Source organism: Passer montanus, unplaced genomic scaffold (genome assembly GCF_014805655.1).
Source record: "Passer montanus isolate IOZ18808 unplaced genomic scaffold, ASM1480565v1 scaffold12, whole genome shotgun sequence".
NCBI classification, from domain to species: Eukaryota; Metazoa; Chordata; class Aves; order Passeriformes; family Passeridae; genus Passer; species Passer montanus.
In genome coordinates, this window is record NW_024358722.1 from 1,033,219 (window position 1) to 1,094,166 (window position 60,948).

The 60,948-nt window shown below is 42.1% G+C and overlaps 1 protein-coding gene across 1 annotated transcript; it reads left to right on the plus strand.

Moving 5' to 3' along the window:
* Positions 1-23,734: 23,734 nt before the first annotated feature.
* AHCTF1 (AT-hook containing transcription factor 1) lies at positions 23,735-60,207 on the plus strand. The gene is made up of 25 exons (XM_039697685.1): positions 23,735-23,902; positions 28,863-28,989; positions 32,651-32,884; positions 33,662-33,869; positions 34,698-34,814; positions 35,520-35,604; positions 41,144-41,294; positions 42,007-42,139; positions 42,227-42,408; positions 42,897-42,958; positions 43,765-43,947; positions 44,718-44,771; positions 45,942-46,088; positions 46,652-46,785; positions 47,309-47,416; positions 47,893-48,088; positions 48,946-49,140; positions 50,335-50,764; positions 51,277-51,376; positions 52,302-52,408; positions 53,577-53,737; positions 54,771-56,562; positions 57,337-57,470; positions 57,920-58,026; positions 58,830-60,207. The coding sequence occupies exons 2-25, from the start codon at positions 28,869-28,871 to the stop codon at positions 59,014-59,016; spliced, it is 5,328 nt and encodes a 1,775-aa protein (XP_039553619.1). The 5' UTR covers positions 23,735-23,902; positions 28,863-28,868; the 3' UTR covers positions 59,017-60,207.
* Positions 60,208-60,948: the final 741 nt, after the last annotated feature.

The window sequence follows — 60,948 nt, forward strand, 5'->3', positions numbered from 1 at the left end:
CCCTTCTTTGCTGATGTTATAAATCATCTTCGCTACCAGAGCAGAGTAGCCAGCTGAGGCTGGCTCCCACTGCACAGTCCCTCTGCAGCCCACAGGAGAGCCATGTGTAGGCAAAGGTAAGGGAGGGAGAAAATAAGATTCAAGCAAAATTGTTGCTGCATGGGATGAGAGTTTCTACATTAGCACCACAAACGTGTTTTCCTTTGGTTGCCTTATTTAAAGCAAGGCTGGAAGCAGTGAGGACACCAGGCTGGAGAGTGTGACCCCTTCCCCAGGGAGTGGGTGCTGAGTACGAGCAGCAGCCATGCTCCCCAGAGCTCCTTCCCTCAGAAGATCCTCCCTCATGATCCCTCCTTGCAATTTTCCCCTCCAAAGCCTCACAAGTGGTGAGAGAGCAAACAGCCCATGAGTGCCAGTGTTCCTAGCTGCTGTCTTCTCTTCTATTTCTGAGCCAGGGGAGAGCAGGGACCATGCTCTGCCTCACCCTTCTGACCAGAACAGGACTTGTGCAGACTTCTCTGTCCCTCACATCCAAACAGGACTATTTCCTGCGTTTATTTTGTCTTGGTTAATATGTGCACCAGGTAGTCTGTTATTGCCACTGTCAGTCCCAGATGCCAGTGCATGGAGCAGGGGGTCAGAGTGAGAGAACTGGCGCTGGTCCAAGGTAGGAGATGCCTGCCTGGAGGGTCCCATAGCCTGGCACTGTGCTCTCGCTGAGCACAGGGTGCCTCCAGGTGCTGGACATCTTGCAGAAGTTTCTCCATCCTGTCTGTCATGGGCCTTGGGCATGTTGCATGGGAAAATGTTGGTTGCAGGCAGGAAAGGAGCACATTTTCCTTCTGCCCCATCCCATGGCGGTTTTGGACAGCAAGAGCAAGACACACATGCTTTAAACCCCCTACAAGCAATGACTGCAGTTAATTGTCATGGAGAGGTGGCACAGGCTCTCCTCATATGGAGATCCTCCGTGGGAGTACACCAGGGCAGCATAACTCCTCAGAAATTTCTTTCATCATCCTTTACTTTTATAAGGAAAAATATATCCCCTTGTCTGTGGGAGAAAAAATGCAGCAGACATTTTCATACCCTTCTGCTCAAGCCTCTGGAAGTTATGTTCACATATGATTTCAGAGCTGACTGCAGAATATTTTGCAAAGCAGCACTTCCCTGACTTTCTTTGCAATGTCCTTTTGTTCTTCCAAAACCCAACAGATGTGTCCTCTGCTGGTAAGCATTTTAAATAATAGCTCATTCCTTTTCTCCCCCTTTTGCAATACTGTTTTTCTGTTTGGTTTCCCTCCATCATTCACATCATAGCCTTCCTTAATCTTCGAGAAACTTTTATGTTTGGGTGCTGTTCACCAGGAAAGAGCCTCTCTCTGAACAACTCTTAGTGCTTAGACCTCTTTTACATAGAGCTGATAACCCAGCCTTCATCCCTGCTGTCAGTCTCCTGGGAAAATGAATCCTTTATTCCAAAGACCCTTGTTAATTTAATTATTTTTGTACTCTTCAAGTGGTTTTCTTCAAAAGTTGACTTCCTGCAAACATGCACTATACTGCTGTGGTAATACACAAATGGTTTAATCATGCATCTGACAGTTTCTGCTGCACAACGTTGTTTTCTGCACCTAAGAGATCAGACAGACCACTTACGAACTCCAGAATTTAGATATCTAATCTCTTCTGACAACCAAACCCAGAATTAAAGGCTGTTCACCGGGAGGCAAAGTGGAGAACAATGGCACTTGCCAGCCCTCATTCCCATCTCAGTGTGCCACACACGCTTCAGCCTTCGCCTGGCTTTAGTCCATGCTTCAGATAAGAGGTCACTCAAGACAATAGAATTTGCTTACAGGCAATGTAGGGCATTCAGTTGTTGTTTTGAAGTACATATTTTATGTAATATAGTTACACAAAAGGCAAAGCCACCCCAGTTTTGGCCACTGAGTGACTGTCTTTCAGACAAGCACTCATCTGAGAGCTGCACTCCTGCTCCCATTGCTGTCCTGGGAATAGAGCCTCTTATGCTTGGACAGAAGCTCTGAATGTGTCTGCAGAAATATCATACCACGGTGTATCCTGGTATCACAACTACTGAGGAACTCTCAGGTTAACATTCTGCTAGGTTGGCAGAATGCTCTAATGGCTTAGGCTCAAGAATATCAGTTTTGTGCTGTTGACTGTGTCACTGATTGACTGACAAATTCCACCCAGTGACTCACCACTTCTGGGGACTTTCCCTTTCCCTTTCCCTTTCCCTTTCCCTTTCCCTTTCCCTTTCCCTTTCCCTTTCCCTTTCCCTTTCCCTTTCCCTTTTTGGCCACTGAGTGACTGTCTTTCAGACAAGCACTCATCTGAGAGCTGCACTCCTGCTCCCATTGCTGTCCTGGGAATAGAGCCTCTTATGCTTGGACAGAAGCTCTGAATGTGTCTGCAGAAATATCATACCACGGTGTATCCTGGTATCACAACTACTGAGGAACTCTCAGGTTAACATTCTGCTAGGTTGGCAGAATGCTCTAATGGCTTAGGCTCAAGAATATCAGTTTTGTGCTGTTGACTGTGTCACTGATTGACTGACAAATTCCACCCAGTGACTCACCACTTCTGGGGACTTTTCCTTTCCCTTTCCCTTTCCCTTTCCCTTTCCCTTTCCCTTTCCCTTTCCCTTTCCCTTTCCCTTTCCCTTTCCCTTTCCCTTTCCCTTTCCCTTTCCCTTTCCCTTTCCCTTTCCCTTCTCTTCTATTTCTGAGCCAGGGGAGAGCAGGGACCATGCTCTGCCTCACCCTTCTGACCAGAACAGGACTTGTGCAGACTTCTCTGTCCCTCACATCCAAACAGGACTATTTCCTGCGTTTATTTTGTCTTGGTTAATATGTGCACCAGGTAGTCTGTTATTGCCACTGTCAGTCCCAGATGCCAGTGCATGGAGCAGGGGGTCAGAGTGAGAGAACTGGCGCTGGTCCAAGGTAGGAGATGCCTGCCTGGAGGGTCCCATAGCCTGGCACTGTGCTCTCGCTGAGCACAGGGTGCCTCCAGGTGCTGGACATCTTGCAGAAGTTTCTCCATCCTGTCTGTCATGGGCCTTGGACATGTTGCATGGGAAAATGTTGGTTGCAGGCAGGAAAGGAGCACATTTTCCTTCTGCCCCATCCCATGGCGGTTTTGGACAGCAAGAGCAAGACACACATGCTTTAAACCCCCTACAAGCAATGACTGCAGTTAATTGTCATGGAGAGGTGGCACAGGCTCTCCTCATATGGAGATCCTCCGTGGGAGTACACCAGGGCAGCATAACTCCTCAGAAATTTCTTTCATCATCCTTTACTTTTATAAGGAAAAATATATCCCCTTGTCTGTGGGAGAAAAAATGCAGCAGACATTTTCATACCCTTCTGCTCAAGCCTCTGGAAGTTATGTTCACATATGATTTCAGAGCTGACTGCAGAATATTTTGCAAAGCAGCACTTCCCTGACTTTCTTTGCAATGTCCTTTTGTTCTTCCAAAACCCAACAGATGTGTCCTCTGCTGGTAAGCATTTTAAATAATAGCTCATTCCTTTTCTCCCCCTTTTGCAATACTGTTTTTCTGTTTGGTTTCCCTCCATCATTCACATCATAGCCTTCCTTAATCTTCGAGAAACTTTTATGTTTGGGTGCTGTTCACCAGGAAAGAGCCTCTCTCTGAACAACTCTTAGTGCTTAGACCTCTTTTACATAGAGCTGATAACCCAGCCTTCATCCCTGCTGTCAGTCTCCTGGGAAAATGAATCCTTTATTCCAAAGACCCTTGTTAATTTAATTATTTTTGTACTCTTCAAGTGGTTTTCTTCAAAAGTTGACTTCCTGCAAACATGCACTATACTGCTGTGGTAATACACAAATGGTTTAATCATGCATCTGACAGTTTCTGCTGCACAACGTTGTTTTCTGCACCTAAGAGATCAGACAGACCATTTACGAACTCCAGAATTTAGATATCTAATCTCTTCTGACAACCAAACCCAGAATTAAATGCTGTTCACTGGGAGGCAAAGTGGAGAACAATGGCACTTGCCAGTCCTCATTCCCATCTCAGTGTGCCACACACGCTTCAGCCTTCGCCTGGCTTTAGTCCATGCTTCAGATAAGAGGTCACTCAAGACAATAGAATTTGCTTACAGGCAATGTAGGGCATTCAGTTGTTGTTTTGAAGTACATATTTTATGTAATATAGTTACACAAAAGGCAAAGCCACCCCAGTTTTGGCCACTGAGTGACTGTCTTTCAGACAAGCACTCATCTGAGAGCTGCACTCCTGCTCCCATTGCTGTCCTGGGAATAGAGCCTCTTATGCTTGGACAGAAGCTCTGAATGTGTCTGCAGAAATATCATACCACGGTGTATCCTGGTATCACAACTACTGAGGAACTCTCAGGTTAACATTCTGCTAGGTTGGCAGAATGCTCTAATGGCTTACCTCGGTGCCACCTCAGCACTGCTCACTCTGTCCTTCCCCGCAGCCTTTCCCTTTCCCTTTCCCTTTCCCTTTCCCTTTCCCTTTCCCTTTCCCTTTCCCTTTCCCTTTCCCTTTCCCTTTCCCTTTCCCTTTCCCTTTCCCTTTCCCCTTATGAACCCATTGAACCTTAGGATCATTTGTTGATAACAGAGGGTTTGCCTGCATGTATTTGATTTACTTGTCCAATTAACAAAATCCTTTTAAATGCAAATCACCACAGGGTCTCATTTAAATCCAAGCATAGTTCTGGAAGCCTCATGTCCTCTCCTCAGCCACCTCTGGGTTCTCCTGAAGCAGTCTGTTTCTCAGAGCAGGCATTACTAGAGATGTCTCCTGTGAGACTCAGACACCGCTGTCCCCGTGTGAGTAACGCGATCCAGGAAACACAAACATCCGACACCAGTTCAGAGCCAGGGCCTCACGAGCAGCACCTCACATGTTCTGTGAGTACAGCACTGACAGCCACTGACTGTTTGGGAACATGCCATTATTCACCTCAAAAAGAGGTAGCAAGTTTGATTTCTGCAGGAGTAAAGTTGGGGGACAGACATCAAGAAGTGTCTAATAGCAACACCTGGAGATGTAAATGAACATGGGTGGATCTGGTTCTGTTCTGTGTTATCACAAGTTACCACTGCCTTTCCAACAACCTACCTTTAGTGCTCTGAGTCTGGAAGGTAAAAGAAAAAGACACAGTTTTTGGAAGTTCATTATCACAGAATCACAGAATTACAGAATGGTTTGGGTTGGAAGAGATCTTAAAAATCATAGAGTTCCAACACCCTGGCCATGGGCAGGGACACCTTCTGCTGGACCAGGTTGTTCCTGGTCTAACTTAATATGCAATGTTAGTTCCTTTGCATATTAAGAGAGAAGACTGATCTTAATTGATTCAGTATTTGGAATAATCCCACCAGCATACTTTTCAGGTAGGTGTTGAGGTCTCCCCCTTCCAGTAGAGTCAGTGGAGATGTTAGCTCCTCCAGGCAGTAATTTCCAACACCCAGGCTGGAAGGATACAATCCCAAACAGGAGATAAGGGTGCTAGAAGTACATCCCAGTAAGCCCATTCATTTAATGGCATGTGCATTGCATGTGATCAGGTGGGAAACAGCTGTGTCTGGGTCCTGTGACTAGCAGTGATATTCCCAAAACTTGAGTTATCCTGGTTGAACACCTCTCATATCAGCTCCAGCACCACAGGCACCTGACAGGTTGCATTCCAGTTTACTTGCCTGCCTTTGCTTTGTAAGATTACACATAGTATTGTCTTGGCCACGCTTCTCTACCACACCAAATACACCATGTCTGTTCAGGCTGAATATCCCACTGCCCCACAGTGTTGCTGCCACGAGAAAAGGCCCTTCACTGCGGATATATTTTATTTTTATGCTATGTGGTAAAAGAGGGCTGCTGAGGGGTTCATTTTAATGAGTTCACAGCAGTCTTGCCTGGGCCTGAACTGTAATCTGTGTGGGGTGAGTTTGATCTGCCTGAGTGGTGAGAGGGGAAACAGCTCCATGAGCCCCCCTGTGCCCCATTCTGTGCCCACCACACCTTGGGAGCTGGCCATGGCTCCCTGTGTCCACAGGGCATTGGGTATCACCCCTGTGAAGGAGAACTCAGCTTTCTGAAACCTTGGGAGAGTCTTCCTCTGCATCCCCATCCTTATTTTTCTCATCCTCAGTCCTCCCTAACAGGGGGCTGCCACACCTGGGGATGTTACACCAGAGCAAAGCCCTCCTCACCCAGCACAGTCAGGTACATATGTGCAGCCCTGAGTGAATCTGGTTTCTGTCACAGAAACTCCTCAACTCCTCCATCTCCCCAGCAAGAGAGCAGCTCACAGATGATTTGGAAATCACTCTCTGCCAAAACAGGATCTCTGCCATTTGACCAGAAAATCTGTGTTTCAGATCTCTGCAGGAACAGAAACCCTGTCCTTTCACCAATTAGAAACTTGGAAGGCATTCAAGTAAAGGAAACCAAGAAAATTATGTTCACACTGGATGTTCTAGGGATGGGAAAAGCTGGCTCTGGCAGGCCTACAGGCAATTTTAAAATACCAGCAAATATCACTCTTGGGATAAAAAGCTGGAATTAAAATACATTTACATCAATGGAGTCCCCTGATCTAAATAATCTCTTCCCTCTGCTGGTAATTTATAACTGGTAGTAAATAGGAAAATGTGCATTTCAGCACTGAATGTATTCATCCTGCCTTCTGCACAGTGGGGTGAATGTCACCCTTGCACATCCTGGCAGGCTTGTACACTGAGAAATCTTTCTGGGGATGGTACTGAGCAATGCCAGGCAGTCCTCTTGTATGTGATACAACTCTGGCTTCACAGCCAGCAAGCCAGAGCCTGAGCCCAAAGGGTTTGAAGCATATCTGCAGATAAAGTCATAAACAGAAAAATGAGGACTCACAAAGCTGAGCTGGACACTCTAGAGCTGTGCTGATAACACTGGGCTGAACTCAGGCTTGGCAATCAGCACTTTGAAGCATGTCATACAGTGAAAATCTCCCTGACTTCAGCAAGGATCTGGTTTCACACATGTTTTCTCTGCTCAGATGTACTAATGGCCTGTAGCCAGTGATTTTCAGCTCTGTTTCTATCCAGCATGTCTCAACCCTGCCAATTCAGGCAAGATTTTTTCATAAAACAATATTGCTGTTTTCCCTCATTTCTGCCAAGAGGCTTTTTCACAAGCATTTCAGAATTTCTTCTCTCCTTAAGTCTTGGCCTCTTAAACATTTCCTACAGGGAGGAGTAGGACGGACTGAGTTTGTATACCTCTGCCTTCCCCTTCTTTTCCAGTCTGGTTTAGCTACCAGCTCGAGTAGAGACTGCCATTCCTGCAGCCCAGATGAGAGCATCTGTCCTGGCAGGACAGAGGCCAACCCAAACAGCTCTCCCTCAGTGTCCCACAATGGAAAAACCTTGCACCATTTCATTAACTTATTGTCTGCTTTGTTTTTTGGGTTTTTTTTTTCCATGTACCATGAAGAACCTCCTTGAAGAGTTTCATCTCCTTCAGTCCCCTCCAAGGTTTCTGAAGTCTTCTGAATTGTGTGGCATTCTGTTTGGGTCTGTGTCAGCAAGTTCAGTGTCACCATTCAGACTCCACCTGAACTGGCAGTCCCCAAGCCATGTCTTGGCTCTGTGGGGTTTATGCCTTTCCATCTCTGAGTTTTCCTCTCCACCACCTGCTAGGTTTTTCCTCTTCTCTTTTTAAAATTTATCTAAGCATTCAATGCTTTGGGCTCTATCTGATGCTGCAGCTGGGATTTTGCCCCCCTGGGAGATGCAAGCCTGTATCCTGCATACTTTCACTTTGGACCTACCCAGCATGAAGCCTAAACTCTCAGGTGGCAAAGAGAAGCCAGTAGAGAAAATAAAATTGAGTTTTCTGCCCTAAAAGCAAATGAAGTTGTAAGAGACTAGAAGAGTGCTGAATTTCCACCCTTCAGCAGGTCATGGAACATGTGAACACAAAGGCAATTCCTTGTACTCCGTGGGAGGGAGAAAAGGGTCATGTCTGGGGCTAGGGCAGAGAGTCCATGGCAGGACTGGTTTGCTTAGGAGGTCAGCCCAGGTCAGATGAGGAGCTCCATAGAAGGTTCCATAACAGTAAGAAATGGGAAAGCTGTTGGCTGGGGAGGTCACTGGGAACTTTGGGGATGAAGTTCAGGATGGCATAAAGGCATCAGTGGGGCCAATGCTCTCTGCACAGACAAGTAATTTCCAGTCTTAGCACTACAGGCTAAGGATGAAGGAGCATCTCTAACATCAGCTCTGATGAGTATCAGTGGACTGGTCTGCATGTTCAGAATGCCATCTTTGCCCTGAGCATGGCATCATTTTCTTCAAAGTGGGGCTGGGCTGAAGGTCCCCTGGGACTCTCTGTTGACCAGGGCTCTGTTTAGACCCAGTCTATCTCCGACTTATCCAGACTAGATGAATGGGTCCTGGCTAGAAAGCTACTAATAAATTTACTAATTGGGCTTCCTTTATTGGAAAGGTGGATTCTAATGCTGGCTCAAACGTACCCATTTGTGTAACACTGCCTGGATGATGTCTAGATGTTCTGGTAAACCAGACATAACCTGATTATATCCAAATGTTTCCATTAATTTGAAACCACTATTCAGTGAAACTGACCCACAATTTCTGGTTGAGCCCTCACTTTGCAGGGCAGCTGGTGTCACAGCACCATCTCCTCAGTTCTAATTGCTGTGAGCACGTGTCATTTGAGGTCTACTGACACCGTGTTGCTTTTGCTGCTCAGAGGACATGATGAGCTCTTGCCAGCTTCATCCCTGCTGGTTGATGTAGTGACTGGGAACTGAGTGAACTGGAATTTGAGTAAATTAAAGGAATGGGCTTGATTATGCCAGATGTCCTGGGCAATTAGAGTGTTACAGAGAGGAAAAGATCTTAACCACAGCAGTGGGTCTGCCTGGGCATCCCCCAGGAGGTCAGGGAGTGCGTGATGGTTTCTGACAAGAACACCATGCCTCCTTCACCTAACACACTTTTGTTTGGGGTTTTCTATTGTGCTTCAACTGTGAGAGGAGGAACAGCCAAGGAGGGATGACTCACAGCCGTGCTGGAGGCAAGGCAATGACTCAGAGGTGGAGCTGGCTTGCAGTCCAGCTGCAGCCTTACATCACAGGGCAGTGGTGGGGCTGGAGAGGCTCCCAGTGTGCTCTCCTTATTAACAACCCTAACAAAAGATGCAGTGACTTCTTCTTGGCATCTTTTAGCACATTCCCTGCCAAAAATTGCCCCATATGTTCACCTGCTTCCATCTGACTCAATCTTCTCTGAACACAAGTGACCAGGCTCAGTCCCAGGATGGCAGCCGAGGCCTCAGTCTCTGCCTTTATGTGATAGCAATAAAGCCTACTACAAATGCCTGGCCTGACATATCTGACAACAGCATTTATCTTGATTTACATCTGTATCACACTGGGGACTCATCATAGTCCTGGGGTTGATTAATGCATCACAGAGCCCAGCCATGACACCTCCTCAAAGGATCTCTGTGTGACTTGGAAGGACCTTCTGGGGAGACTTCATCCAGCCTGGAGAGCTGCTCAGCTCTTGATGAGCAAGAAGTTATAGCACTGTTAGTTTGTTAGCACTGCCCAGCCAGATCTGCAGGAGGGAAGCTGTTGAGAGAGGCGGGTGCATGCTCCCTCTCATGAGGTGGAGGCCATGCTCTCCCCATCCTGCTGTCTGAGAAAGTCCTTCAGTACGAAAACACATTGCCCAGCTGCCATCGGGGGAAATGGCAGAAAGGGCTAAGAAAGGCATGCAAAAGAGTAAAGCAGACTCCTTCCCCAGAAAAAGAAATGTACACACCTAAGATGGGAGATGGATTTATTGCCTCACTTCCTTGAGTTGGCAAAGGTAACAGAAGCAATGATACATGATTTCATGTGGAAATGGTGAAAACAAAGGTGCTTTGGGCCTGCTTGTCTTTAAGAAGCAAGGAGTGAAGGAAGCTGGAGGAGAAGCCCACCCACAACACTGCCTGAGCTGGTCTGGGCACTGCACATCACTTGCTCCTGATGTCAAGCTCAAAACCCTTCAGACTATTGTCTTTTATTTCTCCTCACTGGAAGGATTTCTCAATCACAGCAAAGTGTGTTTTGGTGATATTTTTGTCCCTTGGTCTGAGGACATGTTGACAATCTCACTTCCTACCAACTGCAACACTGCAATTGCTTAATGCAGAATGTTATCACATTACTAGTTTATCAGACAGAGCATTTCAAGTTTTTAACCTCCCATTCAAATGATTTGATGAAAATGCTAAAATAATTTTCTTGCTATATCCATAAACATCAGATGCTGTGCAAGTTTCAGTCCAAACAGCCTAAAACCCCATTTATTTCAATAAAGTTACCATTGGTAATTTGTACCTTTTCATTTGAGAATGTGTTCACACATGAAGGAAATTAACTGTTTTCAGATAAAATGACTTATTGCCAACAAATTACTATTATTTTGACTTGCACTAACAGTTGCTAATAATGCAAAATGGGGAGGGAGAAGAACATGTGTCTGTACCAGCTGTTGTCTCACTCTTATCAAAAGGCATGAAGAAGTTGCTGGCAGTAATCACAAAAAGATTTTCTTTCTTCCTCTTCAAGCACAAGTATAACAGCTGTTGCCTCTAGCAAGTGTAACATTTGCCCTGTTGATGTTCATCCCGTACAGAGTTTTATAACAGACCAAAGAGAAATAACTCCCCAAAATAGTAATATTTATGCAATGAATCAAACTTGTTTCCTGTGGTTGGCACTCAAATAGGAAAAAAAGCCAAAAAATGAACTGGCCACATGAAGATGTAATGACCTGATGCCCAGACCTGTTCTGTATGAAGAAGGGCAGCAGCAGCAGAAATTACCACCCTGGTCTCCTGGTGGGGCACTGCCTCAGATTTTCCCACAAGCCCTTTTCTGTTGCTATATCAACAATTGCACTCCTTGTCTCTCTGGGCAGCAGGTTTCTTTCTTGAGAGAAACTTTGTTTTCTTGTTCCACACTGGGCCAGGAGAAAGTGCCAGCCTTGTGCCGATGGAGCGGCACAGCCGGGCTCTCCCGGGCAAGGCTGCTCCCCTCTGCTCTCTGCTGCCTGTGGACACTTGCAAGCTGTATCTGCTCCAGCAGCATAATGTCTCTTTACCTGTGCTAAAGTAGATAGAAACACATAATTTTTGGGGTGAACACTGTTTGTTCTTAAAATTGTGTAGTGTCATGGCCACCAGTTTTCACAGGAGAGTCTCTGCCAAGGCAGCCTATGTACTACAACAACCAGCAACCCATATAGTGCTAGCTTTGCAGCACAGCTCAACTTTTGCTGGGCAAACCCAATTCCTATTAATATATATCACAGAAAGAAAAAAAATCACCTTCTCAGTACATGCAACCCCTGGGTTCTGAATTTTCTCTATTTTTTTTGGCAGCCGAGCTGCTTACTTACTGTCATCAGCATCACCTCCAACAAACCCAATTCCTATTAATATATATCACAGAAAGAAAAAAATCACCTTCTCAGTACAGGCAATCCCTGGATTCTGAATTTTCTCTATTTTTTTTGGCAGACAAACTGCTCACTTACTGTCATCAGCATCACCTCTGATTTCCCTCCATCAGCTGTGAGGTTTTAACACTGTACATAGTCTGCACAACTCCTTGTTTCTCTCCCTTTCATTCTGAGACCTCACTTTTGTCCCTCTATCTGTCTCACCAGTAGTGTATTCTGGTACTGTCCAAAAAAGTTTCAGGCTTAGGTGAAATAACATGGGTCAACTCACTGCAAAATACCCTTAAAAGAGCTGCACTAGTATAGAGAACTTGGAACCCCCTCTTTAAAATCCGGCAGGTTAACCACAAAAGGACATACATAACTCTAAAAGCATGATCAGGGATCCAGTGTATCAATATCCAGGGTAATGTTTCTTCAGTTTTTTCTTTTTTTTTTCTGGCAGACCTTATGGGCAATATGGTCAAAAGCAAATTCTAGATCTAATACTCCTTCACAGACTTTTGATTAATAAACCAAAAAAGTGAAGAGCAGCTAAAATATCTAACATATGCAAGGAGCTAAAATAATTTGTGATACTTTGGGACAAACCTCATTCATTCAGAAGGGAGTGGGCTGGAGAGGAGGATACTCACTGCTGTGATTTAATTTCAGCTGAAGTGAGAGGTGCTCAGCTAGCATGAAACTGTAGCAGCATAATTTGTCATTCGACCAGAAGTCATGATTTGGATGTGGAAATGACTAGGTAAAATCCAGTGATTTGTTCTTATGCAGAAAAGGGATTAGAATACTGAATCTGCTTCTTAAAGCTTGAAAAATCTGTGCATTTTTATTCTCCAAAGCCAGGGCCAAGTAACAGCAATTATTTTGGGGTAAAGTTATCTGATGTGATCAAGGGCACATGTGGACTAGAAGTCAAGGGTGCCATTTGGCCCTTCAGTAGGTCCTTGTCTGCTGTCAGCTTTACAAAATTCAGGGAATGTGATGTTCATCATCCAGCATGAGCAGCTGCTGCTGGAGCTGTTCCTGGGCTGCAGTGCTGGTCAGCCAGGGGCCAGCAGTTCTTCCAAAGAATATTTAATTTTGCAGTGTAAGTTTTTGAGCATATTTCTTAAGAGGCAGTAGCCACTGGTATGAATAAATCACAGATCCACCTGCTAGCCAGTGTGAAGCAGGTCTAAACAGATGCCAAAAACTGGGATAGCTGGTTAGCATTTCTGGCTCAACTTTTGATCTGTTGCATGAATTTTGGCAAAGCATTTCTCACTGTAGCTGCTTCCCTTCCAGTTTGTCAAGGTGCAAGCACTTTGTGTGACAGGAATAAATGTAGTCTTGTCTTTATATAAAGCCTAATGAGATGGGACTCTGATCTCAGCCAGTGCCCCTAGACCAAAGTTGTTGAATTTAGGTTTTTTTAGTTATGTACCTCTGAAAAAAAAAATACTCGGAGTCTGTTTGTCAGCAGCAGCAGATCCAGGGGCCACAGTGAGACTGCAAGGAAATCTGAGGACGAGTCACAAAGCAAAACCAGGCAAAAGCTGCTCTCAGTGAGATCCCCAACCAGAGTCCTGTCACTGACTGACGTTGTAATACCAATGATATGAAGGGAATTCAGCTTGCTCACAACCAGTTTTGGATCACACAGCTGGTGAGGCATCCGACAGTCCACATGCACTGGCTTCTTTCCTCTGGAAACCCCAGGCAGCTTTTAAATGCCCAAACTTTTTCCAAATCCTATGAAATTCTAGATGAAAAGAATCCTTCGTGGGAAGAAGCTAGACACCATGCAGCTTCCTGGCACCAGTGTGCCAGCAATGGTGCTGCAGCATGCAGTGCTGGCACTCAGGAGGAGGAGCTGGCTCTGTGGGAGGCACTGGTGGCAGGGAAGAGGCACCTTGCCCTGTGTCCTTATTCACCTGTTGAAATAATTTGCACGTTCATCCACAGTTTGAGGCTCAGCATCAAGATAATATATTGTTTCTTTGTCAGTATTTTTACAGGGAACTCTATGTTTTTCTCATGGGCTGATGTTGGACTCCATACAACCTGCAGCAGGAATGTTTGCTAGCAGAAGGGAGAAAATAGTAAATATACCTCCCTCATTAAAAGGAAATGTTTTCCTACAATCATCAAGCAACATAAATTGGCAAACATACTCATCTTAAATGCTCGTTGTAGGGCATCACCATCCATTTATTTCCTGAAAGCTGCAGTGTCTTGTGTAATTAACACGGTACAAGATGCTGGTGTAGTTTCTAGTGGAGGTGGGGAAACAATCCAGCTGATCCTTGCCTAGGGTGATGCATTTCAACAGAATTGGTGCTAGGTTGGAGCTGGGTCCCTCTGGAAGGAAAAAGACCTCTGCCCAGAAAGCCCCTTGGAGCCCCAGGCAAAGAAGCCAAGTCTCACATAGGTCAGATAGTACCAATTCTGGGAGCTGTCCCAGCCATGCCATGGACAGGAGCCCAACACAAACCATCCCAGACATTGCAGGCAGGGGCTGTTAGGCAGGAGGGGAAATCATGGGGACTACCCTCCACTGGCTCCCTTGAAGCCTGGCTGGGCATTGCCCCCTGCCTGAGGCTGCCAGGGAGAACCTCAGGCTGCTGCCACTCAGTTAATTTCCACTATGCCACTTCCAGAAAAATATTTTTTAGCTTTCAAGTGGTGGAGAAGGGGAAGCTAAAAGGACTATTTATTCACAGTAATTCTTTGTTCCAGCAGTTAATGAGCAGATCCAGCAGACTGAGTGATGTCTCCTCTAAATTGCTCAAACTAGAGGTCACAGTGGCTCTTTCAAGGGCACTGGCTTTATGTTAGCTGTCTCTGTTTGCAGAGGATGGATCACCTTAATTTTTCAGTACTGGTGGGTCACAAACCCAACAAGGCTCTGATCACTTTCTGCAAGGCACCAAGCACGCACTGACAAATGAGATGTCTTAGCACTTCTCAGGAGGTGATCAGCATCTGGCAAAACAAAAGGCTGCGGGGCTGAGCTATCCAGACAGCCTACACAACAATAAATTACACATTGAAGTTGCTGTGCTGGCAAATGTATTAGTCACCCACACTCAGCAGCGCTTCTTGCACAGCTGGGCACATTGACATTAAATCTTACCTGCACTGGGAAATGACTCTTCCTCTCAAACATTTTCAAGAGCCAGTCAATTGCAGATGGTTTGAGGAAACACAGATATCCTGAGCTCTCATCACAAGGCCATTTCTATAATTTGCTTTCTCTGCTTATAAAGGAATGGCTGGGTACTGTGCGCTTTGCAAAAATCTGTCCTTGATGGTCATTTCAACATATACAACTGCATTGCTTATGAAAAAAGGCCAGTCTGAATTTTTTTTCAGGTTGCATTTTCCAGTGTTTGGGGTTTTTCTACCTAAGTTTGGATTTGATTGCCTCCAAGTTTTCTAGTTAACACCTATTGGTACTTTGACCTGAGGTCACACATGGAGAGGTAAATGACCAAAGAAAATGTCTAATACCAATAATGTCATCATGGTCCTCAGCTCAGCTTGTGTTGAATTAGGGCATTCCAAATTTGAACATGATATAAAACACCTTACACATGCAGTATTTGCACAGTGATAATGAACTGTAGTCAGCAGAGTGGTTTTGGCGCAAGTGGAACTGGAGTGTTTTTATTTTAGACCTCAGAAAGCATGTGCAGGCTAGTTTACAGCACCTCAGCATAGCAACCCATTTCTTCAGTTCAGTGCACTCTTGCTATTGCACTGCATCAACTGAGCTCAAAATCCCCCTGCACCAGAAATCACAGGGAAACTGTATTTCCAAGTTAGAATTTAAGACCTTATTCTTTAGGATTAAGTTGTTATTTTCCAAATGTGCAAGTGCATTATTCCTTTATTTCAATATGAAGGGTAATGAGGATTTGTCAAAACCGGAAGAAAGGCCAGAAAAGCAATGAATAAATGATCTTTTGTATTTTGTGGGAAAAGCTTGATTTTGGATTACTGATCATTGGGATTTATCTATAAAACCATAGGCATAAAAACCATTGTGCTCAAATAGTACAATTAATTTAGCCAGATTACACATGTGCTATGCAGGAAATTCCACTCCTTTGCTGTGTAATGAAGTGTTTGTTTATGCCATCGGGCATGTGTTTTAGGCTGGAAATGGGGGTGTGTATGCTATTCCTACCTGTTAGAAGTGGGGCAGTTATCTTCTGTTAATTGGGCAGTTTTCTTTATCTCTTCCACAACCAATCCTCCCTCCAGGGAGACATCTTCTGTTAATGGGCCATTGAGACTCACTGTGTGACTGATAAAATTACATCATCCCATTGTGCAAGGCTCTGCCCAGGGGGAGGAGCCAAGCATTCCTACCTGGATATAATCTGAGATTTGGAACACCCCAGGGCGCCTTTTCCCACTGGATTCCCAGAGGACCAGCTGCCTTTTCCACTGGATACCCAGAGGAAGACCAGGCACATCTACACCGCCACCAGACCTTTAGAGGAAATCCCTTCTACAGGATCACTGCTCCAACAGAACCACATCTGTCACTGCAGGAGGACTGCAGCCACCATATAATAGGACTGCTACCAACACAGTGACCCACAGGGCGTCAGGTCGTATTCTGACTCTGTCAGTTGTTTGTTTTCTTTTTGGTATTATTGCATTTGTATTTTTAATTTCCCTAGTAAAGAACTGTTATTCCTATTCCACATCTTTTCCTGACAGCCCCTTAATTTCAAAATTATAATAATTCGGAGGGAGGGGAGTTACATTTTCCATTTCAGGGGAGGTTCCTGCCTTCCTTAGCAGACACCTGTCTTTTCAAAGACAGGCATAAACTCCATGTTTCTCAAGACATGCAGTGCAGACCAGGTACTCTAGAATATGAAGGTCCTTCTCTGTTGGCTGGTGGGTACTCTCATTGTGTGACCTTCATGCTGCACGAGGAGGAATGTCAGTTATCAAAAGGGCTAGGCAAGTAAAATACTGCTGGTGAACTTGGGAATTTCTTGTATGGTCAGCTAACAAAAGAACTGAGAAGAAAGAAACTTCCTCGTCTTAACTGACTAGTGTAAGGCATGTCCACATCAGCTATGCTTACCCTTGGTTTGCTTTGATATGTTGGTTATTTTAAATATATTGAAGCAACCTTCCACCTTTACCTGCACAAACCTAAAAATAAACATAAAAGGAGGGATAAGCAAATGCAGGCATGGACTTCCCTATAAAGAACTGCAGCATAGAGACTCCCGTGTCTGGGGAGTTATTTTGCCTTTTATTTCATGATCACCGTGGATAATTGGAAGGTTTTAGAGCAGTCTAACAAGCACAACATACGGGAGAAGCTCGCTTTACGGGGATTTAATTGGCTGTGCACTAAACAAGGTTTGTAACCAGAGCCACTTCCCAACTCCTGGCAAACAGAGTGATTCCTGCCAGCCACAGGTAGCTACCTAAAAATGAAGCAACCTTTCCTTGCAGCTTGTCTAGGTTCCCCCTAATGTTAGAGGGAGAACCAGGTACCCCAGAGGGTCTGACCTATCCAGGTGTCTCTCTCCTACAAAGGACAAAGAAGGTCTGCTGGAGTGCGTGCTCTTTCCTCCAAAAAAAAGGAGAAAAGGGAGCCAAGAAGACTTCTTTAATTTACTGGCAGTGTAGGTGGGACAGTAAGGTATAGGACACTGCAGGGCTGTAAGCAAGGGAAATCTGACTTAGAGATCAGTCAGCACAGTTGAAGAAAAACAGTCCATGGGCACATAAAGTCAATACTCGCCTTTCATACAACCAAAGTCAGATGAGATAAATCCTATCATAATAACCAGTTTGTTTCTAGAAGAAATAATCTCTCTTGAAGACACATCAGCATTCCTTCTCTGCCTTGCTATTGACAGAACCATATTAATTTTGGGTTAACATGAAGGTTATTGTATTGTGAAGAAATTAATTGACTTTAGGGGGGGAAGGAAGGCTTATGTGGGCGTTTTGGGTTAACATGAAGGTTATTGTATTGTGAAGAAATTAATTGACTTTGGGGGGGAAGGAAGGATAATGTGGGCAATGTAAAATATTTGAAATCCCTCATTGCCTCACTTTTGACTGCTTTGTGTAGATTTTAATAAACAAAATTATGTCCATAAATTATGAAATGAAAAGCCTGAATGGCATTAGCCAAGCTAATAATATTACTCAGAGGTTCCCACCTGCCTGAAGGCAGACCTTGCAGTGTTTGTCTTCTCTCTGCTGCTCGTTTAGGAACACATGTATGCAAAGTAAGTGCTCGAGCAAGGACAGGTCTTCCCAGTGTCACAGCTCACACCAAACCCACTGGCCACAGAACTTCCCCAATTGCTACATACAGAGGCAGGATGATGACAGAGGACCAGAACAAGAAAACTCTTTCCTGTCCCAGTCTGATTTAAGGGAAGAAAACCATGTTTCCAGTCTGCAAGAGGAATACATCTAGGCTTCAGATTACAATGGAAAGAAACCCAACAAAAACAATAAAACATTAAAAAAAACCAATTCCCAAACTTAGTAATATGCAATGCTGTAATGCATAAAATGCAGCTGGGAATAGCTCTGACAACCAAGCTGTAACATTTTCTACAGGAAAGACGGAGATGTGAAAATATTCAATATGCTGCTCAGGAATGCAGGTTTCAAGGTCTCCTAAGGTCCCTCATTTTCTTTTTAAACTGAAATGCAGACACTTCTCTCCCTCCTTATTTTTCTGACTTCATGACACTTCTGCAACTGCAGTTTCAACTCGACCACCACTTAATTTTTTCTTTCTCTGGGAAATTCTGGAATGTGTCTCTTCATATCAAATTATTGCTGCTCTAGTGGAGAATAGAAGAGATCCCATTATATTATATTCGGTCCATTAAGTTTCTAATTACTTTGATTTTGATATTGAAAAGCTCTAATTAATTCTTTTAATGTGTAATATTGTTAAAGCCCTGCAAGTGATTTAATACAATTTAAAAGGAAAAAATAATAAATATTTATTCCCAATGAAATAGATAGTAGAATTAAAGGATGAGAATATTACTTAAGAGTAAGAGATGTATAGAACTAATTGCTAGTATATCATAACCAGGCATTCTGAATCCAGAAAATTAAGATCAGACTCTTAAACCTTACAAAAATCTCAGCTGAAACAATTATATCAGCTGAAACAATTCACAGTGAAACCTCTCAAAAAGCCCAAACACCTGTCCTTTGTGTCTGAGTCTTTTTAATATTTGGCTTTAAAAACACCACATACACTGTCAAAATAGATTCCTTCTGTGTAATTACTGAAAGGCAGTATTTAATTCCTTGTTTTTGAACTTGTACCCTTGTAATTTGGATAAGTGTAACCACATTGCTAAGCATCCTGTCTCTATAAACAATCCTGAGCTTGAAAATAATCATTACACCACTGCAGCATCTTCTTCTTTGTTTCACCTTTCCACCCCTGATACATGCCAATAGTATGACCTTCATTTTAACACAGGGCTTTCTTCAACTCAGTATTTGCTTACTTTTAGTATAGCTTACTGAAAATGCCACACCACAAGGACAAAGAAGTGCTTGCAGAGGATGCCACTGCACGCTCTTCATAATGATTTGAAGAAAAATGTTATCAAGCATGCAGCGCCTTCCATTTTAACTTTTTGAGGGAGAATCACAGATACTCAAATGCAACACAAAGGCAAAAGTGGATGCCAACTGGATACACCAAAGCAACAGCCACACCCCAGTGCTGGGGCAGCACAAAGCAGCAGAGTGCTCGTGCGTCTCACCCATAATCACTCATCGACCTGGAAGAAAAGTTGTGCTGCCCAGGACGTCACTGGGGAGCCCAAACCCCACCTCCAGCTCCCTGTGATTTAAAAACTGCTTTTGGGGTCTTCTCCCAGCTTTCCCAGAGCAGACAGTCTGACTCAGTGGGGAAGGCAGCAGTGCTGGAGCCCTTCCTTGCATCCAGCGCTGTGTTCCAGGCTTCCCAGTTCTCTGGGGAGGGGTATTGCCAGGGCCAGGTATCCCCGTGGGTGCATCAGGACCCAGTGTCCAGGCACCTGCAGCTGCACAGCAGCAGAATTGGTGCCGGAGTCTGGGGAGCTCCACTTCAGAGCTGCTGTGCTGCTGCAGCTGTGACTGCACTGGCTCCCAACCCAGCCTTAACAACTGGACTTGGCAGTCATCAACTTAGCTGAGTAAGATCATCGGCTTTCTAATACAGCTTGTCCACCAGGTTTTCAGCAATCTTAACTGCATGAAACCTGATAATATCTGGTACACTAAGCAGCCTAATTTTTCCAGTTCAGCTGAACATTTTTCATTTGCATACACTTTGCATACATTTTCAGCTGCAGCATCTTCCCTCTTTGCTGCATCTTCCTTCCTGCTTCCTCCTCTGTTTGCACAACATCTCACTGCTTTCTTCCTGTGTTTTGACTTTGCAATCCCTGCATCTCAAACCCACTTCCACTTCTCTCACTCCCAGTCTTTGCTGGTGCCACAGGCACAGAGCTCTCTTCTTTGGTTTTGCCATCTTACTCCTTTTCTTGCTGTTGGTTCCACTTCCTCTCATCTCCTTAATTGCCCCATGCTCATTTCACCTTGTTAATTGCTCACTCTTCTCTGGCTCTTTCCCATTTCAATAAATGCAACTATTAATACTCTTATTGTTTACAAGCCACCAACTCCTCCATCATTTCCCTCCTCAGCTGGACAGGGGAGAGAAAATACAATGAAAGCTTGTGGGTTGAGATAAAGGCAGGGAGAGATCACTCACCAGGCACCGTCATGAGCAAAACAGACTCGATTCAACGAAAAATAATTTAATTTCTTAAAAATTACATCAGAGTGAGACAATGAGAAATAAAAGCTAAATATTAAAACACCTCACCCCCATCCCTCCCATCTTCCTGGGTTCAGCTTCACTTCTGATTTTTTCTACATTCTCCCTTTTCTGCAGCACAGAGGGATGGGGAAGGGGTGTTGCAGCCAGTTAAGCACGCATTGTCTCTGCTGCTCCTTCCTCCTCAAGGGAAGGACACTTCACTATTCCCTGCTCCAGTGTGGATTCCCTCCCAGAGGAGTCCTCCACAAGCTTCTCCAATGGGAATCCTTCCCATGGGTTGCAGTGCTTCATGGACTGCTCCAGTGTGTAAGGTCCTTTCCAAGGGCTGCAGTCCTTCAGGAACAGGCTGCTCCAGGATGGGTTCCCTGTGGGATCACAAATCCTGCCAGCAAACCTGCTCCAGCGTGGGCTCTTCTCTCCATAGGGTCCACAGGTCCTGCAGGAGCCTACTCCAGTGTGGGCTTCCCACAGGGTCACAGCCTGTTTTTGGGCATCCACCTGCTCTGGCATGGACCACAGGGGACTGCAGGGGGACAGCTGCCTCATCATGGTCTTCACCACAGGCTGCAGGGGAATCTCTTCTCCAGTGACAGAAGCATCTCCTCGCCTTTCTTCTGCACTGACCTTGGTGTCTGCAGAGCTGTTCCCCTCACATATTCTCACTCCTGTCTCTGGCTGGAATTGCACTTTTCCTTACTTTCTTAAATCTGTTACCCCATAGGAGCTACCACCATTGCTATGAGCCTGGCCTTAGCAGGTGCCAGGTCTGTCTTGGAGCTTCCAGGCATTTGCTCTGTCGGACACAGGGGAAGCTTCTGCCAGATTGTCACAGAAGCCACCCTTGAGGCTCCTCCACTACCAAAACCTGGCCACACAAACCCAGTACAAATATGCACCTCTATTCTCTTTGCTTTGTAAGCTCAGTGAAAGGCTGGACTCCTCCTCATGAACCTCCTCCTCCCTCTTTGGGCCCCTGCCCCCACATTCAGTCAGCACTGCTTTTGTGGAAGCCTCAAAATGACCAGCTCTTAGGCAGCTCCAGCTCTCCCCTCCATCTCCCACCACCTGTCAGGCATTTGCCACAAGTCAGCTCTCCCTGAGAGGTTATTCCCTCTGTCATTCAAAGCTCTGCCCTCCCCTTTCCCTTCCCTCGCTTGACCACCACACCTTTTGGAGACTCCAGACTCTAGAATGGTGGTATAAAATTGTGTTCTTGTCCTCTTTCTCTTCTATGCCTTATCTCCATGTAATCCCTACCACAAACATAAATTCACCTGCCAAGCAGCTTAAAAACCCAGTGCTGTATTCAGATTAATCTCTAAAAGAGAGATCAACCCAACCAAAAGTAAAAGGGTACAGCACGGATGTCTCTACCTGCAATGGCCCCACCTAGGCTCCCATTACAGCTAATCCTACAGGAGGCATCTAGAGCCAGCCAGGACAGGCACTCAGGAAAAAGCTGTTTCCTTTCCCCATCTAAAAGCGGACTGCAGTTGAATGGATTGATGACTGTACTGTAAACACTTAAAACTGGGCAAGATGAGTCACAGACCCTTTTTCCCAAGCACATCCTTGCTCAGCTCCCTGATGCCTGCTCAGATAAGCCTTGCTGTCAGCTGAAGCTCAAGCTTGGCTAAGCCAGCCCACTTCATCCCATGGCCCCTCAGCTGCTGTTTAGGCCAATGTTCACTTATGCCTATGACAGAGGGGACAGCCTTGATCCAGACTTCTCCTTGTGTCCTTATTCAGATCATACCCAAACCCTGAAAGCATTGTTCCACAAATAATTGCTGACATGAAGCCCTTCTGTCTCCATGTGTGGAGCTAAGGCTCTCACCCATGCTGAATTGCTACTTTGAATTGTGCTTACTGCCAGAGCACTTGTCCTTCTCTCAATAAATGCAGCCCTGTCCTGCACACAATCACTCTGCATGTCTTGGCAAAGGATATGGGTCTGACTATTCCTGCTGTGCTGCCATGCCTACCTTTGCATTTCTCCCTTATCTCCCTACTCCCTGTCACATCAGATGAGAGCTGCTTGTCCTGGCTTTCGAGCCCTTCTGTAGCCCACCCCAGATCTGTCTCTCCCACGCACAGCCTCTCATGTGTAACACTCAGCTCTGCCATCACCCATCAGCTGGTCATCACTGGGGCCAGGCTTCCTTCTCTGCAGGCAAACACACTCTCACTGACACCCCTGGCATGGTGGCTTCCTTCTCCGTGACCTGTGCTCTTGTATGACACAAATTAATAGACCTAAAGTGGCAACAGCAGCCACCAAGCCACAAAAAGATTTGCATAATAATACAAAGAATGGCGACTCAGCATTAAGAGGCACAGCTGTAATTTAGGGATAATGTATGCTGGGAGAAATTAAATGCCTTTGCCACCCCTTTGATGATGCTGCCACTTCTTAGCAGCATGGCAGATTTCATAGAATGGCTTGGGTTGGAAGGCACTTTAAAGGTCATCTTGTTCCAACACCCCTGCCATGGGCAGGGATGCTTTCCACTGTACTATTTGTTTTGCAATACCTGAAAATATTTTTTAAAGTCAAAGAATGTTTTGACCACATTAAAATATATACACTGAAAGTGCATTAGACTTGCACTTTTGACTTCATACCTACTTTTTCTCCTTTCAGTGACTAACAGTGTAACATTAATTTTATATTAATTTTTTGGGGTTTTACATACAATTTCTTATTGAAATTAAGAGGAAAACTGCAGCTAAACAGCCTACCCCTTTAAATCCTTTTAAATGGGTGACCCACTGGCCTTCCAGTACCTGAAGGGAACCTACAACAAAGATGGACAGGGACTTTTTATGAGAGCATGACAGGGCAAAGGGGAATGGATACAAACTAAGAGTGTAGGTTTAGATTAGCTTTTACTGTGAGGTCTTTTACTGTGACGGTGAGGAGGCCCTGAAACAGGCTGCCCAGAGAAGCTGCGGATGCTCCATTCCTGGAATGTTCAAGGCCAGGCTGAAAAGGGCTTTGAGCAACCTGGTCCAAGTGGGAGGTGTCCCCGCCCATAGCAGGGGGGCTGTAACTCTATAATCTTTAAAGATCCTTCCAACCCAAACCATTCAGTGATTCAATGAAATCCAGAGAGCCCTGCGGGGGCAGGGGGAGGAGTGGCTCCTGCGGTGGGACGGACAGCGGTAGGCCGGGCCAGCTCAGCCCCAGCCGGCCGTTCCCTCACGGCGGGGCAGGAGAGCACAGCCGTCCGCACGAGACGGCCCGGCCGGCCCAGGAACTACAGCTCCCGGCGTGCCCCGCGACAGGCAGCAGCCACCGGGGCGCGGGCGGGAGCGGAAGCGGCCGCCGCGCGGCACGCCGGGATCCGCAGTCCGGAGGCCATCGCCGCCAGCGCCCGGGGCCGTGTCCCACGCATTTGAAAATTCCCGCGGAGGCTCGCTGCGGTTCTCGCGAGAAGTGGCCCCGTCCCCCCGGTGCCGTCCCGCCCCCCGCGCGGCGGGTGAGCGAGCGAGGTGGGTGCGCGGCGCGCGGGCCGGGCCGGGCCGTGCCGTTGTCGCCGCTGCGGGAGGGACATGCCACCGGCACCGGCACGTACCGGGAGCGCGGGCGCGGCTGGGCTGGGGGCAGCGGCGCGGACACGAGGAGGCGGCGGAGGTGGCGGCGACGGCGACCCCCGCCCGCCCGTGTGCCTGCGTTCCTCCCTTTCTTCCTTCCCGCCCGTACCAGCGGGTACCGGGCGCTCCCGAGCCGCATAGGCCGGCACCGGCGCTGGCGCAGCGCGGGCCCGCGGGGGCCTCGGGCGGGCCCGGCCGCCCGTCCCTTATGTAAGTGACCCCCGGGCTGCGGCGCCGTGCCCGCCACACGTGCCCGGCCCCGGCGGCGGGGGAGGCCCGGGCGGCGCGGCCTGGGCAGCGCACATGGAGGCTCCGCAGCCCGGAGGCTCCGTCGGGATGGGGGGCGTGGGAGATGCGGCGGCTGCCGCCAGGAGCTTTCCCTCCTGCCCGGCCACCCGCGCACGCCCTCTGTATTCGCCCCTTGGGTCGTGTTCCTGGAGGGTTTTTCTTTACTTTTTTTTCTAATTCCTCCTCCCCCTCCCCCGCCGGGCTCCGGGGCTGTATTCCATGAGGAGGCGGGAAATGCGCTCCGTGCGTGGAGCGGCGATTGCGGGACGTGGGATGGGTGCCGTGGGGAGGCCACAGCTTTAGAAGGACCCAGTGCGATTTGTGGGGGTCTCTGGGTCTTTGCACGAAGCGAAGCATCGCGAAGCAGAGTTGCTGCTGGCTTAAACAAAAGTGCTCCGCGTCTTCCTTAATAAACTGTGAGTCCATGTCTGGAGCTTCTGCCAATAGAGTGCTTGGTGTCAGTCTTTCAGGTCTAATGATTGCTTCCTGATCGTGTCTGGGGAAATTGGAGGGAACTGAGGGGCCGGTTTGTGTCGGGATGGCTGCACCCCGTTCGGGGCGTAGGGCTGAGCGTGGCCCTGCAGGTGCCTGTGCAGGGCCCGAGGGTCTGGCTGGTTGTGTCAGCCTTGGCTGGCAGCTGTCCCATGCGCTTGGGCACACAGCTCTGTATCTTGGGGAGGACAGCTCCTCATTCACGTGCTGCCTCAGCTCTCCGTCCTGCTTTGATTTGCTTGGGATTGGCTTTTTCAAGCGTGATCGAGCTTCTGTGAATTTTACATCTTCTGCCTAGTAAGGTGTTGGACATGGTTTTGGAGGAGCAGTGGTGACAGGCATTTCATGGTGTGACGCTGGTTTGGTGGAGAGAATAGAATCCTTAAATTGGCAAGAGAGAGTCACCCTGTTGCATGGGTTGCAGGTGTTTCTGTAGTTGGTCTTGCTGGTTGTAAAAACCTGTTGGAGAATTAAATGTTCCAAATCCATCTGGATACAGCCTTGGGCAGCCTGCTCTAGGTGGTGGCTGGAGCAGTGTGTTTAGAAGAGGTGACTGTGTGTGATTCTGGCAGATCTTTCTCTTTGATGTGATTCTGGAATTTGTGCTGGGAAGGGCCAGCTGTGGGATGGCATACCAGTGTGGTATGCTGGAAATGTCTTCCAAAATACAGTAGTAGAAAAAAGAAGCAAATACAGAGATGAGAGATGGCAGCAAGGTCTCTCTTTTGATGTCAGTGAAGTCAACATGTCCTGTCAAATCTTGTCTTCAGCTGTGACTGACCATATTTTTAGCTTTTTCTTCAGTGAGCCCATAACATTGTTGGCCTTTTAAACTGATTTTTGTGGAATGCAATCAGTCAAAACTCACATCTCAGAACTCTGACTTGGCTATGTGTAATTCTGCTTGAACACACAATTTCTCTTTCCTTTCTTTTCCCTTCTTCCCTCCTCCCCCCTCCTAAGCTTTTTAATCCAAAAATTTATGACATCTCTGTCTTTGGAAATAGTTCATGGTGCTTGGAAGTTAGAAGTTCCTAGGGTGAAAAAGAATGGTCATTTTGGCAACTTGCACACAGACTGCATTGCTATAGGATACAGCTGGGAGGTTGAATTCTGGCTTATTCCTGAAAACGGAGTAAGCCTGTGACATTTTACCCTAATCTGATTTCTAACAGAAATAAGAATTGATTGTAGTTATTGTTTCAAAGAGAGCTGAAATGCAGTTGCTGTTGGATATATTTCTTAAAGTTGAGAGGCTTTGTGCTTTTAATCTTGATCTAAGTATTTCCCCTCTGTTTTGATTTCCTAGCAGTTCTTGGTTTAACTTAGCAAAATGATGTAAGGATAGCATCCTTATAGAGAGGTCAGTATATATTGTTAATAATTTGTTATAAAGTTTATCAGCCTTGTTCCATGACTGATTTCTGAAAACAAGAAGAGGTGTTTAAAATGGTCATTGCCTTACTGGAGCAAAACTGAGCATGCCTGATGCTCTAGTTTTTTCATTTTCTACAAAAATTGTTTAGGTCTTGGAGTTCTGCTTATTTGATTGTTCTTACTGGTGTTTGTGGATGGATTTTTTTTAATGTTGTGGGCAGGAGTAAGCTGTGTTAACATAGGAGCTTTTCATCAGTGAAGAACTCTTTTTGGGATGGTGAGGAGCTTGTTTTTTAAACTCAGATCTCCCCAGTAGCGGATGTTTCAGTTTGATTTCCAATTTAGCCATGCAAGGTTCTGTGCTCTTGGCACAGCAGGTGGGCAGTGTCTCAGGCAGCACCGCTCAGGGTGACTCATGGAGAGCACACAGCTGAGAAGTTTCCTTGCATGCTCTTACCTGCCCTACTGCAAGATACTTGTTCACTCTTTTCTTAAAACTATCTTGTTATTATTGTGGTATATGGTATTAATAATCATATACTTACCACACAGACATCTCCATTCTTATTTACAAAAAAGGAAAAACAATTATTCACTACAATAATTCTGGAATTTTGCGCTCTTTTCTAAAATTCCTTAGTTTATGTTGTCAGAGTCAGTGCTTTATCAGGCTGGAGAAATGGGCTGACAGGAACCTTATGTAGTTTAACAAGGGAAAGAGCCAAGTCCTGCTCTGGGAAGGAACCACCCCAGGCACCAGTGTGTGCAGGGGCCTGCCCAGCTGGAAAGCAGCTTGACAGAAAAGGCCCTGGGACACCCAGCTGGCATGAGCCATCACTGTGCCCCTGCAGCAAAGAAGGCTGGTGGTGTCCTGCCTGGGCTCATGAGGAAGAACCTTTGCCAGCAGGTCAAGGGAGGTGATTCTTCCTCTAGTACTGCACTGGTGAGGCCTCAGCTGGAATGCTGTGTCAGGTCTAGGCTCACCAGCCTCTCAAGATGAGAGGTGAAGGTACTGGAGAGAGTGCAGCGAAGGGCCACAGTGGTGGTTAGAGGAGATTGGAGCAGCTCTTCTCTGAGAAAAGGCTGGGAGACTGGGACTGTTCAGCCTGGAGAAGAGAAGGGTTCTCATCAATGCACGTAAATACCTGAATGGAGGGTGTAAAGCAGATGGAGCCAGGAACATTCCAGTGGTGCCCAGTGACAGGAACACAAGCACATGCTGAAGCATTTCAGAGATGCTATTCATCAACCAGATGTGTCTGAAGTATTTGGTATTATAGGTTACTCCTGAAATAAATCCACTAAATTGCAATTAAACTAAGCAAGAATGCTGGTCAGATTGTGAGGCCTTTTACTCTCTGGAGTCCCTGGATACAGTGCAGAAGTTGTCACTTGAAACTGATGGCATGTACCAGAAGAGAAACTCAGCAAAACTACTGCAAGTGAGTTGTCCCACTTGGAACCGGATCTGTGCTAGTAGTGAATGCTGGCAGAGTGGTCAGGCTGGCTGGCTGGCTGCAGTACTGGCTTTGCCATCAGCAACATTTTTGTCAAAATGTTGGCTTGTGCTTAGTGCAGGACCCTGACTTACCCTTCCTGTGCTTCACGCACTCATTGTTGTCCTGCTGGCAGCAGGTACGGGAGCACAACCCAGCACTAGTCACCTGTGTATAATATCTTGAGATGTCATGAAGAAGGCAGTGCTGTTTGAACAAGACAGTTGAATTTGTCTTGTCTGTCAGAGGCCTTTTCTGTAAGCCAGATGACTTGTAAAACATAGATATCTAAAGTAATTTGTATTTCCATGCGTATGGATCATCTCATATTTAGCCACCTGTTTAATCCTGTAAATTAGTTCAGCTCTTCAGTTTCTTCAGAAAAAAAAATCTGTCTTGACATACTGAAATGTGAACTCTTTTGGAGCATCTGTATGAGCACGAAACTGTCTGAGAGGCCTAGAAATTTTTTCTCTAATACTGCAGAGATGCAGTAAGCAAAGGCAGTAGGAAGGAAGGGACTGGAATACGAAATATAAGGATTTCAGCAGAGAAAAAGAACAATATTTTGAAGCGTTATGTTACGTTCACCTCTAAAGTGTATGGAAAAATACTTCTACTTGATGAACTGTGAAAGTCAGTATTGCTTGAACGTCTTAGCAATATGTTTTCTGGAAGAATTTGGGGATGAATTTGGTCAAGAACTTTGTGTTCCTTAATGTCAAAAATCAGCATGCAAAAAGTAAAGAAGACATGGATGATCTGTGATATCCACTACAAGAAAGTTGACAACAAATAATCATCTATTAAATCAAGGGAAAGGGCAGAGAGTTGTACCTCTTACTGAGAAGTTTTTTAAAATATGTTTTGTCTGAGATCACATCTTGCTAACCTGTATGAGTAAGCTTGAACTTGGTGTGTTGTTCTCTTCGCTGTTATTTATCTTGCTCATCCCTCTGTGTCACTTCTTGTTGGTGATCTTGTAGGCATCGGAAAAGCTCAAGATTCTCCTTTTGCTCTGCTGTGAGATGAAAAACTGTCCCAAGTGCCATTTCTTTTGAGCAAAAAAGAGCTACAAATGATGTATGATTGGAATGGGTGATTTAAATGCGAGATTTGTTACTGCATACCGATGAAGCTTGGGTCAGTCTCCAAGATATTTATGGCTGACATGAGTCTCTTTGCCTTTTTTCCTTTATTTGCAGTGAAGAATGCGAGACCTAACGGCTCAGGTAACGAGCAGTCTGCTGCAGTTTCCAGAGGTGACTGTTGAGGCACTTGGGGAAGATGAGATCACCCTAGACTCTGCACTGTGTGGGAAGTTTTCTGGAGGTGAGCATTTTCCTTTAAATTTGGATTTGGTCTGAAGTCGTTATTGCCTGAAGCACAGGATCATGTCATCAGGTTGTTCTGTTAGGTAAAATGCATCAGGTTCTGATAGATGTATCTTTTTGGGGAAATGAAGGTTTTGTGTTGGTTGGTGCTGCATAGTCTTGTTTTAGGAAAAGCTGTTGTGCATCTCTTTGTATGACTTATCCTTTTTATATTGCATTAACATACTGTCCCTTCAGATTATCCAGTCAAGAGACCCTTGATGTAAAATCTTGGACTTAGCACTTCCATTATCTTTTGAGTTTACTGATAGTAAAAAAAAAAAAACATTGTAGAGCACATAATGACGAAGTTCTCCACTTTAAAAAAAAGGTATTGGAAACCTTTTTTTTTTTCAGAGCAAAAAAGAAAACCTCACTTAAATTGTCTGTAATATACCTTTTTGAAATGGCTAATTTCTGTCACAAATATTGTCCTTAAAGTATCTGAGACTCCCATCATTTTGCTGTTAATGACTTTGACACATTCCCATCAATCTCCGACTAGGAAGCAGGTGATGTGGGAACAGAACAGATTTTTCTGTTAACTTAAAATTGGAAAAAAGATTTTAGTGAATTGTCCGTCAGATAGTTAGCAGATTTACTTTCATTCTGCAGTCCTTGAATCTCTGCTTGTTGAATATAGTGCTTGTGTAGATGGGATACAGTGGTGTAATGTTGATATTTTTTTCTGCTTTCTGTAACCCTTGAATTCAAATGATGTTGTGTCCCTGTGTCTCATTAACACAACGGAAGGAAGAATCAGATTGTTATCAGAACATCAAGATTCATTGTGTTTTAATCATCTTAGAATCTGCAACAAGTGAATGCTTATTTACTACTGCGTTTTCCCTAACCTTACTTGGTTTGACTTGCTAGAGTACAGATCAAAGTCTTGTTAGTAGTAGTAAGCATTTGTGTTAAGTTCTAAAGATACAAATCATATCAGTGTTCCAGTGTGTTGTTTTGCTGTCTGCTCGAGTTGTAGGTGGAAAGGCAATCTGTGTGCTAGCATGAACTTAAAATAAGTAAATTATGTTTTGGTAAGTGATGTTGGTGTCTTAGGTTTTATTTCTTCTATCTAAGTAAGCTAGGAAAAGCAAAGGTTCAGAAGTAAGGATTATGTTGCATGTTGAATCCGTAGCTGTGGAAGTGTTTTGAAATAGAAGCTAGTTCCAGCAATCAGTTGTATTAGAGTTGTTGTATACTACAAAAACTGATTCAGGAGCAGAGATGAAGCCCTGCAGGAAAGAGTTGGTTGTTGGGTGATGAAGGGTAGGAATTTTGAAATAAAGCCAAAGTTGCTCTGAAAGTTGTGCTCTTATGCCCTGAAAGCTCATGAATACAAGTATGTTTGGTCTGTTCTTGTGTTTTATTTCCTATGTCTTTGGTATTGTGTTAAGTCAGCATAGTGAGGACACAGGTATTGCTAATTGGAGTCTTAGCTTTCAGGCTGTGAGTGGGAGTAAGGGTAAGCAAAAACAAGTAAATAAAACTTGCACTTGGCTGCTGTCCATATGTTTTGAATTCTTTCAGAAACACATATTTGCATATTATGTAATGTATAGTTGAGGGGGGATTGATTTGCATGAATGTTTCTCTGATTTTCAGATTGATTATTTTTAAAGATAAAATGCGGATCTTTTCTTAATATCGCTTTCTGCAGTCAGTCATTACTCTTTTAAACCTTTAATGAGCACTGCGTTTTCAGGACTTTTCTCAACAGGTGTAAGTTCTGTGGACAGCTACATTGTGCAGTTTAACTTAGAGCAGCTCTGCTCCAAGGTGTCAGGTTGTGAGTGTACTAATACAGGGTGTTTATTGTGACTGTGTGAATGCTTTTTAGTGTGAGAGTGGATGTTGAGTTGTTCAGAGAATAAAGAAATCAGTTAAAAACCCAAACTCAGGAGCTTAGAAAGAATTTTGGCATAATGTCTTTGCATGTGTCTGTGAGTGTCTCTTGATGCCCTCATGATAGGTGTGTGAAATGCAGCAGGAGAATTAAAATGTTGATGAGTATAATTTGAATTGGATTCTGAATTAAAAAACATGAAGTAGATTGAATTAGTTTATAACAGTTACATGTTTTAGAACTGTTGCATGGTATTTTCCCAAATTTTCCTGGTTTGTATGAGGCAGAAGGGCAGCATTCAGAGTCAGTGAGCTGAGAAAAGTTTTCTTTGTTCTTTCCCAGAATGAGCTGGCAAAGCACTAGGAGAATAGGAAAAAGCAGTGCATAGCATAGTGGAAAAATATGTCATTTCAGGAGCTTCTACGTGGAAAATTGAAGTAACCAGGGAACATTTTTGGAAGTATATGCAAAACTAGTAAAGATTCATTTGGAGCCAGTTGTAGAATGAAAAAAATAACTTGAAAAGAACTCACAAGCAACACTTCAACCTTGGCTAGTTGTACAGCAAGATGCATTCTGTATTTCCTCCTCGGTCACCAACGCTCAGAACGCAAGAATCCGAGTAATCTAAATACTTTCATTAGTCCTTGGAGCAGTAGAGAGGATTAAAAATTTAATTTGAATCATAAGAACTCTGAAAGAAAACCAAGTTTCCTAAATAACTAAAGATACTTCTAAGATTTGTGTTCAAGGTGAAAGGTGAATTGCGAAGCAGGTGGCCAGGCAGTGCAGTCATAAGCAAGTGCTTGATATGGGAGAGAAGAAAACCTCAGGGGGCCTATAAGTTTGGATATTGTCCCCCACTTCTGGGGGTAAATAAGCTACATAAAAAGATGGACTACCTTGTGAGGCTCACTTCTTTGTTTCAGACAAAATGTTGTTGCTGATGTCAAGCTGTGTGCTTTCAGGGTTCTGCATTTGTAAGAGGCTGGAAGATAGCCCCTGTTCCTGTGTTGTCCTGCTGCTTTAGTGCAGGAGCCCTGGTGTGCTTGTGTCTCTGCTGGAGCAGTCAGTATTGCCCTGGGTGTGCTGTGGGTGCTGAGGGGTCTGTTTTCCTCGTGCTGAGGTCATGGGGAGTGCTTGGCCTGTCAGGGAGAGAGAGAGTTCGTGCCTCAGGCTGAGCAAGTTCTTGTTTGGTCTCTTGCTGTTGGTTTAGGCTGCCTTTTGCAGTTTTCCTTACCATCTGTAAGAGTGCTGGTGTGCATTTAAAACTTCTGTTGGATATTGTCAGTCAAAGTGAGGACCAGTGTAGATTTTAGTAAGCCAGCATCTCCTTCCAACCCTTTCTAGGAAGGTTTCATTCCCACGGAAATTGTATGTCTGGTGTACCCCACAGCCACTGCCTCGTTTGCCTTGCAGCTCTGATTTAGCTTACAAAATGCAGGGTAAAGAAGGCCTGGACTGTATCACAGTGGTGATGGGCTTGGAGTAGGAGAACTAGAGCTAGCTTTGTCTTTAAGTCCTGTACACGTGGTAAAGCTTCTAGCATGTAATTGATTTCATGTCTCTTCTTAGATGCAATTATTTCTAAGTAGGAAATGGAAACTGGTAAGTTGAAAAGACAGAATATGCTATTTACGTGGAGAGAGCTTTCTTTTTATTAATTTCCTTTCTGCTTGATACAATAGGGAGCAGTGATTTGTTTTTAAATCTTATGAGCTTGTATTTCCTTTCCTGTTTCTGATATGCTAATGCTGGCTTCCCTTCTGAGGCTTGCTCTTGGGCCTGTCAAAGAGCTTTGCTATGAACCTGCATTCCCTGCAGGTGACTGCCATCGAACCCATCAGCAATGACGGCGGAGCCAGCGTGAGCACGCGGCACCTGCATCAGAGCCTGCGATGGCTCTTTGGAGTGGCAGCAGTGGCCACGGATGTTGGCCATGTCCTTCTGGTTGACCTTTGTTTGGATGATTTATCTTGCAGTCAGAATGAAGTAGAAGCATCAGGTAAGCTGCAGTTTTTAAACTTGAATTTAGAAGTAAGAAGATGAGTTTCTTTTCAAAACCCAGCTTGTATCCCAGTGAAGATTCCAGCATGCTGATTGACTGCTGGCATTTCTGACATTGCCCACTGCTGACTGCAGACAGCAGTTTGACATGGTATGGTTCTGAAGTGATCCAAAAATGGGAGTGGCTTAATGCTCCTCCAGAAGTTAAGAAGGCCTCTTGCTGCCCACATCCCTTTGTCCCTGTGATTCTTGCCAGTGGGAGGTAGGAATTTTTCCGTTTGAGTCAGTGCAGCTGTGGGATAGGAAGTTGTGTCAGAGGTACCAAATTCCTTGGGAGTGTTCTCCTGTTTCCATTAATGAATTGGGGCAGGCTTTAGGCTTGTGTTTTAGAAGAAATCTGGCTTATCAAAAATCCTGCATTTGGGTGAATGAATCCTGCAATTTGTGTTCTCAGATTGCATACATTGTTCCGGGTGTTGTAAGAGTGGCTTCAGAGGTTCATGTCCCTTCAAGTAGCTTCTCTATGAGGCCCAGTAAAGGCATTTGTCTACAATGGTTTCATTTGTACCCAGTTTTGAAATAGGAGTGAGAATACCTGTCCCTTGGAGAGTCCTCCTGTTCTCTGAATGGGTGCAGAAACAGGAATAGCCCAAAAAGGTGCAGCAGAAATGGGTGTTTTATTTGAAGAATTATACATATTGTGTAATCACATTAGTTTAAAATGCAACTGAAGTGGCATAATGCATTAATTTCTTGCCTTCTTTTATGTGTGTAGATCTAGAAGTTGTGACTAGAATTCCTGCTGAAGTTCCACAAAGAAGAGAAGCTGTGACCAGGGAAGGGAGGCATCTCTGTTTTCAGTTAAGAAGTCCTTCAGGAACAGCAGTGTCAACCCTGTGCTACATAAGCAGAAGCAACCAGCTCATTGTGGGGTTTTCTGATGGCTACTTGTCACTATGGAATATGAAGAGTTTGAAGAGGGAGTAAGTAGTCCTTTCCACTTGGTTGCACTTGGAGGTGCAGGGATCTCAATTTTTTGCTGCATCCAGTAGGGATGTGATAGAGCTGATTTTTGTAAGTCTGTTCTGTCCAGTCGTATTTTGTGAACCCAGGCAATGTGTGTGTTTTGGTGAAAGATTTAGAATGATTCAGAACCTGTTACTGCAATTAGGGCATCCACTGAAAGGCTTCACTGTGTGAATAATGTGATTTTGGTGATAATATTCTTTAAGGTGTCCATGATGGATCTAGTGAGACATGATAATTCAACAGTTGATCTGTGCCTGAAAACAGATTCTTTCCTACTTTCAGCCTTGATGGAAATTGGTGGTTGACTCATTCCCAGACCAGGATGCTTATATGAATGAAAGTTTATTGGAAAGCTTTGGAGATGAGAATAAGGGTTTCATACCTTTATAAGCAATAATGGAATTTGTAGGTGATTTGAAATCTGCCACTTGAAATATGTGACCACATTCAGATAGGTGTTCTTTAAGGAGATGTACAGTTCCTCACCAGAAACTATGTGTGTGTTGTGGATGTGTTATGGATGCATAAATAGACAGTGGACACATAATTAGACGCAAAGAAAAGACTGTGAAGGTGCAATTGAAATCAGAAGTTGGGATGAGAATTCCTTAAGAAGTAGTGGCTTGTCAGTCATGAGTTGTTCTAAATGGAAGTATGACCATCTGTACTTTGAGGATAAGTATGCAAGCTGCTTTTTTTTCCAGAAGATGCTTCTACCCTTCTACAAACAGCCAGAGCCAGCAGGCTCTCATTTTTTCTATATTTTCCTTTTAAACCTTTAGGCACCACTCCCAGCTTGAAGGAGGAAGGATTCCTGTCTATGCAGTTACTTTTCAAGAGCCTGAGAATGATCCCCGCAATTGTTGCTACTTGTGGGCTGTTCAGTCTACACAACAAAGGTGAATAAAATCCTGCCATAAGTCACTGTTTTTAAAATATTTGTTCACATTCGGTTGATATCTGTGTATTCATTTTATTTCTTTAACTGTACAGGAGATGACAAGTGTTAAGCTTACAGTGCAATTTTTTCAGGATTTTACATTTGCAAAGAGAGGTTGACTCTTTCCTACCTTGTGGAAGAAGGCAAAGGAAACAGTGGCTATATTTTTGTGCTTGCAGTCTCAAATGATGTCCCTTGTTTCTTGATGACTGCTTCAAGATTTGTTTGGTATTCCCACTATGATATTCAGTATCTTTTAAAGTGGTTTAGGCTGCAGATGCAGAACAGTAAATGTTATCAGCAAGCTACTTAATCAGCACAGCTGTTCATAGACTGGCAGTCTTCTTAAGTTCAACTTAAAAGAAGTTTTCATGGAGAATGCTTTACCGTTGTGAGCTATTTGTAGCAATTCAGGATTTTTTTCCTCCATGTTGCTTTCTAAACAAAGACATAGTTGTCATTTGTTCCTGAAGCTGTTAATGTCAAAATTTCCCCCTTTCTGTTTTAATGGCTAATGTGACCAATTACCATGTTTTGCAAAGCAGTGTTTATCTTTTCAGCAAGAGCACACTCTTAAGTTAGTTTCAGCCTAGATCTAATAAAATGATAATGAGGATTGTAAAGCAGCTTTGTAATCCAATTTTCTCATTTATACCTTTTTCAGTGAAGGTGATGTTGTGAGTTTACATCTGCTGCAGTTAGCATTTGGTGACAGGAAACGCCTGGCATCAGGACAAGTCATGTATGAGGTAAGACAGGCTTGTGTGTAAGAAGATGAAAAAATAGTAATTTTGTCTACATAAGGATCAGTTAAGTTGACCAGATTAATATTTACCGTGAAAGGTCAGTGAGACTTAAGAAAAAAGTCTTTTGATGAGTCTTTCTAGGGATTCTTTTGTCCATACTTTTCAAAACAAGTCATAGAATCCTGGAATGGTTTTGGTTGGAAGACCTTAAATGTAATTTATTCCAATCCCCTGCCATAATTATGGATGCCCCCCACAGGCTCAGTTTGCTCAGAGTCCCATGCACCCTGGCCTTGAGCACTTCCAGGAATGGGACATCTATAGCATCTCTGGCAGCCTGACCTCCAGATCTTCACCACTCTGAGTAAAAAATTTCTTCCTAACATCTAATCTAAATCTCTCCTGTACTAGTTGAAAACCCCCTTCTCCTTTGTCTTATCACTATCTGCCCTTGTAAAATGTCAGTCTCCCTCTTTTTCATAACCTCCCTTTGTGTGCTGAAAGGCTGCACTGAGGTCTCCCAGGATGGGGTTGGACTTCTGGGCTGTGAGTGCATATTGCTTCCTGTTCACCAGAACCCCCATGTCCTTCTTGGCAGGGCTGCTCTCAGTCACTTTTCCCAGTCTGTAGTCATGTCTGGGATTGCCCCATTCCAGGTGCAGCACCTTGCACTTGGACTTGCTGACCTTCATGTCATGAGATTCCCATTGGCCCACCTCTCAGGCTTTTCCAGATCGTTCTGGATGACATCCCGGCCTTTTGTTTTGTCAGCTACACCTTTCAGCCTGGTGTCATCTGCAAACTTGCTTGAAGTGCACTTGATCTCACTGTTTGTGTCATTGATGAAGATATTGAAGAGCACCAGTCCCCACACAGGTTTCTGAGGGACACACTCAACATCAGTCTATGCCTGGAGGTAGACTTGTTCCCACAACTCTCTGGCTTGGTCCTTCCAACCAATTCCTTATCTGCTGAGTAGTCCACCCCTCAAACCTGCCTGTCTTCAATTTAGAGATAGTGATGTCATGGGGAATTGACCTTGTAGAAGTCTAGGTAAATGACATTGGTCAGTTTTCCCTCCTCAAGTGTTTCAGTCACTCCATTGTAGAAGATGATCAGATTGGTCAGACACAATCTGTCCATGCTGAAGCCATACAATTTTATACTTCAGTGTAATGAGTTCCACCTAGATTCATCTGCAGGGAGTCCTTACACATCTGATTCCTGAAGAGGAAATGGCTGTTAGAAATGAAATTACTTGTTTAAACATCACATGAATGGCATGTAGGAGAAGACAAGGCTTTGAATAGCTTTGTATTTCCAAACTGTAGATTTGAAGAAGCTTCTGTCTGTCTCCCTTTCTTACAATATGGTCATATATTTCTCTTTATACATTTCTGATCTCTGTTTTATAATTTTGTTTTTCTTTTAAACTCTGTCAGCCTGACTTCAGATAAACCTATAAAAATACCCACAACGTCTCTTCAGCGTTGATTCTGAAACTCAGTAGCTGTAAAGATGACTCTTGTTTTAAGTTTTGGATGGGTTGTCTCTGAAATCTACTCTTCAAGCCAGCAAAAGATGTACATACAATGTACAGTGGTATGATTTGGTCAGAAAAGTCTCCATAAATTTTTAGAACTGGTTCCAGAGATGCTGTGGTGTAGAGTAGATAAAATATAGATGTATTATTAGGTCTCAGCTAATCTAACAGAGACGAGAGGAACCTCTATAATGTTTAATTCTGTTCAGCAGTATGCATGAAACTCTACCAAGATCTTTTTGATGGGAAAGTAATCTTAATTCACAGCAAGTCTTTGCTCCTATTTAACACTTGCCGTTGTGTATTCTCAGTAGTACAAAATGAAATTGAGGTAATTCTTGGATTGTGGTTTAAAGATTTATTTTTTCTTATAGGAACTTTGAGTTTTGAATTTTTTGAATGAGTTTGAATTTTATGCTTTTTTTCCTTTTGTCTGTAGGTAAAGGCCTTCCTGCTTTGGAAGTGTTGCTTTTGAACAGATAAAGGTTAGGTGTTGGGAGGAGGTGGTGTTTCTTTAAAATACATCATCTGTCATGGTGATGAAGTAGAAATACCTTCAAGTGGTTCAGTATGTCTGAACATGCATGTTATATCTTCATGTGCAGTTTTTAAGTGCTCTAGAGGAGCAGAACACCTTGTTTGCTTGGGGTTTTTTGTTTGGTTTTAGGTTTTTTTAAGGATTTTCATTGCAGTTCACTCTGCATCTTGTATTGCTCTAAGGACTTTGGCAGGTTGATAGGAGAAAGTTTCTTTAATCTTCTCGGGATTTGCTTTTGAATTTCAGTTTTGTTTTATCCTCTTGGATATCCTCTTTTGTTTTATCCTCTTAAAAGAAATTTTTAGCTAAGTATTTTTAGCTAAGTCTTAGCAGTGACAAGGACAATACCTTTTACTGTGTGCTGTGTTGGGGAAAAGCAATTGTCTCTACTTCCCTCATGGCTACTACTGTTTTCCATCTGAACAATTTAATGTTAAAATGTGAGACCTTTAACTATTTGGCAGTTATTTGTCTTTGTTGTCTTTTCTGAACAAGATGTGACAAATGTCAGTTTATACCTCAGAGAGTTGAAATGTTTAATCAGTCTTTAAAAATGGATTTGCTAGAAATTCCAGTTGACACTCTTAAAAAAAAAAAAGCACACAAAGTGATAAAAATGTTACTGTGTTTGTGACCTGAAAAACCTGTGGTGTAGTTAAAGTAAGACTTGGACCCCTCTACAGACTATACAACCAGTAGTACATTCACAGGCATGTGTTGAAAGATTATAACAGGAACCACTCTTGGAAGGCTGTTGAAGAGCTGAACATCTGCACCCTCTGAGGAGGAAAGACAGGTTCTTCAGTTGGCTTACAGATAAACCACTTAATCATGTACTTTCATGCTGAGACCTGATAGCATCTACTTCCAAAAATTCCCCACAAAACACTTCTGAATCCCTTCCCAAAGGATGTATCACGATAGGATCTGTGCTCACCAGTAGACACTGAAGTGTTGTAATACTTCTAGTGGTCACAGATTGGTCAGTATGACATGATGGCTCTCTGCCTGCACGACTGAACCAAGCTTCTTGTCAGTCTTCAGTGGCATAAAATTTAAGAGTTGTTCCCATTTGCCAGGCCAAGCTTGAGTAAAAAAGGAGAAATTAGTCTACTGCTGCTCCTTGTTCACTGAGTAGTAGTCACAGGAGCTTAAAACACTAATCTGCTTACATCAGTGCTGTACATCCCAGTAATCAGACTTGAGGCTATGAAACAATGCATCTTTGACTTGATATTGTGGTAAAAGTCACAAATGGAACTTTTGGAACATGCGGCACTGTGTTTTTATAAACATGTGTCAGATCTGCGACAAAACACTTCTGAATCCCTTCCCAAAGGATGTATCACGATAGGATCTGTGCTCACCAGTAGACACTGAAGTGTTGTAATACTTCTAGTGGTCACAGATTGGTCAGTATGACATGATGGCTCTCTGCCTGCACGACTGAACCAAGCTTCTTGTCAGTCTTCAGTGGCATAAAATTTAAGAGTTGTTCCCATTTGCCAGGCCAAGCTTGAGTAAAAAAGGAGAAATTAGTCTACTGCTGCTCCTTGTTCACTGAGTAGTAGTCACAGGAGCTTAAAACACTAATCTGCTTACATCAGTGCTGTACATCCCAGTAATCAGACTTGAGGCTATGAAACAATGCATCTTTGACTTGATATTGTGGTAAAAGTCACAAATGGAACTTTTGGAACATGCGGCACTGTGTTTTTATAAACATGTGTCAGATCTGAGTTTCTGTTGCCTTCAAGGCTGGTTTACATCTGCTCAAGGAAGAAAACTGAAAGATGTGCTTCAGTTAGACTTCCAAAGACCTCTTTCAGATGATCTCAGCAGCTGCTGTGTCTTGCAGATCAGTTCATGGTCCTGGAGCATATCCTTACCTTTGTTCTGCACAAGGCTTGAGTACAGTCTCTGCATTCATGTCAGAGTCTGACCACTGACCACTTTGAACACTGTCCTGTTTAACTGGTCTGGAACGTTGTTTCTTAATATCTTCTATGTGCTAGAGGTCCTTAACTTAGATTTGCTTGCCCCAGTGTGGAAAACTTAAAATATGCAGCTTGGGTTAGGAAGTTGTCTTTGGCAGGACCTATTTGGTATTGCTTTCTCCTTCCCTTCTGCACTGAATTCATGTGGGAGTGGCTCTACCTATATGAATGAAAGCTGAAATTTCTAATTTGATTAATTAAAATAAATGCTGGACAGGTTTGTGGAATTTTAGTGCTTTATCTTGTGGAACTGTCTTTTGGAATGGTTCAGGACATCATTTCTGTTAAAATTAGTTTTAGTTATTAATTATCCTACAGTGAAGATGAGGTTCTTTGCTTAGGCTTCATGTTAGTTTTTCAAAGAAAAGGTTTTGATTTTTCTTATCTGCCCTGCATATATCTGTTACTTCCAAAATTCCTTAATAAAACAGCGTGAACTGTGCATGCTTCAGAGCAAAGTTTTGCTAAGGAGATGTTAATATTTGAAAATGTGCCAAGCCTTTTCAGCTAATATCTGTTAAAATTTGACACTTAATTCTCTTGAATGTCAGATGTAGTTTTTATTTGCTATCAGAAATAAGTTCATTAGAAATAAACAATACAATATGCATGTTATGTTAGATATATGCATATATGCATTTTTTCTTAGTGGATCTAATGAAAATTTCCTTTTTTTTTTTTTTCTTCCCCCACCCAGGGTTTGGAATACTAGTCTGACCACTGACCACTTTGAACACTGTCCTGTTTAACTGGTCTGGAACGTTGTTTCTTAATATCTTCTATGTGCTAGAGGTCCTTAACTTAGATTTGCTTGCCCCAGTGTGGAAAACTTAAAATATGCAGCTTGGGTTAGGAAGTTGTCTTTGGCAGGACCTATTTGGTATTGCTTTCTCCTTCCCTTCTGCACTGAATTCATGTGGGAGTGGCTCTACCTATATGAATGAAAGCTGAAATTTCTAATTTGATTAATTAAAATAAATGCTGGACAGGTTTGTGGAATTTTAGTGCTTTATCTTGTGGAACTGTCTTTTGGAATGGTTCAGGACATCATTTCTGTTAAAATTAGTTTTAGTTATTAATTATCCTACAGTGAAGATGAGGTTCTTTGCTTAGGCTTCATGTTAGTTTTTCAAAGAAAAGGTTTTGATTTTTCTTATCTGCCCTGCATATATCTGTTACTTCCAAAATTCCTTAATAAAACAGCGTGAACTGTGCATGCTTCAGAGCAAAGTTTTGCTAAGGAGATGTTAATATTTGAAAATGTGCAAAGCCTTTTCAGCTAATATCTGTTAAAATTTGACACTTAATTCTCTTGAATGTCAGATGTAGTTTTTATTTGCTATCAGAAATAAGTTCATTAGAAATAAACAATACAATATGCATGTTATGTTAGATATATGCATATATGCATTTTTTCTTAGTGGATCTAATGAAAATTACTTTTTTTTTTTTTCCCCCACCCAGGGTTTGGAATACTGTGATGAAAGGTACAGTTTAGATCTCAGTGGTGGAATCTTTCCCTTGAGGGGGCAGACCAGCAATACTAAATTACTCAGCTGTCAGACCATAGAGAAATTTCGCAACCATGCAGACAGAGAGGACAGCGTTAATGAAGGTTTGTTCTGATGTCCCTCCTTGGTTTTTCTGAACTACATAGCTTGGAAATCTAAGCAATGAATGCTGTTCTATACCCACAGTCTTAAAGTCTTAAATATTAGTCTAACTGACCTTGTTGGGCTTATTAAAAAAACCTGTGTGCTTAAGTTATGTGAGGCTTCCTATCCCTCTGGACATGATTCTTGAAGGGAAAAAGTAGGTTTTATTTTATGTTTGCTATGATGCTAGAGCAGTGTATGGGGTCATCAGCATAAGGCCAGTCAGTCAGTTTGTTCTGCCAGTTGTCTGCATTGAACAGTAAATCATTCTGTCTATTGCTTAGGAGTGGTACCTGAATTTTATTATCCTGCTCAAACCTCTGGCTGCATCCATTTAGCACCTGGTCACTAGTGGTGTTCCCAGGGCTCAGAACTGGAGCCAGTTCTATTTCATACCTTTTTTTTTATTATCTGGATGACCACCTTGATGAGCGAATAGTTGTGCGTTTGGTTTGTTTTGGAACCAATACATTTTGAACAAGAAAAAGAGACAGGATGATTAAAACCTATCAGATGGATGTTTGCTACTCTGTATATTGTTTTTATCATTTAATAAAGTGTTGTGTTTCATGAGTGAAATAACAGAATTAAGCCAAAATAGAAAGTGATGTTTTGAAAACAGAAAATATCTCATATTTTCTACAACAAGAAAAAATGTCTTGTCTTTGACAGTAATCTCTCCTGACACCAGTGTATCAATCTTCAGTTGGCAAGTGAATACCTATGGTCAGGGAAAACCATCTACTTATTTGGGAGTGTTTGACATCAATCGCTGGTATCACGCCCAAATGCCAGACTCACTGAGGTAGGTTTTAATCAAGTGGTTTTCAATATCCCTACAAAGGGTTAATTTGAAAATTGCTGTTGAGCTTATGCACTTGCTCTCTTTAAGGCCAGAAGAATTGCTTCATGATTGCCCCTATTTTGCACTGTGGTCACTGGATCCTGTAATAAGCATGACTTCTCCAAACCTCATTTTGGATATTCTGGTACACGAGCGTAGTCTAAGTCGGGGGGTTCCTCCTTCTTATCCACCACCTGAACAGTTTTTTAATCCAAGCACCTATAATTTTGGTGAGTATTTCACTGCTTTTCATCTGAATAGTGGCAAGCTTTGGTGGAGGTCAAATGCCAATGGTTCTTTTTCTTGTTCATTGTTTGTCACACAAAAAACAAATCACATAAGCCCCACAAACCTTCTCCAACCTGGATACCTGGATACCTAAGTGCCTGACAAGGTACTTAGTCTTGTGAAACATATCTGAGAGGCGGCTGAGTTTTGGGTTTTGGGGCTTCTGTAACATAGCCTGGGAAGGGATGATGGTCACAAAATGAAATGCCTTTGAGCTGAGGCCCAAAGCACAGCACCTGGGTAGCACTCAAGCTTAAGTTTCCAAGGAGAGAGAGAGAGAGAGAGTAACTCCTTTTTATGGGACGTGTGTAAGTGATGTGATGAAGGAAAAGGGAGGTGCTGGAGGTTTGTCTTTGCAGAGAGCACAATTTAAAAAGCATAAAGTGGTGATGAGGTAACAAGGTCTGTCAAATGTTCCTTGTTTCTGCAGATGTGACGTGCTTGCTCAACTCGGGAGTTGTTCACATGACTTGCACGGGCTTCCAGAAGGAGGTGACTGTTTTTACTGTATTGAGAGAGTGTCAAGAGATGAACCTTTTCTAACTTTTCCCTTGCAGTGCTTTGAGTGGCAGAGACCACCTGATGCAGTCATATCCTGCCAGTTTCATGGCTCTGTTCTAGGGAGGCATGAGCAGGGATTGAATGGCTAGAAAGGAACTGCAGCACTGCTGTAGTAGGCAGGATGAGTTGGTGGAAGTAAAGTGTTGACTTCTTTGTATAGTGTGGAGTTAGGGTTTTGATCCCTGATGAAGTTGAGAAAGGAGGACAGTGTGGAGAAAGGGAGAAGTGCTGTAACTGTTGAGGAAGAAATGCATGTTTTTTCTCTCAGCCTTGGCCAAATTATAATTTCTGAGCCAGTGCACAGTTTAGGACAAGCCCTTTCAAATTAAGTTCCAGCTCACTAAATATACCCATATAAATCATCTTCCTCACAAATGAGCCTAGAGTCTTTCAAAGAGTCATGTGTAGTTTTCCTAGTTTTAACTTCTATGGAATGTGTCAATTTTCAGGGAAAAAAATTGTGTCAATGTTCAGGGAAAAGCAAGGCCTGTGTATTGACAGAGAGGCTGGAAAATACTTTCTTGCCTTCAGCATTGCAAGGATTTTTTCTTCTATAGAATGGGTTTTTTTAGAAACTCAGACTGTTAGTGTGCTGCTGTCTTTAAGACTCTACATAGCAATGCTTTCCAAAATTGCTAATCTAAAGCCTACTGCTACTAATACAGCTTTCTGGCAGTCTTAAGTGATCTTAGTAATTGAATGCTGTCTTAACCTGTGTGTTTTGATTGATGTTCCAGACCCTGAAGTTTTTGAAGAAATCTGGTCCTTTAATAAGTGAAGCCATTCGTGACAGCTACACTCGGTGTCTTGTCGCTGGCTTGCTGTCTCCAAGACTGGTTGATGTCCAGCCATCCAGTCTGAGTCAGGTGGGTGTACACTGGGGAATCCAGGGGGAAATACATCCATCTTGTCTGCAGGCTGTAGAGGCTACAAGACCATGATTTTTGATTGCAAGCTGCTCTGAGAGGCAGGTTTTGACATACAGTTAGCAGAAATAATAATATTCTTAGATCCAGTCTTCTGGCTGTGAACAGCCCTGAGAGGTTTGTCTTCAGTGACCCGTGTGTAAATTCCATGCTGCAGGTCCACATGCAGAAGCATTCAGTCAGTGCTGAGCATGTGCATCAGAAAGCAGCTTTCCGTGGGGACAGCCTTCATCCTCTTCATGCCCTCAGTGTCTCAGAGCCTTGGGTGCAGTGCAGTAGGTGGCACTGATGCTGCCTCCCTCAGCTGTGCACTATTGCAAACCCCAGCTTGCTGCACTAGACATCATTTCCTTCCAAGGAAGTGCTAGCCAGTTATATTGGTGCTCTCTACCTGACAGTTGCATCACCACTTCCCCTCATTTTCCCTTAATCAGTAGGTTTTTCTGCACCCTGTCAAAACTGACCTTTACCTCTCTAGCCTTTGCCTTGAGCTGTGGTTGCTCGATTTCCTCCTCTTAGACTGCCCCCTTGCTGCAGCACCTGCATCACCTGTATCTCTCAACACTGCTACATTCTGTCTGTCACCACAGTGGCTTCACACCCCTCTCTCATGGGTTTTTCATTTTCGGTGCAGCAAACTTCATTTCTCATCTGAAGAGTTTCATTAAAGAAGGAGCCTTTGTGATGAACAGCTCATCTTTCTCCAGGCAGGGTCAAAGCTGAAGGGTTGGATGGTCATCATGGAGTGGAGCAGCAAGCACTAGGAAGGGGAGACCAGTTTGCTAGAAAGCATTGAAGAGAGCGACAAACATGCAATTGTATCCTTTCCAGATTCTGTTATTTCTCCTTCAGTCTGTGCACATAAAAGTTTTTACATCTTTGTCACCTGTGTGCTTAACAGCACTTTTAAATTTATGCCTCAAACACAGCTTGAGTAAACACATTTAGGATAGCATTAAGTCCTAGACAGAAGCATTGTTTAATTTCTTTCTAGATTGGCATTTTTCTGATTTAATTTTTAATTGTTTTGTTCCAAAGTCTCTTCTCACATAGGAAAACATGTTCTCTAAGTTATTCAAGATAAAAACCTTGCTTATTTGTTCTCAAATTTTAACACAGTTACTAATTTTTTAAGACACTCCTATATATAGCAATAGACTGCTTATTAGAGTGGTGCCCTAAAATGTATTGTTTCATAGCAAAATGGTTTGTAACTTTGGTTTTCCAGTTGCTGATTTTTGCCAAAATAATTTGTTTCCCAGCTCAGCTAACACTGTTTGTTTTTGGGGTATTTTTTGGCGTAAAAAGTGCAGGCACACGGAATATTCATTGGGCAGAAGCCTAATTTTTAGGCTTCTGGAGCATGTAGAATTGACTTTGTTGTTTGTTGGCTAAACCAAGAGTGGAGCCTGGAGAGCAAAGGGTTAAAAATGGTTGTAGTCCCAAGCTGCCTTACTCAGACATGTCCCTAACATGGGATGTCGGAAAGGGAAGATGACACATTGAGTGTGGGATCCACATGCAGTTTGAACAGTTTCAATCAGGCAGTTGCTTTGTAAGGGCACCGTAATTTGTGTTGGTTTTGTGAAGACAGGAAATGAGGAAAACAAAACAGCTGTAGAGCTTGTTTTCTTGAATAATTAAGCATTGGCTGTTGAAGTGTGTTGAGTGTGCAACTGGTAGCTTCAGTGATGGAAGCAGAATCCTGAGTTTATAACAGCAGTATATAAACACCCAATATCTGCCTTTTTGACTGCCTTCCAGAAATCCACAAGTGTTTCTTTCTGGAAGTATATTCAGAATACAGTTCTGTGATTAGGACCTGACTATTGATATAATGGGTTGTAATAGCTTAAAATGGCAAGATCAGTACCTTGGGCTGTTCTGCTTTCTACTATTTTCATGTTCTTATTTCATTGTTTTGCCAAATGTAATGTGATACAAGTTTTTATCTTAGCAATTTATTTACCTTAGTTAGACACTCTCAGACAATTTACTTGCTGCTGGATATTATGCATTCCTCTCCAAATAAAACAGAGACTTCAATTGACTCCTTTCCAACTGCCTTTGCTATCCCTTGGGGTCTTGTTAAGCTGATTCAAGGCTTTTGGCTCCTAGATCACAATGATTATGAAGTAAGTATGAAACAGTTGAGTTAGACACATACTGCACTGCAAAACTGCAATCAATAAAATTATTTTTGAAATTGTTACTTAGGTGTTAGGAGCTGTTGGAACATAAGCAGCTGTTTTGTAACGCTGGTCTGACATCTTCAGGAGCAAGTTATGATTTGAAATTTTGCTTTAACTGCTTTGAGAGAAAATTTATTAAAACAATGGAGTAATCAACTTAAATAATGCTTAATAATTGAATTTTCAAAGCTGTCTTCAGATAGGTTTTTAGCAGACTGGTTGGACACTGTTTCTAGAAGAGTGTTTTGGTACTTGAAGCATGGAAACTGTGATGGTAGCAGGAATATTTGAGAGTCAAGACTGCAGGAGTGACTTTTCAACCGAAGAGCTATTCTTTCTGATACTGAATGTTGTTCTTTTAACTGTGTCAATGCAACCAATTTTTTTATTGCATAAATTGTCAAGTAATGTATTTATTAAAAGCAATGTCTGTACACAGGGTTTTGTGAACTTAGAAAAATCTGAGTTGCTCCTGTTAACACATTCACTTTGCTCTCGGTGGCTGATTATCAACAGCAACAAGGCAGGCTAATGCAGGAAATGTGCATACAAGAGCAACTTTCATCAGTAAAGTGTTGTCCAAAATTGGAGAAGTATGGTTAGGAAATGAGCAGAAAACAAATATCTCACAATATGATAGGTAAGCAGCCTTTTATAAAAGTTACTCTTAAGCTCTGTATTTGGAGAGGGAGGTGGAGAGAGAGTGAGTTGTAGGGGGAGAGAAAGTCATTTTGGTTTGAATTGTGTTAGCTTTTTGTTGGGAAGGTGGACATGAATAAAGCTTTGTTTTGCCTTTCTACACATATATAACAGCTAATAATCACGTCCTCCTGTGTAGTGTTTGGAGAGTTTTTCTGCTATGATAATCTTCTCTATACAAATGCATGTATTTACATTATGGCAAATGAGTTTACAGTGTTTAAGAAGCTGAAACTCAAACTGTTTTTCACTACCATGAAACTGTTGCTGTACTGACTTTTATAGACTCATTTGTGTGATCACATAGTAATCTTTTACTAGTTCCTACTTGTTTATTTAAAAATAAGCAGAATTACAGCGGAGAAGAGGCTGTCCTACATGTGATGTAGTTAAATAAACTTTAATTCTGGTGTGGCTGGACTTTGAGGGATTGGAAATCAATTACGTTTTCATTTTCCTTCTAGTCCAAGAACTACAGAGCCAGCAGTCAGTACACATCTTCTCCCTAGTGCAGAGTTGCCTGATGCGTTTCTTGGGACACCTATTACAAAACTTTCTCAGAAGTGTTCAAGGTATAGTAGATCTACAGACTTCATATTTCAAAATTGTATTGTTTATCATGTATATACATGTGCATGTGTGTATGCTTTTTTGGTTTACCAAGGTTTCTGTTGGATTTAGTTTTGTATCTCAAAGAAAAAGTCAACTTAGGCACAAAATTAGGTACACAATTTGAAATGGTCCCTGCATTGAAATGTAGATGAGTTTTCTCCACTGATGAGAATTAGGTCACTTGTGCAACATAAAATTGGGTATTCTTATGTCAGAGGCAGGGATTTAGGAAATTAGGTATGAAATGTAAAGAAATAATGAAAAAAATGCCCCAAAGTGCCTGTCACTTTTTTGTGGGACTGACAGATCACCCCCTGCAGTCAGGTTGTATTTCTTGTTCATCCAATGTTTTTGTTCTGCATCATCTGAGATGGTCACAACATATTTTTTTCATTTATCTGTTCATGTTCCTAGTGTAAAATGAGTATTTTAACAGGTTGCTGGATTTGGTGGTTCGTCCTGTTCCTTCCCGCTCTGTGGCACAGGATGAGAGCTGGCAGTCCCCGTGCAGAGCTTCTACTTCTTTTGTGGCATCCAGCCCCCTGAGATCAAATACACATCGCTCCAGCTCCCAAAACAATCTGCCAAGAGCATCAGAGTTGAATTTACTGGAAACTCCTCGTGTGGTCAAGGTTTGTATTTTAAGAAGTCAGTAGCAACCAACCAAATGAAAAAGGTTTGTCTGAGGTTTGTTTTAAGTGAAATCACCAAAGTATTTAGTGGAAGTCCTCCTGGATTGAAATTTTCAGTTTGCATATGGTTATTAAATACACAGCCCTTTTTGAAGCAGTAAGTTGGGAAAAGTCTTTAAGCAGGAAACTTCAGTTCTCAGCTGATTGCAGTAGACAGCTTGTCCCATAGCTTTGTGAACTAAATTTATTTTTATTGTATAGAATAATTGCATCTTTTCACCTTCTTGTGAAGTACCATCCATACAAATGAACTAGCTTCCTCCTCCTCTTTTGAACCCTTTCAATACTGTAAAATAATCTTAGATAAGAACATCTGAGTGCTTTTACATAAAGATGTGTAGGTATTTCTGCAGCAGTGTCACTTCCTATTGTTTGCAGCTGATTAATTAATGAAAAAAGCTGTTGTCTGTTTCTTTGTAGAAGGGCAGTGACTGAAACCGCTGTGCAGAGGGAAGTTGTGTGCCATTATAAGAACAGTGTAGGAATTGCAAAAATTAGTGGGATAAGAGATAACCTTGCAGAAAACAAGCTGTTATATCCTTGATTCCCCAAGAAGTAATTTTTTGAATTAACTTTTATTTTGTTGGCATTACAAAGACAAACAAAGGGAAATATAAAAAGCATGTATTGTTATCTTTAAAATGTTGATATTTTTGGAAGAACAGTGCAGAGGCAAAACTTTGTTGCTATAAATCCAGTTCATAATTTAGGGTAATGAAATTTTTGTAATTTAAGCACAGTCTTCATTTAGAGGATTTAACTGGTCCTAAATTAAGTGTTTTTATTTCTTTTCCTAGAGAGCTAAAGTTTTGGCCACATCTTCCGGTTTTCCTGGGTTTACTCCTCAGTCTATTCTCAGGTCCAGCCTTCGCACTACACCCCTAGCAACTCCTTCTGCATCCCCAGGACGATCAGTTACTCCTCCTCTACGAGCAAAGGAACCTAGAATATCTTTCAGGGAAGAGAGCTCACATGCAAAGTGGACTGTTGGGGTAAGCTGGACTGCAGTTAGTGAGTTTTGCACATAACACTGTGATTTAATTTAGACTTTAGCCAAAACTCCTTATACTGAGAATCTGGATTGTGAATCAGAATGGCAGAATTTGGTTAAAAAAAAAAAAAAAAAAAAGATTATGTTGTGCTAGACATTTTGTAACATCATGTTCTTGCAGGAACATACTCATAATAAGCATCAAGGGACCATGGTGGGTTTTACTCAGATGTTCAGAGCGTTAGTTCACCTTTCAGCTATACCTTTTCAAATGGTAGTGTTGCAGGAAGGTAAGGAATATAGATGGAGCCTCTTGTTTGGGTTTGTTAAATTTTGTAAATTGAACATCTGGGAAAGTAACAAAAGTCATAAAGATGCATTGACTCTCAACCTGTGATTTTGCAACATTGGATTTACCTAAATGTTGGTAAAAAGAGACCCGTGATGAAGAGAACTGTAGTGTTTTGTTCTCTCAGGCCTAAAGTTCTTAGGTTTGCTTCTCGCCTTGCACCAGGGATAGCATCCCTGTAGTTTTCAAATGCAGTGAGTCCATCTGACCAGCTGTGGTCGCTTCTGCTCCTGCAGCTGTGTGGCTGGATTCTGTGGTTCAGCCCATCAGCCAGTTACCAGCATAGTGTACCCAAATAGGGGGCACAACAGGGGCATGTGCTGCTATCCCATGTGTGAGTAGCTGGTGTGTGTTACAAGGAGCTACTCAATTGTAACAAGATGTACTCTCTCCTGTATGAAATCCTTACTAGTATTGGTACTATGGCCAGATTAATTTGCTTGTTCCATGCCACAGGCATAGCTGAACACCAGCATATTTTGGTAGTGCATATGTGTTTCCTGAACAGGCAACCATAAAGTAGAGAAATCTTAGGGTTTTACTAGGCAAAGCTTTGTCTTTCCAAAAACACACTAGTAAACCCAGTGAAGAGCCTTGAGATGACATTGTGAGCAAGACTGATTTAATCCTAATTCTTTAATGTCATGGAAACTCATTAAGCAATCTAAGGTGTAATTAATTTTTAAACTCAGCCTTAACTCTAAGATAATGCTAGAATGAGAATTAATTTTTCATTGCCTCACTAAGGGGACATGTGGAACTTAGAAATATCAGTATTTGTTGGGGTTTTTTGTTTTGCTTTGACAACAAGCTGGCTCATGTTGCTGATCTGAACTTTTATTTTAGCTGACAGAAGATGATAAAGCACTATTTGGAGCTTCATCTGAGCATCATCATGGCTTGGTAGAGGATGCTTGGTCTGAAAGTAGAGCTAAACCAACTCTGTTAACTCTGAGCAATCCTGAGGATGGTCGTGCTGAATTGCAGGAATCTTCAGAAAGCATACCTGGAGATGATTTGGAGAAGATGGATGTCAGCAAGGAAAATAGTAACTTCTCTGTCAGATCAGACCAGACTACTTTGGAGTATCATGATGCAAAATCACCTGGTGATTTTGAAGATGATGTCATCTTTATAGCTGCTAAACCAGCTAATTCTTCCACTGAAGAAACTGTTGATGTTCAAGAATTGGAGAAGGAGGAAGAAAGTGAAATGGTTGAAGATAAACCTTTCCAGATTAAACAACCTGATCCTTCAGGACAAAGAAAAGAAGCAGGTATGTTTCATGCTGTGATACCATAAGTTCCTGAATTTTTTAAATGTCATCAAAAGATTTTCTGAAGAGTGCAGTATTTAATGATGAGTTTTCACAAGTGCTCTAAGCTTTTAAAATTACCTCTATATTTTAAGTCCTTTTTTATGTATCCTGGACCTTATAAATGTATATTTCCCTTTACTGACTTTTTTTATGTAATTGCAGCTGAAAGGCAGCAGTGTGGGAGTTTTGAAAGGGATACACGTTTAAAACTTTGGCTTCTGTTATGTTTTAGGAGTACTTTTATAATTTGCAGTAATTTTTACATTATTTGACTGAAATTATGCATCAGGCTTCTTGTTCTGCTGGAAAGAACACAGGCCATCTGTGCACTTGAAGTCTTGGTAGCATTATTTTGTTAAGTCCCTATCCTAGGTGAAATGCATAAAGGATCACTTTAAACTTACATGAGCAGTTTAAAAGAGGTGATGTTGAGTGCAACAGGGAAGTCATCCATCTCTTCATTTCTGTAGGATTTGTGGAAGAATCAAATGCTGAATATCATACCCTTCCTGAGTACAAGTCGGTGTTTAAAGCTGCTGAGGCTGCAACTTCTGGGGCTGGAAATGAACGGTGAGCTTATGAAGTAGATACATCTTTGGGTTCACACAACATATAGCTGCTGGCATTTCTGTGTTTGAAAATTGATTTTTGACCTGGGATTAGTTCTTTAGTTCTTTACTGTGTTCTTATTTGTAGGGGCTTGTCTATTCCATTCTGTCTGTGACCAAAAGTAATCTGGCATGAATGTAATGCATATTGACTAGCTGTCAATTTGAGCCCTTTTCCTCAAATTATTGCAGACCACAAAGTATGATGATAGACTTTATTCAACAGTCCCATACAGACCTTGTGAGAGTTACTAAGCACATACCGTGAACATAAGTTTTTTGGTATTTTTTTTCTGAGAATTGTGTAGTTAAAAATGAATCCTGAGATTTCTGTAACTTCAATGGGTTTATTTTGGAGTTTGAATGCTTTCTGCCAGTATTTTTTACATGTAATTTCTGTTTTCTGTGTATGCTCAACTAGCATCTATTTGTTTATGGGAAGGGCAGCCATTTTTTCACTGGGTTCTTTAAAAGCTGCAACTGCTGTGTGATAAAGACAGAATGTCAGCAATGAGAGAACCCTTAGTTTCAAGTGGTAATTTTTACCAGTACAGACTATTGTTCCGTTGGTTCTGAACCTCTTATTGTAGTTGCCCTCTTTCTGCAGAAGACAAATAATACGTTATTCTGTAATATACCTCTGTTATATTATTATCTAGTGTTGGCTAGTTGGAAGGAATGTTAAGTACTTGATTAGCTGCATAAAATAAGTTACAAAGTGAATTGCAAATTTAGTCACAAATTGAATATGTTGGTGGAAGAATTTCTAATTTTTCATCTATTTTTCGTGATTTGAAATTTGAAGATTTTACAGTGAGAAAGTAACTTTTAACACTCTTAGTGGTGTGTTTTCAAGCTTTATGATGAATTTCTCTCTTTTCATGAAGTGAAACAACCTGCCAGGAGTCTGAAATGACCTCTTCATCAGAAGAAAAAGCCATACTGGTTGCAACAAATCCACAGCTTGCTGAATCCCCGGAGGCAGACAGTGAATGTATGTTGGAAGTGTTCTGTGTGGTAGGGTAGCAGAGCTCCTCAAGTGAAATGTGTAGCTTGCCACACCACTGTAGGTGTCTCAGATTGAAATAGTAGTTACTGCTAACTTTCATTAGACTGTAGAAGGAACACCCTACTTAAAGAAAGTCTTCGGAGAAAGTGCACAGTGAATCTTTTAGTATTGAGATACTGGTAGAACTTAAAGTATTATCAGGAGAGATCTGTGTTTATTTTAATGTTGTACACCACATGTGTACAACAATTTGTGTGCCATGTGATCTGCTGCTTGATTTACTATTTTAAAAAATGCTGCACCCTCAGTGTTCAGACTGAAGCAACTGCCTACCAGTGTGCCTTTGCAGCCACATTTTCCTCTTTGTTTCCCTTCCATGGACTTGACAACTGATTTTCTCCTCCTTCTTCCTTGCTGTGGGGCCGCATCCTTTACCCAATCTGTAGTTAACCAATTGACAACTAAGCCCCACACAGCCACTCACTGATTTCCCCTGGGTAAATGGAGGAGAGAATCAGAGAGCTAAAGGTGAGAAAACTCACGGGTTGAGATAAAGACACCTTAATAGGGAAAGCAAACGTCTTGCGTGCAAGTCAGGCAAAACAAGGAATTCATTCACCACTTCCCATTGTGGGAAGCAGGTGTGTGTTCAGCCATCTCCAGGAAAGCAGGAAAATGGGTCATGGGAAGGAAGACAAACGCCATAACTTCTAATGTCTCCTGATTCTTCCTTTCACCTGCCTTTCTTGCGGAACATGATGCCATATTTTATGGGATGTCAGTTGGGGTCAGCTGTCCTGGCTGAGTCCCCTCCCATCTCCTTGTGCACCCCCAGCCCACTCATTGCTGGCATGGTGTGAGGAGCAGGAAAGGCCTTGGCTCTGTATAGGTGCTACTCAGCAGTAACTAAAACATCCCTGTTATCACCACTGCCTTCAGCACAAATCCAGAATAGAGCAGTACCAGCTACTATGAAGAAAATAACCATCCCAGCCAAAACCAGCGCAATAGTTTTAGCTTTTGGAGAAAGCCCAATATATGTGGCAGGATTGAGAACCATATTGTTGGCTCTTGCTAGCTCTGTTACTTCTTTTTGCTTAAACTTACATCATTTATATAAAGGTTAAGGTAAAATGACATAAATCTCTTCTAGCTGTGATAAGTATCCTTGAGAGTGAGGACATGGTCAGTACTCCATCTCAAAATCGACTTGAGGACAAGCGTGTGGATTTACCTGAAGAATGTAACCCTGAAGCAGCTGCAGCTGAAGAAGTCCCTGTTTCTAACAATCCTCCAAAAACTGAGGAAATTAATGTAAGTAAACTATTTTCCCATTTTCTACACAATAGAACAGTTTACAAATTGAGGACAGACCTGTTGTACTGATAATTTGGATTCACTCAAAAAATGTGTCTGTTTCTTGAGCTGCTTAAGCTAAAAACCTTAATGTTGTGTGGGCAGATCTGTTTTTCTCTTCTGCACTCTCTGTTCCTATAACATGAATGGGACCTGTCAAGACTTAGGCCTTTGAAAGCAAATAAAACCAAAATAAAAGCCTAAACTAATTTTGCAACCAGCTAGGCATTAATTTGATTTACTTGAATACAAACTTTATTTTACTTTAAAAATAGTTTTAATGTTAAAGACAATAAGAAAGTTACAGGAGTGCATCTTCTTTGTACTGGTAACCAGTTACCAAATGACAAAAATATGTGGGAACCAAGCTCAGAAGAGTGCTTAGGTGCTTATTTAGGTGCTTAGGTTGTTTGTTCCTTCTTAAAACACAGAATTCCCAGTAGTGAGTTCATTTTGGTGTCAAGATATTTCTTCAAGAGATGGAAGCATTTAGAACTTGCGTGTTATCTCATGCAGTCCAAGTGACTCCTCAGACTGCAGTGTTGAAGTTGTTGGATGTGATGCCTGGCCAATGTAAATGCTCCTGTCAGAACTATCATGACTGAAGCTTTAAGCACTGGGGACCCAATTGTACTTTACCCTGTCAGAGGCAGTGGGGCACTCTGGCTGTGGAGCAGTGCAGAGGATACTGCAATGTTATGGGCACCTCTGGTTGCATACACACCTTGTATTGGAAAACTGCTCCTGGTCATGGGCAGTGGCAAATGGTCAGTTCTGAACAGAAATATCAGAAACAGAGCATGTGACTTGCACACAGGGACTGCTCTGATCCCTGTGCCTCAAATACATAAACTCTTAGCTGGAGTACAAAAGTGCATTGTTTCACATTCAGGGTGGTTTTAAGGGAACTGTCCTCAGTTTCATCTAGCTCAGTGTGAAGTTAGTCTGTTTGGCATTGAATAAAGTATTAACAGGCATTTTTTAACTTTAGGTTATAGAAGATACCTCAGAACCAGCACCTGAAACATCACCATATAGTGAGCTAGATCCATCAAGAGTTCTTCATTATAGCTATGAAAATATAGAGCAACAGTTTGCATGTGATTTGCCTGATAATAAAGATAATGAATGTGATGCAGCTGAGGGAGATGGAGACCTTTTTCTCTCTCAGAATAATTTTACCTTAGTTTTGGAAGGAGAAGAAGGGGAAGCAGAGATGGGAGACCCTACATCAATAGATGCTTCTAAACCAGATAACACAATAACAGAAGAAAAGCCTGTGACCAATTTAGAAAATACTGAAAACCAGGAACATGTTACAAACTCGGTGTCGACTGTAACTGGCGATCAGGAATCTCAGAATATTGCAGAGTCACTCCCGTATGTGCCTGAACCTATTAAGGTTGCCATTGCTGAGAACTTACTGGATGTAATCAAGGACACAAGAAGTAAAGAATTTACATCTGAAGTTGTAGAGCAATCAATTCATGAAACCATAGGTAAAAAGGTAACTAGATTCCAGAAGGCAAAGGCTCCCTTAACACCTGTGCTAGAAGCAGTGGGAGAGGAAACCAGCAGGCATCATTATGGCACTGCTCCAAGAACCCGCACAAGGGGACAGCTGGGTAGAAGTCCGGCTGTTCTGTCAGCAGGCGCTCAGCAGCTGCTGAAGACTGACAGCCCTGCTCTGCTCGGACTGTCTCCTCGGAGAAGTACCAGGCGAACAAAAGAAGCATCTGAGACTCCCAGGCTCCAAACAGAGGAAAATGCTCAAGAGGAGCAAATACCTGTGACACCTGTTACTCCTAGGAGAGGTAGGAAACCTAAACTGTCTAATCTAGAAAAAACAGAAAGCAGCCATTCTGATGGACAAACCTTGTCTGACAGTACACAACCTGTTACTCCCAGAAGAGGGTTAAGGAGAGCAAAGGAAGCTGCATCTGAACTCCTAGAAGAGGCTAATGAGGAAACTCCTCTTGCTGAAGGCAGCAATATTGCTTCTTCTGCTTCCAGAAGGACTAAAGGAGGAAAAAGTTCAGTTGGAAATGCAGAAACTGACAAGGCTGACACTGATCATAAAGTAAAAACAGCAGTCAGTCCCAGTAGAAGTGCAAGAAAATTGAAAAGCTTTAATTTACAGTTTACTGAAGATACTGTCAAGGATCAACAGGTGCAGCTTAGTGACCAACTCCTTTTACCTGTGCCAAGTAAAAGAGGCAGAAGAAGAAAGATTAGTTCATCAGAAGTTTCAGAAAATTCTGATCTTGATGTGTCTAAATCATCGCTTCCTCAAACAGAATTTAAACTTCCCGTCACGCCTAGAAGAAGTGCTAGGAAGGCAGCACAAAACCTCTTGGCAGACTCAGAGTCTACCTCTTCTCAGGAAGACACACATTCAGGTGTGAAAGTAGAAGCCCTTGATACTCCTAAGAGAAAAACTAGGAGAGTGCCACACAAGAACCCAGAAAAAGAGGATACTCATGAACAAACTCCTGCAGAGCCAAATGAGGAGCCAGCCACACCCAGGACTGCAGTGAGGACAGGGCGTCGGGGCAGGAAGAGGAGATCCATGTCTGAGGAGACCTCCCAAGGACCTGGTGGCAGTCCTTTGCTGCTGGAAGACATAAACCCCTCAGGACGTGATCAGACATCAACAGCTCTGACAGATCGTGTTACAAGAACCAGATCCCGCAGGACTGCCATCCATCAGAAACTGTCTGTTGAGGAAAATGAGGCTTTCCTTTTCTCTCCTCCTCTCACAAAGCTCACAAAGAAATTTGAAGGTAGGTGCACTGTGTTTATATGCAAAAGAGGGCATGCCCTCTTCTTTAAACCACCGAAAACAAACTATGAGGATGGCTTTAAGTATTGTAAAAAATGCAAGCATGCAAAAGAAAAAATTCACCAAGAGGCAGTTCATCTTTTGTCTCAAATCTGTGTGACTGCCTGCTTAGTTCTGGTAGAAATAGAAATAGATTATGAATCTGATCTAAACTGTGAAATTAAATTTAAGCTATATTTTTGTAAGGAACTTACTTCCTGTCAGATTTTGAAAACCAGAGATTTATTTGTGAATATGTGATTGCCACTCCTTCCCCCCCAGTAGAGAAATGTGTGTTTCCAAATTCTGTTCACTTTTCAAGTTCAGATGAGCTGCATCTTGCAACAAACTGTACAGCTGTTTAATTATGTGATTTTTTTTCATGAGTGTATACTTTGTCAGTAAAATTACTGTACACAGGAGTCTTTTAATTACAGTACATGATAAATTTTTTTGAGATATGTAAGGACTGTTGATGCCTCTGGAGTATAATATCTTTGGTTATGTAGGTGCAGGTAAAATCACTACATTGGCTTAATTTTGTTTCACTATTTATGGTAAAAGAATGAATCCCAAGAGGCAGTTACTAGGGGGGAAAATGCCTTTGCATGGAGTGTTTATAAAGCTGATTGGACCTTTATTTTGGGAAGCTATTGTGCTCTTGTCAGCTGTAATTCAGTATTACTGTCCCTCATGTATAATGTATGTGCATGCTAACAATGCATTGTCATTTTAGCTGGAAAAACAGACCATCCTGTGAAGTTTCAGGATTTAGACCCAGATTTGTCTTCTCAATTTGTCTTTTCACCTCCTCTTTTGAGGTCAAGGAGAAAAACTGTAGCTAACATTTCCCGAATTGTGAAAGAAGCAGTAAGTAAAAGCTCCACTTTTCCCATGTTCTTGATTTTAATTCTGTACCATTTTTTGGGATCGTGCTTTGCAGTGCTTTGCCTTTTTTCATTGGAAACATATCTAAAAAGAGCTTGAAATTAATCAGCTAAAAAGTTTATTGTTTTTCTTAATGAAAACTAGCTACAAAAGTCAGTTTTGAATCTATGTAAATCAAGAATTGATAAATACTGTTTTGCCTTCAGCAAAAGGCACAGTGGCTCTCTTTAAACTTACTTGGTATGTTATCTTTTAATTTCAGAATTTTAACTTTTAGGATGGTAAAATAATTAGATGGGGAAGGTTTGTTTTTGAAAGCAAAGGGTACTTCTGGAAATAACTTCAGCATGATTTCGTAATGAAAAACCATTATTATTCCATAGAAGTCTAAGAACTTGTTCATGAATAACATTTTTGTTGTCCTAACATAGGAACTTCCAGCTAAAGAAGAAGAGGATACCAAATCCATAGAGTCTGGGGGAAAGCAAAAATTGAAGAGAGGTAGAACTCCAAAATCAAAAATGAAGAAAGAAAGCAAGTATGAAATAAGTTTTGAACAGTTATTTCTTAATGTGATGGTGACTCAGCTGTTAAGTACCCAACTACTTCTTCCACACTTGGCTGTGCAGGTCTTCTGTCACTCCATCAGCCTGTCCAGCTTGCTGGTCTAATAGGCACCTTTTCCACATTTAAGAAGGTTTGGTTTGCTAATGGAAAAGGAAGAGGGAAAGAATAAAAAAGAGCAGATGGATATTAATTGCATTGGTGACATTGCAATGCTCTTACATGTCACTATAGGACACGAGACAACATGATGCAGACACGCTGTTGCTCTCAAGGCAAGAAAAAAGGGAAGTTTATTTTCTGACTCCAACATTTATAGATTTCCAAAGGTGGCAGTGGATTGGAGGGTGAGAGTGCTGCCTCTCCAAGGACACTGGACAAACCAACAGTCCATCAAGTTTCTCCTCCTTCATAAAAGAATGCAAAATAATAAGTTGTTTACAGAAAGTGTGTGAGAAAGTTTGATACAAGAATGCAAACATTAGAAGGCTTAGAAAATCTTAAAAAATCAGAGTAGCACTTAACATTGTCTTATTCTGCTTTATGAACTCAAACTCTTTGAGTTTAGCTTCTCATACAAGGTGGGAGATGGCCCGACAATGAATAAAGGGAATGAAAGCAAAACAAACTGATTCATGTACCTTTTCTACCTTAATTCTATCTACAAAGAAGCCCATGCATTTTTTAAAATTGATTTTGGAATTCCATGACATTTTTTTTCTGAATTAAATACTGTTAGTACTGAAAAATTAATTTGATGCCTGTCCTTCTTTTCAGAACCACAAAAGATTCTTGGTCACCTCCACCAGTCGAAATAAAATTCATCTCTCCTTTTGGAAGTCCAGTGGATGGAACAAAAACCAAACAGAAAGAAACTACAGATGCAGCAGGGAAGACCCTAAGAAAGAACAAAAAAAGACTGTCTAATTTTCCAAAGCCAGTTGTGCGCCGGAAGATGCTGTAACTGTTTTTTTTAAGTTTATAATGTACACCACTGTTTGTAAAGTCATCAAAATTGTGTGAATTAGTAAGAAGAAGAAAAATCATCTAATTTGGAAGAGATAATTTATATAAATTATTGTAAAATTTCATTAAAAATGGTCTTCAGTAAGTAACTCCATATGGAGTGTGATTTCCTCAGTCAATGCAGTTTTCTATTTTATATTAAGACTTCATACATTTATATAATATGTAAATACAGCTTATTTTAGGAATGTTAAATAAAAATGTATACTTCACAATGTGCTTACTGTCTGATAGCTTTTTGAGGGAATATTGGGTTGAATGACCTGTATTGCTCAGAACTTTTAATGTTGGTTTGTGGGAGTTACAGACTCTCAAAAGTGATTCCAAAAGCTTTTAAAAAGTTTGTTTAGAATTCCTGTAACAAGTAAACATTTTAAGCATACTAGTTTTAATTTTAAAATTATGTTTGACCTTCTGGCACAAATAATTAAACTTACAATACAAACTGGTAATTCTTTACATTCACGGTTAAGTTGTACTGTATTGAAGTCAGAATGTAAACAATTGTGTTTTAAGCTGTGCAATATTTTTTTTTTTGTATTTGTCTTAAACTTTGGGAAAGCTGCTCTTTAGTTCATAAAACCAGATCACACCTCAGATGTGTCATTATTTCTAAAAATTTGTTATCAGCAAAAAGTTAACTGTACAGATGGTGTGATGGTTACCATAGCATATCAGATTTAAAGGGATACTACCCAGAGACTTTGAAATTTGAGCCAGAATTATTTTCATAATATGACTGCTACTATAATTGAAATACGTACTGTCTGTAAACATGCTTTGCAGTATTTGAAACCTGCATATCACAGCGCTGAAAACCTGATGGTAAAGCCTATATAATAGTCTGGAAAAGGTACAAAATTGTACAGAAATCTTAGTTACAAACCGTATTTTTGAATAATTGTTTCATTAACAGTCTTGGGTTAAGGATTCTATGTCCCTATAAAGTTTCAATTTGTATAAATAAAGTCACAAACCTATTCTTTTAAAAGCAGACATGGAAGTACTATTTTGATGTGCAGTCTTTTAGACAATGGATTATTTTTCTGTATGTTAATTTATATATGGATGCAACTTTGAAGACTACAGATTGGTGGAACCTGATATTAAACTTTTCAATTAGTAAAAACTACTACAGTTATTTAAGACATAAGTTATTTATTAACTAATAGCTTGTACATACTGAATGAATGCATTAATAACAGACTAAGCTTGTAAAAGATGATGTTCTGGGGCTGTGATTTTTCTCAGAACAGATAATTCTAGAGAAGCAATTGCATGCACTTGAATATTTTTCTCCTTGGGGAAGTATTCATGACTGAATGAAAGCTTAAAAAAAAAGTCAAAAGTTTAAAATGTCAAAGTGGCAGTAAATTGAGACCTTTGAGTCAAGTTAGTAATTATTTTTTCTGTGTATTTTGTACATGAGTGACTATAAATATGGTCAAAGAGGAAAGGGGAGGGAAGTTCAGCAATTTTTTATATTCACATTTCTCAGAAGTGCAGTGAATAGCTCAAAATGGGGTAAAAATAAATATGGTCAAAGAGTAAAGGGGAGTGAAGTTTAGCAATTTTTTATATTCACATTTCTCAGAAGTGCAGTGAATAGCTCAAAATGGGGTAAAAGGTCAAATTTTCAAAATTGGAATAGAATACATATGGTAAATATGACTTTTTTTTGTAGTGTGCAAGAGTATTTGTAAAATACTCTTATTGTCGAATTGACTGATGAAATGCTAGTAAAGATTGCTTAATGGGGTTTCAATGCATTTCTGTAATTTATATATATGTATATTTTTGTATGAAAATTATTTAGAAAAAAATGAAAATATAGCATTAGCTGATTTTATTAGTTTTTAGCGTCTATTTT

Bases quoted from the DNA above. Each gene is read 5' to 3' on its own strand.
- AHCTF1 (XM_039697685.1), top strand. From the start codon at position 28,869: ATGCGAGACCTAACGGCTCAGGTAACGAGCAGTCTGCTGCAGTTTCCA. The intron at 47,417-47,892 runs GTATAGTAGATC...GTATTTTAACAG, and splicing joins CTTTCTCAGAAGTGTTCAAG to GTTGCTGGATTTGGTGGTTC. The intron at 48,089-48,945 runs GTTTGTATTTTA...TTCTTTTCCTAG, and splicing joins AAACTCCTCGTGTGGTCAAG to AGAGCTAAAGTTTTGGCCAC.